This window comes from Oncorhynchus masou, chromosome 15, assembly GCF_036934945.1.
Source record: "Oncorhynchus masou masou isolate Uvic2021 chromosome 15, UVic_Omas_1.1, whole genome shotgun sequence".
NCBI classification, from domain to species: domain Eukaryota; kingdom Metazoa; phylum Chordata; class Actinopteri; order Salmoniformes; family Salmonidae; genus Oncorhynchus; species Oncorhynchus masou.
In genome coordinates, this window is record NC_088226.1 from 6,755,576 (window position 1) to 6,816,523 (window position 60,948).

The window sequence follows — 60,948 nt, forward strand, 5'->3', positions numbered from 1 at the left end:
AAGAAGGAGATTGTTTGTGAGATAATAAGGTAACTTCTACGCCAATGTCAAAGCACAATTGTTTGTGAGATAATAAGGTAACTTCTAATAATAAGGTAGTGTCAAAGCACAATCTCAAAATAAAAAGGAGGATCAAACTTAATTCATAACAAGACATGTCTGGAAATAACACTGCCAACAGTAAACAAGCCATGAATTGTCGAGGTTTGTAAATGTGCAACTTGATACTTCAGGGAGTGTACCTGTGGACTACAGAAATACAATTCTAGTTACTGATATGATCTTTCCTTTATATGGAGGAAAACTAAACCAACAAAAGACTGCTCCATTTCTAGCATACCTTCATCTTTTGAGCAATGCCCTTTATCTGTGCTCATATGATGCATTAATGCAGATCATTTTCACAATGCCCTAAAAATATGAATGCTTTCCCTCTCAATATCCCCTCCCATACACACACACACACACAAACATGAAGCATTTCATTACACCCACAATAACATCTGCTGAACATGTGTATGCGACCAATAAAATTTGATTTGATGAACACACAAAAATAGAAAATAGGCAAGTACCAATTTGGGTGGGGAGGAAGAGGGGAGAGAAAGAGAGAGAGGGGGGAGAGGTGTGTGGCTCCTCCTCACTCTGTGTGCGCTCTCTTCCTCTCGCTTTTTAGTGTGTTCCTCATTCACTCACTCAGAAAAGGTTGTGAGAGGGTCTCTCAGCAAGAGAAGGGTAATAAAAAGGGGATTGTTTGAACAGAGAGACTGTGTAAACAAAGGGAACTGGGTTGTGTTCTTGGGGACTCTTATCACCTGTCTACAACACACCACTCCTGTAGCATTATAGGACTCCTGGATGGAGAGGCAGCAGGGAGAGGTAACGGCAGATCGCCTGGAGCGCCTAGATCCACTCTGTGACTCAGAGAGAGAGATGATCAAGGACACCTGGGCCAAAGTCTACCAGAACTGTGATGATGTCGGGGTGGCCATTCTCATCAGGTAAACTTTACCTATACTCTCTTTCCCTTGTTTCTTGCCTATAACATCTTGAAATTGTCAGTCTAGAGACACTGAAAAACTTGCCTAGGCGCACCCATTTCCATTTGGGGAGTTATGGAGGGCTGATGACAGAAGAGATGTAACTTACTGAATGCTGACTGTTTCAACACAGCACACACAGCACACATTGCTGAACAATATAACAAACACACACACACACACACACACACACACACACACACACACACACACACACACACACACACACACACACAGAGAGAGCTGGTGATTGCAGTCCCCTGACCAGTGGCAACAGCTTCTGCCACCACAGGGAGCAAAACTCTCAGCAGAATCTTGTTATCATAGGGATGTTCAGGGCCTCAACCAAGGCTGATTTTAGAACCAGGCTAAAGTTTGCTTCTCCTTAATTATTACATTGCCAACATGGAAATTGCACATGGCTCCTTATCTTGCTCACTGGTTGTTTTACCAAATTGTGTTGCAATAGTTGAGTGTAAAAAATAACAATGTTCTTGCAACCTAGATTACAATCTCTCCGTGACCCTTGCATGATCCCCACTATAAATGAAGGGAACTGAAAGTAATTTTAACAACGTGTGAAGATTGTAACATGATGATTGACTTGACTTGCATGCTCTCAGTCTGTTAGAAAGAGCGCCATCACTCATATCTGAGCTATTGCATCTCAAATTGGCTCCCTTCCTATCAGTTGGCAGAATCAGAGGGGAAAGCGTGCAGCTCAATCCATCTTGCTGCTTATTCCAATCTGACATATTTGGCTCTGCAGGTGCTCCCTCTCTGAGGGCAGATCATGTTTCACATATCTGCAGACCAGGGATTTCTGACCTGACTCACTGAACCCTCACAGGGACGTCTCTGTCTAATCCCTCATTGAGCCCCGTGAAGATCAGTGATCAGGGACACTCCCTCCATTCATCATTACATAGTGGACAGGAGTTAATTATACTGTATCAAACCATTAAAAGGCAGATAGCTTTGGGTATACTACCGTCCATGACTTACTGTATATATATTACAGCAGACAAGCAGTAGCTAACCTCTGTGACCATTTGTGATGAGCAAGGTCTTTGTAGTGGTGATGTTTGCACCATGAGGCAGCATTGCCCCTCACGAGTCAATAACTACGAACCAAGAGAGTTTTCAATTGATATTTTTTGTAGACTTGTACTTACCACCACAAACTGATGCTGGGACTAAGACCTCACTCAATGAGCTGTATAGGACCATAAGAAAACTAGAAAATGCACATCCAGAGGCTCCTAGTGGCTGGTTATTTTGATGCAGGAAAACTGAAATCCATCTTACCTGATTTCTACCAGCAGATCTACCAGCAGATCTTTATTAGAATTTTTTTAAATTCAAAGCTACAGAACTGTTTCACTGGCACAGACTGGAATATGTTCCAGGACTCATCCGATGACATTGATGAGTTTATCACATCAGTCTCTGGATTACAGGCAATATCCGCACTGAGCTAAAGGCTATAGCTGCCGCTTACAGGACTAAGAATCCTACTACACCGGCTCTGTTGCTCGTCGGAGGTGGCAGGGTTTGCAAACTATCACGGATTACAAAGGGAAACCCAGTCACGAGCAACCCAATGACGCAAGCCCACCTTCAAGGCAAGCAACACTGAACCATGCCTGAGAGCACCAGCTGTTCCAGATGACTGTGCGATCACTCTCTCCATAGCCGATGTGAGTAAAAACTTTAAACAGGTTAACATTCACAAGGCCACATGACGGATTACCAGGACGTGTACTCAGCGCAAGCGCTGACCAGCTGGCAAGTGTCTTCACTGACATTTTGAACCTCTCCCTGAAACAGTCTGTAATACCTACATGTTTCAAGCAGACCACCATAGTCCCTGTGCACAAGAATGCCAAGGTAACCTGTTTAAATGACTAGCACTCACATCTGTAGCCCTGAAATGCATTGAAAGGCTGGTCATGGCTCACATCCACACCATCATCCCAGACACCCTGGACCGACTCAAATTCGCATACCTCCCCAACAGATCCACAGATGACGCAACCTCTATTGCTCTTTCCCACTTGGAAAAAAGGAACACTTATGTTAGAATGCTGTTCATTTACTATAGCTCAGCGTTCAATACCATAGTGCCCTCCAAGCTCATCACTAAGCTAAGGACCCTGGGACTGAACACCTACCTTTGCAACTGGATCCTTGACTTCCTGCCGGGACATCCCCAGGTGGTGAGGGCAGGCAACAACACATCCGCCACACTTACTCTCAACACAGGGACCCTCAGGGTTGCGTGCTTAGTCCCCTTCTGTACTCCTTGTTCACCCATGACTGCGTGGCCGTGCACGACTCCAACACCATCATTAAGTTTGCAGACGTTACACTATTGAGAGCATCTTGACTGGCTGCACACCACTTGGTATGGCAACTACTTGGCATCCGACCACAAGGCACTACAGAGGGTAGTGCGGACAGCCAAGTACATCACTGGTGCTGAGCTCCCAGCCATCAAGTACCTCTATACTAGGCTGTGTCAAAGGAAGTCCATAAAAATTGTCTAAGACTCCAGCTACCGAAGTCATAGACTGTTCTCTCTGCTACCGCACGACAAGCGGTGCCAATGCACATATTCTGGAACCAGCAGGACGCTGAACAGCTTCCACCCCAAGCCATAAATCTGCTAAATCGTTAGTTAAATAGTTAAAAGGACATCATCTTGGTCATAAATTGCAATGCTTTCATTTGATGCAATACTTTAATACCGGTACTTAAATATCTTAAGCCTCAAATTGCTCTGGGGCATTCCAAATGCCTGTCGTATTACATGGTGACATGGAACACTTACAAGGAGCACACTTTAGCTGTCAAGGGGTCTTTGAATCTTTGGCATCTTTGGAGATTTGAAGGCATGTTCAAGTATAATGTTAAACCTCAAACCTCAACTGTTCTCTCTCTCTCACTGTCAGTTTAATACTAAAAGCTATGCTTGGTTAATTTATCTATCTAAATAACTAAAATATCCCATGTGAAATACCCATAGCTCTCTGTAAGTGTCAGGGATGCATCTCATTGTAACACATTCCAGGGTATCCATATGTAGTTGCATTTGCATTGATCAAATACCTATACAATTTCCACTCAGGGCAAGTATGTCACATTTAGAACAGCCGTTCAACTATCTCAGAAATGAGCCCTATCCCAGAGTAGGATTAACAGGCTGATGATTATAAAACACAAATGAGGCTATTTATATGCAGCCACCATAGATCAAGGGAGAGATTAAACACCACTGTCTTCACTATTTATGAGTGAAACAGAGGATCTGGCTTTACAATTGAAAGTCATTGCATAGACCCTCCATTTTAAGCAGAAGAAAATGAGACACCCCCTCCTCTGTCTTCCTTGTCTGCTTTCTCCCAATACTTGATTTCACAGGTGAAGGTAGTGGAAGCCATGTGCTTTCATCAAAACACAATGGCTTCCCCATAAAGCTTCTATTTTCTGTTATGGGTTTCAAAAGGATAGAGGTATGGGACATCTGGAAAAGATACACACAGACAGCTGTATTGTATCTGTCCTGGTCACTGTAGGCTGTAGTTTATTGCTCAATACTATTCTCTTTCACAATGTGTTCTCCAGTGTTCATTTATTCTACAAAGATAACCTTTCATCATCATTGGAGTTATTCTGTTTTTATATGGTAGAGAATTAGATGTGTGGTACGTAAGGTATATATATATATATATATATATGTCTTATCCTAATACATTGTTTGGGTGTTTACAAGAGCTGACAGGAATACACAAATACTGTAGCACAACAATGTTGAACATGAGTGTGGGTGTAGGTGCATCCGGCCAAACCAACCATATGGTATATCCCTGTGATGTAGAGCTAATTGTCTCCAACCCCGACAGTAACACAGTGAGAGGGAAGCAGCAGATGAAGTCACTGCTGCCTGAGTACACACAGCCATTCTGACCGTTTATTTCAGTGTGTAATTACACAAGCAACCAACTAACCATCTCAATTTCATTAGTGCACTTCACTGTTGGTCTGCTAATCCTATGGCCAGACATGGAGATGATGAAACACTAGCTTTGTGAGTTTTAGGGGAGAGCTGTGCAGTTTGTATACAGTCACTGTCAGCCACTGAGACCAGACATCAGGGACCACATTGGAAACAAGTGGAATCGTTATACCGTGTTATCGCCTGGGTTGTACCCAGTGCATCTTTTTCCAAATAAATAAATCACCTGAACCAACATGTCTCCTAGACTCAGGAGAACATAGCAGTAGCCACCGAAATGCCAGGATGTACATAGACCACAATTCCATCCTCCTGATTCCTGCTTACAAGCAAAAATTAAAGCAGGACGCACCAGTGACTAGGTCTATAAAAAAGTGGTCAGGTGAAGCAGATGCTAAACTACAGGATTGTTTTGCTATCACAGACTGGAACATGTTCCGGGATTCTTCCGATGGCATTGAGGAGTACACCACATCAGTCACTGGCTTCATCAATAAGTGTATCTAGGATGTCATCCCCACAGTGACTGTACGTACATACCCCAACCAGAAGCCATGGATAAAAGGCAACATTCGCACTGAGCTATAGGGTAGAGCTTCCGCTTTCAAGGTGCGGGACTCTAACCCGGAAGCTTACAAGAAATCCTGCTATGCCCTGCGACGAGCCATCAAACAGGCAAAGCGTCAATACAGGTGTAACGCCCGGGGTGTAGTGGGTGAGAAGTCAGGCACAGGAAGCAGAGAGTTGAGGGTAGTGCTATATCGTTTAATGCACAAAAACCGGTGAACATACACCAACCCCACGGAACACAGGGCGGACACGAAAAACAAATGCCCCAAACACGGGGGACTTAAACAGTCCAGCAAAACCCAAGAACATGGGCAAACCGAGACACACAGACGTGTACACCCGTACACCAAACAATCCCGCACAACAAGCCCGCCTGCTGGTAAATAAAGCCCGACCAATCAGCCTAAAATGAACACAGGTGAAACCAATAAACAGAAAGGGGGAAAAGGGATCAGTGGCAGCTAGTAGGCCGGTGACGACGACCGCCGAGCGCCACCCGAACAGGAAGGGGAGCCACCTTCGGTAGGAGTCGTGACAACATGGCTAAGATTGAATCATTCTACACCGGCTCCGACGCTCCTCTTGTGTGGCAGGGCTTGCAAACTATTACAGACTACAAAGGGAAGCACAGCCGCGAGCTGCACAGTGACACGAGTCTACAAGATGAGCTAAATCACTTATATGCTCGCTTCGAGGCAAGCAACACTGAGGCATGCAGCTGTACCGGACAATTGTGTGATCACGCTCTACGTAGGCGATGTGAGTAAGACCTTTAAACAGGTCAACATACACAAGGCTGCGGGGCCAGACGGATTACCAGGACGTGTGCTCCGGGCATGTGCTGACCAACTGGCAGGTGTCTTCACTGACATTTTCAACATGTCCCTATTTGAGTCTGTAATAACAACATGTTTCAAGCAGACCACCACAGACCCTGTGCCCAAGAACACAAAGGCAACCTGCCTAAATGACTACAGACCCATAGCACTCACGTCCGTAGCCATGGAGTACTTTGAAAGATTGGTAATGGCTCACATCAACACCATTATCCCAGAAACCCTAGACCCACTCCAATTTGCATACCACCTAAACAGATCCACAGATGATGCAATCTCTATTGCACTCCACGCTGCCCTTTCCCACCTGGACAAAAGAACACTTATGTGAGAATGCTATTCATTGACTACAGCTCAGCGTTGAACACCATAGTACCCTCAAAGCTCATCACTAAGCTAAGGATCCTGCGACTAAACATCTCCCTCTGCAACTGGATCCTGGACTTCCAGAAGGACCTCCCCCAGGTGGTGAGGGTAGGTAGCAACACATCGGCCACGCTGATCTGCAACACTGGAGCTCCACAGGGGTGCGTGCTCAGTCCCCTCCTCTACTCCCTGTTCACCCACAACTGCATGGCCAGGCACGACTCCAACACCATCATTAAGTTTGCAGACGACACAACAGTGGTAGGCTTGATCACCGACAATGACGAGACAGCCTATAGGGAGGAGGTCAGAGACCTGGCCGGGTGGTGCCAGAATAACAACCTATCCCTCACTGTAACTAAGACTAAGGAGATGATTGTGGACTACAGGAAAAGGAGGACCGAGCATGCCCCCATTCTCATCGACGGGGCTGTAGTAGTGGAGCAGGTTGAGAGCTTCAAGTTCCTTGGTGTCCACATCAACAACAAACTAGAATGGTCCAAACACACCAAGACAGTCGTGAGGAGGGCACGGCAAAGCCTATTCCCCCTCAGGAAACTAAAAAGATTTGGCATGGGTCCTGAGATCCTCAAAAGGTTCTACAGCTGCAACATCAATTGCCTGGTACGGCAATTGTTCGGCCTCTGACCACGAGGCACTATATAGAGTAGTGCGTACAGCCCACTACATCACTGGGGCTAAGCTACCTGCAATCCAGGACCTCTACACCAGGCGGAGTCAGAGGAAGGCCCTCTAAACTCAGGTTTTTTGTTAACTGACAAACATTTCTTCTGCCTTATCAGCTAGAAGAAATGTGTGTTTTTACAAACACTGTTATCATGTATTTGTATAGCACATGCTTGTGCTCAGGCCATGGTTGAGTAAATGAAGCATAACCTGTACAGAACCTGGACAATGGTTAAACATTAAAAGGGAAAACATGCCCTGCAGCTGTGTCAACACGCTCCAACTATGTTTACTTGTAATACCTCACTGGGCCAAGTAATGCACCTCCTTTCTTCTACAGGCTCTTTGTGAACTTCCCCTCTTCCAAGCAGTACTTTAGCCAGTTCCAACAGGTGGAGGACCCTGAGGAACTGGAGAGGAGTGCCCAGCTCAGGAAGCATTCACGCAGGGTGATGAATGCCATCAACACCCTGGTGGAGAACATCCATGACGGGGACAAGATGGTGTCTGTTCTGAAGCTGGTGGGCAAGGCCCATGCACTCAGACACAAGGTGGAGCCTGTCTACTTCAAGGTGAGGAAGAACCGGGCAACATGTTTACACATAACCATTACCCACAGGCACACCAAAGCAAATGTATTCCCTCTCTCTCTTTCTCAGATCCTGTGTGGGGTGATTCTGGATGTGCTGGTTAAAGACTTTCCTGATTACATCACTCCAGAGGTGGCAGTGGCGTGGACCAAACTGCTGGATGCCATCTACTGGCACGTGAAAGGCGTGTATGAGGAGGTGGGCTGGGCCTCCAGCTCTGCTTTGTGAACCATCTGTCTGTCTGGGTCAAAGTTGCAGTCAGTGACTACTGTGGACTCCCGGAGACTGACTCCTACTGGGCCTTGGCTTAGGAGGAGGACAATCTACTTCTGACCATTCAAGGGAAGAAATGTATCTTTCCAGAGCTCATAGAATCTTCCTATGTATCATTATGGCTCCCTCCCTGTATCTTTCCCATGCCCCCACTGTGGGGTGTGTTCTTCTGATGGACTCTCTTATGAACGATGGGGTGGTGGTTTGTGCTGACTTTGGTTGGAATGTGTGTGAATGGACATATGTGTGTATGCATTTATGTTTGAGGTAGAGAATAAGCCCTACACAGACTGATAGAATCTTGGATGTCTCTTCAGCTACATTGCCATGAGATTATGTTGAAGATTGAGGATTGGCAGACATAAGAACTGTATTATGTCATAGAGACAGTCTAAACATACACTCTCATACACGTTTTTATCTTTACACCAAAAACAGATATACAGGGGAGAGAATGTCTTCTGCTAATCACTCAGTTGTTAACCTGCTTTGTGCCTTTCTTTATTTCTGACACTGACATCAAGATCTTTGTTCATTTCATGTGATGCTTTGTTGGTGTTTCCTGTGCAGAATATTATATTTCAGAATCCGTCACCCTTCAGAAGCAGATCCACTTCACTGTCTCACAAAATGAGAAATAACTTGTGAGGTGTGGTGTCCACATTTAAGCAATGTAAATGTTTTTTTTTTATCAATCCCTGTATCTGCATAATAACATAATAAACCAAAACAATGATATCTATAATGGAAATCATGACAAGCATATTATTCTTAATCCCTTGTTTTTCACTGTGAGGTATTAGCACTCTCTTTCCTCCTGCTGTGGCCTACTCCCTGTGAGTCCGCAGTCCTAGCGATAGGTGGATTAGCAGGAGGCCTAAAGGTATTTATACCTCAGATGTCACGAGACACTCAGAGAGAGTGTTGCTCGGTTCTGAATCCAACCACCTTTCCCTGCACATCATTGATTGTTGTGGGAACACAAGTGCACATGTGGCCTTTCACGCCAGCATCAATAAAGACTTGTGTACCGTATGTGCTCCCCCATACCAACCTACTGTATATACATATCATTACACAATAGAAGGTGCAGTAACAATACATTAGTATAATGAGTCTGGATTACTCCATGACTTCTATGAAGGTGCAACAGAACTACTAGTGATATGTTATTTACATTTATGCCGAATCTGATGCTGAAAACAATGACATGAACATGAACACACACAAACATTAAGACAGCTATGCTTTGTCCCCAAAATGGAAGCTTAATCTAGGTTTTCATTACATAAATTATTTTACACAAGATCAAGTTCAAGTAAACTCAATAATCTTAGTTGCCTACAAGTGTATGCATTCTTTGTTTAATATAAGCTACACACTCTACTCTGTCAAAGTCCTGAGACATTACACAATAAAGACAAAACACTCATTATGACTTTAAGCATGAGAGTATGCTACTACAGCAAAATCAGGGTCCATGACAGCCCTGCAGCGCTAGTTCAACCCACACCACATTAATGGCCACAGCACATAGTGCCCCTGTAAAGCTACACTAGTGGGGATGGAGGATTAAAAGGTTGAGCTCAGACCACAAACACTACTTTCTGTTCACCTCCTGCCCCTGCAACAGGGCCTTCCCCTGATCTGAGCTAATCCAACAGGCTAATCTTGCCACTAGCTTGAGAGCCACAAGAATCAATCTACTCTCCCTCAATGGGAGGAATAGTCCCAGTGTTCTAACCCAGCTGCAGTCCCAAAACGGGATACATGTGATAGGACCATGTGCACCACTACGATGGTCCTCACCACTATTGCTGTCATCCTATACAGAAAGTTCTCAAACCGAGTCGAACCGTAAGTACTCTTGTTGTTACTCTTTCTCATCCTCTGCCTCTTGCTCTGGTCACGTTCACTTCTTGAGGGAAAACCTAGTTGATAATACACAGAGCCACATGTAGCTGGTCACATGTACAGGTAAGGTTGACAGATTTTGTGAAATGTATCTTGGTTGGTTCGATATTTTATTTTTTATAGTTTTTGGTTGCTTTGTACTTACCTCTTATGTCACGGTGTTATGTCACACAGTGCATCAGAACTGTTAACGGTAGTGTATTTTGATACTGCCATGGAATTCTCTCATGGGATTTGTGTACTGTTTGTAAGTGTTCTCATGCCCTTCATAGAACATTACAGCAAATGTCTCAATAGCACTGAATGTTAATTATTTGAACAGATATCTAATTACCAATCAAACATGAAATCAAACATTGATCAAAATGTGATTACTCTAAGGGGCAATCATCTAAATGCTAGATAAATGATGCTATATCACTGAAACTATCCTGAAAGTCATAGCTTGTCTTCCTCAAATAATACACAATCTTGATCAAGTGGAAAGTTTCCAGGTTAGCGCTGCGGCTGCAACCTGGACTCAGGGGTAGGTGTAACATAGTAAACAAAAATGTTTGACACTCACATTAGAATGATATGCACGTTTGGTATGGTATGTATTAATTTGTGGTGCTAAGTAGTTGCAAAGTTGTTAATTACCTAAAATGCTAAAGTTGTCCATGATGAAATTCGAACACGCAACCTTTGGGTTGGTAGACGTTCATGTTATACCTCCCTCCTTAAATAATCTTCTGTCTTATGTAACCACACAAAACGCAACATATCATACTAATTTGAGTGTACCGGACAGAGTGACTATATATTAACAAAATTGCATCTAATGTAAGGATGAATAAAGAGAAAATGCATCTGAGCTCTTGAGCAGAGGGCCCCCTTGGCTCTGCATGACCACTCACACGGCAACGACAAATAATGTCATGTGGCTGCAGCAACATATCAAGCTCAAAAGCATGGACACATATTCATTATCTGATTATATCAAATTAGGATTCATAGTTTTATCAGTCTTACTGACAAGTCAAGGATTGTAATGAAGCTGCAATATATGCTAACTTCAACAACACTGGATTTGTTAAGAATTCCAATTTGTTGTGGCTAATGTTAGCTAGGTGGCTAACCTAATGTTAGCTAGGCTAAGGGTTAAGGTTAGGGGTTAAGGTTAGGGATCAGGTTATGGTTACTGTTAGGGTTAAGGTTAGGGTTAATCTTAGGGTTAGGCGTTGGGTTAAAGGATTATGGTTGAGGTTAGCTAATATGCTAAGTAGTTGCAAAGTAGCTAAAAAGTAGTAAGTAATTGCAAATTAGCTAAAATGCTAAAATTGTCCATGATGAGATTCAAACACGCAACCTTTGAGTTGCTAGATGTTCGCATTATACAGCCCTCCTTTCATTTTTTTGCCTTCAGTAACCTGCTGTATTTTGTAACCATACCAAACATAACATACAGTATTATACTAATTTGAATGTCTCAGACAGAGTGACTATATATTAACAAATGTTATCAGTCTTACTGGCAAGTCAAGAATTATAATGAAGCTTCAATATGTGCTAACATCATTTCCCATTTCAGGCACAATGTTGATGATGTCAATGAAGTGCCCTACATGAAGAGCAATGGAGTCGACCCTAAGAAATAACAACCCTCACAGCAGATGTAGCTCTAGTCTACAGTCTACATGGTACATACAAGTAAAATAACAAGTAGCCTACAGAAGTGAATGCTGTCTGATATTTCAAGATGTGGAAAGGAATGCAAGAGGAGGAGGGGAAGAGAGAGGGAGGGAAAATGGAACATGTGGCAGAAGTAGAGATGCATGAAGTGAGAAGATGTATGCCCGTTCCACATTTAGCTTTCAAGTACTCACCACTATGCTGCTCCCACTAAATGATTTAGTGGCAGAACAACAATCCATCAGCTCTGTGGAAGGTTATTATAAATGCATTACCTCCCCAAGCCTACCAGTTCAATGGTGTCGTGCAGGGCCTCATAAATATGGGTCAATAAAGGGACACACACAAAAGACTCAGGATGAATGAAATAGGCTTTATTGTTTTAGTGGGAACTTTCACCCTTCCTGTGCGTAGAAGCTCCTAGATCTGAGGCGGGTCTTTTCAAATGAAGAGACGTAAGTTTATTCATTTATTCCAACATCAAGTAATAAATATTATACCTGATTACTATTGAAAACCCTATGTGGAAAAGCTGTAGAATTTTGACTACATATTTACAACCTGCATCATGTAGTAAAAAGCTCTACTTGATTACTACTGAAATAACTACTGTTTTCATGCCTGAACACTACAAAACTCTACTTGTGTATCTTGAGTCGTGCATAATCTACACAATCCTTACAAGTCTCTACATAGTCACTACTGCACGAATAGGTTTTGTGTAATAATTCAGTAGTACTTTTTCATGAGGGCTAATTTAAGCAGTGGTATAAAGTATTTACAGTAAGTAAAAATACTCTAAAGTTTTGGGGTATCTGTACTTTACTTTACTATTTATATTTTTGACAACATTTACTTTTACTTCACTACATTCCTAAAGAAAATAATATAATTTTTGCTCCATACATTTTCCTTGACACCCAAAATTTCTCGTTACAATTTGAATGCTTAGCGGTACAAGAAAATGGTCCAATTCACAGACTTATCAAGAGAACGTACCTGGTCATCCCTACTGCCTCTGATCTGGCAGACTCACTAAACACAAATGCTTAATTTGTAAATCATGTCTGAGTGGCGGAGTGAGCCTCTGGCTGTCAAAAAATAATACCAATCGTGTCATCTGGTTTGCTTAATGTAAGGAATTTGATGTAAGGAATTTGATGTATTTTTACTTTTACTCAAGTATGACAAGTATACTTTTTCCATCACTGTACTTAAGTACATTTAAACCCAGATACTTTTAGACTTTTACTCTCAAGCAGTATTTTACTGAGTGTCTCACTTTTACTTGAGTCAATTTCAATGAAGGTATCTTTACATTTACACAAGTATGATAATTGAATAGTTTTCCACCTCTGAATATACCACTGCTGATTGAACATGTTAACTCCTGTGCTTTGGGTATTTTTCCAGTCTAGTTTGACAGGCAAACATCCTATAACCTAAACCCCAAAATGGATATGTTACAGACAACAGCAGCAGCTCCATCTCAGTCATCTGGAATTGATGCAGCTGGCGCCATTGTCTCTCCAATGTTCAGAGACTGTGTATTGCCATGTGAAAAGCATCTGGAAGGCCAGCACAACAAGGATCTTTTTTTATCACATCTTCAATCCCCCATCTGTCCTGCAGATCCATCTAATGTTAGAGGAGTTCCAGGAAGCCTCCCTCCTCCTTCTTGAGGCAGGAGAATTCCATGGGAATGAAACCTCAACCAATAACATCTTGGTGGAGCTGAATCTACAGTACAACATCTTGGTTTATTGTGGGTCTCTTGTTTTGTACAGTTGGACGTTTTCTTAAGGCTTAAAGTAGGCCAATGGTCAATGAAAAACTGTTGGAAAGTGTTCCGTGCCTCAACAAACAGTTGTTGTTTTTTATTGTCATTTTTTGTCTTTGAGCAAATAGGGCTGTACAGATTTGTGTCCATTGAGTAAATTATAATGGCTTTTAAAGAAGAGGCAGAACTTTAAAATTATGCACTTTAAATGGTAGGATGTTTTTGGTAATCTTTCACATTCCTAAAGTGACCTAAATCTTGTTTTGACTGAAACAAGGAGCTTTGGATAAGCAATATATTTCAAATGAATCGCTTGAACCCATAAATATTTGACCAAATGTCAGAGAACATAAATGTCTTGTAGTGAAGATGTGTGTGCCATGGCTACTCAATCTAAAGAGCAATGGAGAGAGGCATCTGTTTTGTACCTCTATGTCAACCCTCTCCAGTTACAATGCATTGCTATGTGATGAAAGAAAGCATGCAATGAATCACCTCTTCCCCTACACCTTTAGTATCCCGTTCGTCCCATTGAAGGAGCAACAGTCAGAAAGAGGTGTGTTACTAGTCTACCTATGTTCAAAACACAGCTCCAACTTTACTTGACATTTTTAAAAGCAGCTAGGTGTCACCTTAGTAAACGTCTGCCTTGAGTCAGAGCTTGGTGATGCTGGTGGTTACTGGTAAGACGGGTTGTTACAGAATCAACTTTCCTTTGACATGACATCTTACAACCTGCTTCTTCTCTCTTAAGCAAACATTATGTCTGTTCTTTGCTCTCCCCACCTGATCAAATAAAGAGATTAGAAAAATGTATTTAGTTTGTACATATTTTTATGGCCTTGGTTTGAATTTCCCTTGTTGTAGGATATCTACTCCCAAATGTTGCATTGTATGTACTGCATGATGACCATTACTGTATTACCACTTATAAGAGACCCTTCAACATGTAACATACACAGTCTGAGATATTGAATCTGTTCATGCTTGTTTTTTTAACCACTCCAAACAAGAAGAATTAAGCAATACCTCAGGAAGACGTCAGTGATCATTCCACTCCACAGTATTAATCCACAAACGTGAGCAGGTAAATAAAGCTTTGCTGCTGACACAACAGCCTTGTGTTATTTACTTCCAATCTCACCAGCTGTCAACAACATGGTTACTATCAAATCATTAGACTGGCAAATGACCCCACAAATTGATTGAAGGACATTGAAAAGGGTCCATAAAGAAGCCAAACGAGTCGTGTTTTGGAAGACGCAGGGCTCTCGACCTTCGCCTCTCCCGAGTCCATACGGGAGCTGCAGCGATGGGAATAGACGAACTACCAATTAGATACCACAAAATTGGAGAGAAAAATGGGTAAAAAAAAACAACAAAACAAGAAGAAGCCAAACAAAAACACCTATGGTGTTACAGGCAACACAATATTAGCAAAGATAATAACACCAGTTTCATGACAATGGCAAGATGTTCCTGGGGTAAATATAGCAATAAAACAATAAAAGGACACTCTAAAATGTGCAGTTTTGCCACACAACAGAATGCCACAAATGTCTCAAGTTTTTCAGGAACGTGCAATTGGCATACTAACTGCAGGAATGTCCACAAGAGCCCTTGCCAGAGAATTGAATGATAATATCTCTACCATAAGCTGCCTCCAATGTCGTTTTAGAGAATTTGGCTGTACGTCCAACTGGCCTCACAACTGCAGACCACGTGTATGGTGTCGTGTTGGCAAGCGGTTTGCCGATGTCAACGGTGTGAACAGAGTGCCCCGTGGTGGGGTTATGGTATGGGCAGGCAGGCATAAGCTACAAACGACGAATACGATTGCATTTTATTGATGGCATTTGAATGCACAGAGATACTGTACAGTGATGAGATCCTGAGGCCCATTGTCATGCCATTCATCTGCCGCCATCACCTCATGTTTCAGCATGATAATGCATGGCCCCATGTCGCAAGGATTTGAACACAATTCCTGGAAACTGAAAATGTCCCATTTCTTCTATGGCCTGCATACTCACCAGACATGTCACCTATTGAGCACGTTTGGGATGCTCTGCATGTTGTGTTTATATTTTTGCTCAGTAAATAATTACTACTGTCTAAATAAAAATATTCAAAATACTTCACCAGACAGCATGACTTAGTAACACAGGATCATTAGCTTGTTTGAAAAAATAGCTATGGATAGTTTCAAATCACAAGTGTGTAAGCCTATGCTAATTTGGGAATCACGGAATTTGACAACATGAACTGCAATATGCCTAGCTGATTGAGTTGCGTCTGTCAGTGACTAGCATCTGAAATATGTGTGAAGATAATATGTCTTGAGTGTAATTTAAAATGTTGTGGGTCTCTCTCCAGAATGCATGCACTCAGCTCTCTAGAATGCGCTCAGTGGTCTCCTAACAATTATTGCGCATTCATTGTTTCATTATGTGAATTGTTTGCCCTTTGATTGTTCATTTTTTTATCAATTCCCCGCTACATACAGTTGAAGTCAGAAGTTTACATACACCTCAGCCAAATACATTTAAATTCCGTTTTTCACAATTCCTGACATTTAATCCTAGTAAAAAATTCCCTGTTTTAGGTCAGTTAGGATCATCACTTTATTTAAAGAATGTGAAATGTCAGAATAATAGTAGAGAGAATGATTTATTTCAGACTTTATTTCTTTCATCACATTCCCAGCGGGTCAGAACTTTACATACACTCACTTAGTATTCGGTAGCATTGCCTTTAAATTGTTTAACTTGGGACAAATGTTTTGGGTAGCCTTCCACAAGCTTCCCTCGATAATTTGGGTGAATTTTGGCCCATTCCTCCTGATGCTCACACCACCATGCTTCACCGCAGGGATGGTGCCAGGTTTCCTCCAGACATGACGCTTGGCATTCCCTTCATCAGACCAGAGAATCTTGTTTCTCATGGTCTGAGAGTCTTTAGGTGCCTTTCAGCAAACTCCAAGTGGGCTGTCATGTGCTTTTTACTGAGGAATGGCTTCCGTCTCGACACTCTACCATAAAGGCCTGATTGGTGGAGTGCTGCAGAGATGGTTATCCTTCTGGAAGTTTCTCCCATCTCCACAGAGGAACTCTCATGCTCTGTCAGAGTGACCATCGGGTTCTTGATCACCTCCCTCACCAAGGCCTTTTCTCCCGATTGCTCAGTTTGGCCGGGAGGCCAGTTCTAGGAATAGTCTTAGTGGTTTCAAACTTCTTCCATTTAAGAATGATGGAAGCCACTGTGTTCTTCGGGACCTTCAATGCTGCAGAATAATGTTTTGGTGCCCTTCCCCAGATCTGTGCTTTAACACAATCCTGTCTCGGACAATTCCTTCGACCACATGACTTGGTTTTTGCTGTGACATGCACTGTCAATTGTGGGACCTTTATATAGACAGGTTAGTGAATTTCCAAATCATGTCCAATCAATTGAATTTACCAGAGGTGGACTCCAGTCCAGTTGTAGAAGCATCTCAAGGATGATCAATGGAAACAGGATGTACCTGAGCCCCATTTTGAGTCTCACAGCAAAGGGACCCGTTGTCATTATGTGGTATTGTGTGTAGAATGATGAGGATTTTTTTGTATTTAATCCATTTTAGAATAAGGCTGTAATGTAACAAAAAAAATGGAAAAAGTCAAGGGGTCTTTCCGAATGCAGTGTATCCAGTGGAAGAGTCATTAAAACAGATGTATGTCCCGAGCTCACTGGCGTGTTGGAAACTCTGAGGCCCTGGAACAGGCTAGTTGATCAAATGTTGCAAGTTAGCTACAGCTTCTGGCCACACCAAGTTGATGTTTTGATACAACGTGGCACTTCACTAGTAAGATATATAGAAAGGGAGGCAGGCAGTCGGAATAGAGAGATGAATGTGATTGAAAGAAACAGAATTTTCATCAAGATATTTTCTGCTGTCTTTATATGTTGGCTTTAGGCCTCATAGGCCTGCATTTTACTTAGTTGTGTTTTACTTAGTTGACATGGAAGTTATAGGCCTACTGCTGCGTTGGGCTATAGACTATCTCTGAGTTCTATGCACTAATTTCTCTAGCCGCCAGTGGACCACAGTGTATCAATTTGCCCATATTTTAACTTTTAGATTTTTATCATTTTACTTCAGATTTGATGATTACCCACGTGAGAATGGGTTTGAATAAATAAAACGTTATTATTGAAATGAAACTGTTCCACAAAAATGCGCATATAAAAATCATAACTGTCAAGCAGATCGGTAGAAATGGTAGGATAAATTGTAAGCTTCCCCAAACTTGAAACTCAGGAGCTACCAATGGTCTTTACTATAACACCCATAAAAAAATATGAACGCGCAAGCACATGCACGCACACACAGAATGTCCCGTGAAAAAACGTGCCCACCTATGAAAATCAAAGGTCCGTCCAATGGATTAATTCTGGCAACGGCCCTGGTGTGCAGTCTAAAGAAACAGTGCATGCATTTTTTTGCGACTTGTATCCTAGCCCATAGGCTTATATGTTTTGACAATGTTTGTATCACACCTAAAGTGTCCAAATAACCCCTGAACAGGGTTGGAGAGCCCATAGCCTACAGAGCTTGGTGTAACTTGTATTCTTATAAACCCAGTCATTGCGCAATCTCATCTGAAAACAGAGTTTTGACTGGCCACTAATTATGTTATATGTTTTAGGAAAACAGCTAACTTCCTGCATTTCAACACGTTTTGCCATGGAGAGAGATCTGCAGTTTTATAATGCTATTCTACACATCTTTTCATGAGTCTGAGAAAAATGTACAGTTAAGTTAATTTTCTGCTACTCTTCACATTTTGCCATGATGCGGAGAGAAAATGTTGCAGTTTTAAAGTGAAAATCTCACTTTTAAAAGTTCATATTCTGTAAACCCATACCCAGATAATGTTGTTGACTCATCCTATACTCATATTGGTGACCAAAGCATGAATCTGAGAAAAAACACCCCACCTCAAACTTGTATCTCAAACAGACCATTTAAAAAATGCTTGCTATTTCCTCAGAGGATGATGTCATTCTCCTGAGGATAAACTGGCCAATCAGCGGTCTTTATTTAACTAGGCAAGTCAGTTGAGAACAAATTCTTATTTACAGTGATGGCCGAGGAACAATGGGTTAACTGCCTTGTTCAGGGGCAGAATGACAGAGTTTTACCTTGTCAGCTCAGGGATTCAATCTAGCAACCTTTAAAAAAGCGAGACGGAAAAGCTGATTTTAACATACTTAATTAACATTTTTTGTTTTAAATTATAAATGAATGTTTGAAAATTGAGAAAGAGGAGTTTGACTGTTTTTTGTTCCCAAAGTCAACCTTTAAAGTTAATTTCCTACATTTTGCCATTGCTTATGACGTGTTCATATGCTAAAAAAATAAAAACATTTAAAGTAATTATTGACCTGTTCTGAATATTGGAGTCGCATCATGCAGCCTTAGAATGTATTAGAAATCCAAACATATAGCTTTAGATTTGTATCACAACTAAAGTTGCATAAATAATTAAGCATATAGGAGGACCTGTTTCTAATGATCACTTTGTTAACTGTGCTCAATACAGAATAACTGCATGTGCGCACTCCCTCTGAAACCGTTTTGGAAAAATATATTTTCTATTTTATTCAGCTATATTCAATTCAATTTTATTCCTCTTACTATAAAATAATATAAAATAATGCCATAGGAATTATAAGCAAATCTTGTCCGCTAAATGAACTAGCGTAGTTCATATTGCATAGACAGATCAGGGCCTAACATAAGGGCCTAAATCAACAATGGACTAAAGAAACAAATACCAAAAGATAGTTTTTGGGTGGAGTTTTCCTTTAATTCATCTGTTCGTGCCACTGAGATTTTGTTGGGTATAGTTTTTACAGTCCATCACCACCACTGACTGAATGATTAGCTATGTAGACCCATTAACAATGTTGTTATATAATCATTTACTTCGCTTATGTACACCAATACTGACCTGCAATTAAACAAAAAGTATTTAGCTAGATAAAAGCAATATTTGTTATTCTATATTCTGCTATTATGTACAATAATAACTGATATTTTGAAATGTTCTAACCTGAAACGCCACCTGGTGGTGACCAAACATAATGTTTACCAATAATTCACTGGTAAACAGGGAGTGTACGTTGAAAATGTTACAACAGAGGAACCTGCGGGTAAAACACTCTGATAAAAGCATATGGATTGGTATTATATTAACTTAAATTGACGGATAGTTAGATTTACTCTAAATATCTAAGTTAGTATTCAGTCATTCAACCTGGTCAATCAGAGGGAGTATGTTTTGATTTTCTAGCTAACGTTAGCTACACAGTTAACGTTAAATGCCTTCATGATGAGACAACCGCCTTTCCATGTCATTTGAATGTAGCTAGTGCTGGTGGTAAACGTTACAACACCAGGCTGAGTCCACACTCAGCATTATTTGTCCGTTGTTTCCAAATGTTTAAAAAGGTAGCTAGTGACCAAATATACTAGCTAAGTTTGTGAACGAATAGCTACAGACAGTAGCTTCTAGTCGTCGAGCCTAAGCAAATTTGCAGACTTGTTGGGATTTCCCTTCGCTGTGGTTACCATTAGTCACCTTGACGCTTTACTTTAGCTAGCTAGCTAACATTAGCTATTACATTTGCTCAGATTTAACGCTGCTGCAGTCAGAGAAACATCAGGTTAAGTATCGTATACTATCTAAATCAAGATACGAGTATTTTATCACAAGTCTCCTAATACATTATTGGTCATTCTGCAAGATTAACCCTCTTAAAATGTAATAGTGCTCAGTATAGGTTGTTGAGAGCTAGATAATTCCCCACAACAAGATAGCTTCCAGTTAAAGCTTAGTTTATGCAAGTGCCAGTCACCCCATTGACTGCAGTGAACTTTGTTTTAAAAACCCTAACCTGGGTGGGTATAATTTATTGAACGTTCCAACAGGAATCTGTTCCAGAAACTTCGTAAATAACAAGGTTGCCAACAAACAACGCATACAAAGTTGTATAGCGGCCGAATAAGATAGCCCACTTCCTACCGGGTATGTCATTAAGTTTTTCACTCATCACGTTTAATCCGAAAAATGTCTGTCCTCACTCTGGTAGCCTATGGACAAACATTAAGAATAAGCTATGTGGTGAGTTGATGCCTATTCGTCAGCTAGTTAGCAAGGTGACTTTATCGTGCTACGTTGTATGCGTTGTTTGGCAATCTTGTATGAAGTTTTTTGGAACAGATTCCTGTTGAAGAATTTCACAAATTAAACCCACCCCCTATCCTATGTGTTCCTAATCGATACAGGCTAAACAGAACAAAGGACAGAAGAGTAAGCCTCTGATGTTGTTATTTACCGATTTAAATCCTGCACAATACAACTTGAATGGAGCTCACAAATTCATTCAATATGATGTTTTTGTACTACAGGTTCAATTGATGATATGTTAGGATACCTGTTGGGAGATGATGGTATGTGATTACATCCCTACAACAGATCTATGACAATTCAAAATGACAAAGCATTAGTATAATATACTGCAAGTACACACTGTGTAGTGATGGTCAAGTTTTCCTGTTATTTGTACAGATTTCCCAGTGAAGGCCAAAACTCCGGCCCGTGAAGCAGGCAGACTAGGACCTCCTCTACCATCACACAGTGGAAAACAGTGAGTTAACTGGGACTGAAAAAATGTACTGCCAGATCAGAGAGTAGTCTCAACTCTTTCTTTCTTGACCATTTAGACAGAGGATACTGTCAGTCTGCTTGCTAATTCTATGCGTTTTGGTTCTCCAGCTCACTATTGGGCGACGACTTCTTCAGCAAACTGGCTGAGGAAGCTGAAAATGAGGTGAGTTGGCGGGTCATACATTAAGTATAGCAGGGAGGCTGTTGACTGTTTTCCATATACATCTTTTATATTCACTTCCAATCCAGGGCTTTGATGTTTCTGAGGCTGATCCCACAGCCTTACTGGAGAGCATGAATGTAATGATGCCTTGTTCTAATGACGTCTCCCCAGGGAGTAAGACTCCAGGCTTTATGTGTGAACGTTCATAGCCCAGCTGTGTCTGTTCTATCCTTACATAGGACATAGATATGATATGGACGCTGATCTCTTTGGATCAAAGAAAAAGCCCAGTTCAGCCCCAGCTCAGAGTAAAGGCTCCGGCATTGGAGGACCTACGAAAAATCCTCCTAAATCAGGAAACGAGTTAAAAGGAGGAGGAATCTCAGATGAGCTACACATTGAGGAGAAGAAGCCAGGTTCTGCTCCTGCATCGACAGCACGTGGCTACAAGAGGTTCAGCTTCACTGGTGAGGTGACTGTCCTGTCTAGGTCTTTGGCTAGTCTGGCTACACCATTGGTTATCAATAACCCGGGCCACCAAATTAGTATTAATACAATGCAAATATACATAATTGTACATTATTTCTTCCTATTGCTGCATTGCTTCAGATGATGATATTCTTGCCCCAACAACAGACACATAAGGTACCAAAGCTAACAGTTGGACCCATGTATAGACCACAAAATATCAGTTCAACTGTAAAATCCATTAGAGTGCCCCTAAGTGTAGAGTTCTTAACACACCATAAAGCATATTAATATCAAAACAGAATCCCCAGCTCTGGTATCATATGTTGTCTACAGACTTTGATGACCCTTTGGCTGACCTGTTAGATGATCTACCCATAGAAGACAAAAATGAGCCAAAAATCATCAAAAAAGCTCCTCCAGAGAGATCCGTGCTGCCCCCAGACTCCCCTATCATAAAGAAAAAAGAAACAGGTTGTTGAACCTTTTTGTGTGTTTTATTTGTGAATTTATACATTGTAACATACCCAAAAGAAGAGCGATACAGAATGTATCAAATGCATATATTTCTCCTGTAGCCTCACCAGCTCCAGTTCCAAAGAAGCGGGGCGAGCTTACGTTTGATGATGACGAGGATGACCTAATGGATGCATTGGGGTTTGGGGAGAGTCCCAAAGAAAGCCCTAAGAAGAATGAGACCGTGCTCATACCAAAGAACGAGCGGTAGGGTCTCAAATGCCTCAGTCAACATCATCAGTTCCAACCAAGGCTATCACAAAACCTATGGACTATGATTAAACCAACAAAAAGTTCATTGGAAATGCACCCTCCCTGTTCCTCTGCGCTGACTGTCTCTAGCAGCAGTGAGCTCCCTCAAAGAGCACGCACCAGCCTAGATGAGATTCTGGGGCGTGGGACGTCCCCTCGCCTTCTGGGGCGCCCTCTAACAGGGGAGAGGAAGGACCCTCCGTAGGAGCAGGAAAAGCAGAAGCATCATCAGGAGACCCCCACTACTAAAGGTAGCTAACACTCCATGTTTTTGTATTTAAAGTGTGATATGGTATTCTTGAATGAAATGAGAGTTGATGTTTCCCTTTGTCAGACCCCTTCCTAGAAGAAGAGCTGACTTTTGGTTCCTATCAACCTACACTGGTCACTACACCTGAGGGATGCCACTCATGCAGACAGTCGGTCAGGTAAGTCAGAGCTCTAGCAGAAGCCCTCCTCATAGTTTGTTTTGGTCAAAGCCTGGATCAACCAAGGTTGGGTCAATAAAAAGTCCATCATATTTAGATATACCGGTAATCTGAGTTCCTGAAGATTATCTATGTAAGTTAATGGACCAGAGTGTATGTCAAAGGAAATGGCCACCATCTAATATTAGCCACTCCTTTTCAGATTCTCCACTGAGGACAACAGTGCCTCTTCTCCTGAGAAGAAACCCAAACCCATCACCCCCACCACGCTCACCCCTACCTTCCCCCGGCCTGCTGCAGACTGGCTGGGGCTCTCGCAGGTAGATGATGACGAGGAGGAAGAGAAGGAAGAGCACCCGCCTGTACCAGAACCCTTGAAGACCCCCTCCTCTTCGTCAGTGGGAAGCAAACCCTCCCCGTCTGGCAACCTCATTCCACAGCCATCGACAGAGACTCCAAACACCTCCTTCAAATCCCCCAAACCAGTAGGACCCAGTGTAGAGGTCTCTGCAAGCCAAAAGGACGAAGATGATTGGCTATCGGGTGCATTGAGCAGGAAGAAGACTCAATCATCTACACGGTCAGAGGAAAAGAGGACAACCCAGGAAGACTTTCTGGGGTTTGGAGACGAGGTGGATCTGGAGTCGTTTCTCAGGTAAGGCTGTAGGACTAGGGTACTCTACATTGAAGGCTGGGTCATACTACTACAGTTCTAGAGAAACACCTACATTAGAAGCAACTGCTTACATCTCAGTATGTTGACATTGGTTGTCTGTTACTTCCTCAGCAAATGTGGTTCTTCACCAGCTTCCAGGAGGAAAGATGCATCCACCCCCAACAAGGAACCAGGGTATGATCAACCTTAATCTAAATAGCTGTGATGTATAATATCTACCACTGCAATATTGCCCCAATGTGCCATATGAGTTCTGGTGCTTTTGGACATTGAGGTCAGGATTATGTTCCTTCTCTTCAAGAGATTCTCCTCTGCCCAGGGAGCCCTCCCATAGACAGCCCAGCCCTACTGCTCATTCTACGCCAGTGAGAAAGGTCCAGTTCAGGCCTGGTATGTTACTCACTCTCATCTTTTTTATTTTTTATTTTTTTATTTCACCTTTATTTAACCAGGTAGGCTAGTTGAGAACAAGTTCTCATTTACAACTGCGACCTGGCCAAGATAAAGCATAGCAGTGTGAACAGACAACACAGAGTTACACATGGAGTAAACAATTAACAAGTCAATAACACAGTAGAAAAAAAAGGGGAGTCTATATACAATGTGTGCAAAAGGCATGAGGAGGTAGGAGAATAATTACAATATTGCAGATTAACACTGGAGTGATAAATGATCAGATGATCATGTACAGGTAGAGATATTGGTGTGCAAAAGAGCAGAAAAGTAAATAAATAAAAACTGTGGGGATGAGGTAGGTGAAAATGGGTGGGCTATTTACCAATAGATTATGTACAGCTGCAGCGATCGGTTAGCTGCTCAGATAGCAGATGTTTGAAGTTGGTGAGGAGATAAAAGTCTCCAACTTCAGCGATTTTTGCAATTCGTTCCAGTCACAGGCAGCAGAGTACTGGAACGAAAGGCGGCCGAATGAGGTGTTGGCTTTAGGGATGATCAGTGAGATACACCTGCTGGAGCGCGTGCTACGGATGGGTGTTGCCATCGTGACCAGTGAACTGAGATAAGGCGTAGCTTTACCTAGCATGGCCTTGTAGATGACCTGGAGCCAGTGGGTCTTGTGACGAATATGTAGCGAGGGCCAGCCGACTAGAGCATACAAGTCGCAGTGGTGGGTAGTATAAGGTGCTTTAGTGACAAAACGGATGGCACTGTGATAAACTGCATCCAGTTTGCTGAGAAGAGTGTTGGAAGCAATTTTGTAGATGACATCGCCGAAGTCGAGGATCGGTAGGATAGTCAGTTTTACTAGGGTAAGCTTGGCAGCGTGAGTGAAGGAGGCTTTGTTACGGAATAGAAAGCCGACTCTTGATTTGATTTTCGATTGGAGATGTTTGATATGGGTCTGGAAGGAGAGTTTGCAGTCTAGCCAGACACCTAGGTACTTATAGGTGTCCACATATTCAAGGTCGGAACCATCCAGTGTGGTGATGCTAGTCGGGCATGCGGGTGCAGGCAGCGATCGGTTGAAAAGCATGCATTTGGTTTTACTAGCGTTTAAGAGCAGTTGGAGGCCACGGAAGGAGTGTTGTATGGCATTGAAGCTCGTTTGGAGGTTAGATAGCACAGTGTCCAATGACGGGCCGAAAGTATATAGAATGGTGTCGTCTGCGTAGAGGTGGATCAGGGAATCGCCCGCAGCAAGAGCAACATCATTGATATATACAGAGAAAAGAGTCGGCCCGAGAATTGAACCCTGTGGCACCCCTATAGAGACTGCCAGAGGACCGGACAGCATGCCCTCCGATTTGACACACTGAACTCTGTCTGCAAAGTAATTGGTGAACCAGGCAAGGCAGTCATCCGAAAAACCGAGGCTACTGAGTCTGCCGATAAGAATATGGTGATTGACAGAGTCGAAAGCCTTGGCAAGGTCGATGAAGACGGCTGCACAGTACTGTCTTTTATCGATGGCGGTTATGATGTCGTTTAGTACCTTGAGTGTGGCTGAGGTGCACCCGTGACCGGCTCGGAAACCAGATTGCATAGCGGAGAAGGTACGGTGGGATTTGAGATGGTCAGTGACCTGTTTGTTGACTTGGCTTTCGAAGACCTTAGATAGGCAAGGCAGAATGGATATAGGTCTGTAACAGTTTGGGTCCAGGGTGTCTCCCCCTTTGAAGAGGGGGATGACTGCGGCAGCTTTCCAATCCTTGGGGATCTCAGACGATATGAAAGAGAGGTTGAACAGGCTGGTAATAGGGGTTGCGACAATGGCGGCGGATAGTTTCAGAAATAGAGGGTCCAGATTGTCAAGCCCAGCTGATTTATACGGGTCCAGGTTTTGCAGCTCTTTCAGAACATCTGCTGACGGGATGAGGTCAATGTCCTTTTTTTCTACTGTGTTATTGACTTGTTAATTGTTTACTCCATGTGTAACTCTGTGTTGTCTGTTCACACTGCTATGCTTTATCTTGGCCAGGTCGCAGTTGTAAATGAGAACTTGCCAGGATACCCGGGCCAGGTCGATTAGAAAGGCCTGCTCACAGAAGTGTTTTAGGGAGCGTTTGACAGTGATGAGTGGTGGTCGTTTGACTGCGGCACCGTAGCGGATACAGGCAATGAGGCAGTGGTCGCTGAGATCCTGATTGAAGACAGCGGAGGTGTATTTGGAGGGCCAGTTGGTCAGGATGACGTCTATGAGGGTGCTCTTGCTTACAGAGTTAGGGTTGTACCTGGTGAGTTCCTTGATGATTTGTGTGAGATTGAGGGCATCTAGCTTAGATTGTAGGACTGCCGGGGTGTTAAGCATATCCCAGTTTAGGTCACCTAACAGAACAAACTCTGAAGCTAGATGGGGGGCAATCAATTCACAAATGGTGTCCAGGGCACAGCTGTGAGCTGAGGGGGGTCGGTAGCAGGCGGCAACAGTGAGAGACTTATTTCTGGAGAGAGTAATTTTCAGAATTAGTAGGTCGAACTGTTTGGGTATGGACCTGGAAAGTATGACATTACTTTGCAGGCTATCTCTGTAGTAGACTGCAACTCCTCCCCCTTTGGCAGTTCTATCTTGACGGAAGATGTTATAGTTGGGTATGGAAATCTCTGAATTTTTGGTGGCCTTCCTGAGCCAGGATTCAGACACGGCAAGGACATCAGGGTTAGCAGAGTGTGCTAAAGCAGTGAGTAAAACAAACTTAGGGAGAAGGCTTCTGATGTTGACATGCATGAAACCAAGGCTTTTTTGATCACAGGTTTAGAGGACCCAGCTAACCATGTCCCTTTTCCCTCTACGTTGTGCTATTCAACTTCTACCACATGGAAAGCATCTTTTATAACAAACGTTTCGTTTTTCCAAGCCAAGTCCCTTTCTAGTCATTTGGCTGACCCAGAGCCTACTAAAATGTCTACCCCTATCCCAACTGACCCTCCTGAGCAGACACAGGAAACCAATCACACATTCACTAGTGACCCAGCTGAGCCAATAGGGACAAAGAGTCATGCCCAGCCCCGACCAGTTCATTCCACTGCCGAAGAAACTATCAGGCAGAATTTGCACACAGACCACACCCCTCACTCACCAACACCTAAGACCCGTACTGAGCTTGTCTCACATCCACAACCCACAGTCCTGTCAAAGGCACACATCAGCTCTCCACTCCCCACAGATACCAGTCGAGCAGTCCACTCATCTCTTCCACAATCCCCCACAATAGTCATCCAACATCCGCCCACCAAACCTCAACCTTTCTCTTCCTCTCAACTAGTCTCCCCCTTTCTATCCACAGCTGTGTCTGCTAGAGTAGGCTTCTATCCTGACCAGACCCCAGACCCCTCTCCCCTGCCAACCTCTGCTACCATTAGCTTCCCCCTGCCCCCGCAGTACCATCCACCAGCCCTGCAGGATCACAGGGAGCCAGGATGGCCAAGTCAAGCAGAGCTGCCCCCTAACTACCCTGCCCAGCCATGGCAGTCTATGTCTGGCCCCATGCCCCATGCTATGATGCCTGGCTCAATGCGGTGTAGGTACTCTTAGGGAAACATAGGGATGGATAGCTTATGGACAGTAGTCATTTGAATAACTTTCTAACTGTATTCATATTTCTAATATTTATGCCTCTAGTTTCTTATCAATCACTGGCATTGATGATGGGCAGATTGTCCTGATTGACATATACTGTTCTTGGTTTCCCAGTGCCACAGCAAAGCCAGATGCAGAACACTGCACCTGCTGTCCAACCACAGGTATGTAGAGGCTTTTCTATATTTAATTTATATGCCCTGTTGTCATTATGGATGATTTGTTTGGAAGCCATAAGTCACTTATTTCATTATATAACTCTTCCTCTCTTTTAAACAGATGTCTCTTTCAGCCAACAGTTTGCAACAGCTCTTACTACAACAGCAGCAGGTAAAGCAATTCTCCAATCACAATGACCTTTTCATTTGATGGAAACACTTGCCCATTCATTCGTTTTTACTAATGTGAACACAGATCAAGACTCAAGTTTTATCAGATGTTCTCTTTTGAGGGTCTTTGTTAACTTTACTTTGGTATCCGTCTCTGACCGTAGTTGGCGTCCCAGCTGCTGGGGTTAGGGGGAGCTGTGGATGAAGCTGGGCTGCAGAGGCAGAAGAGAGAGACTGAGAAGCAGAATGGACATCTAGCTTTACAGGCCCGCATTATCAAACTGGAGGGACAGGTATCTATCAACTGTCTTTTTGACAGTGCTCTTCCTCTTTCTGCCACTTCCATAAACATTCAGCTCTGAAAACTGCGTCTTCTCTTCCAGGTGAGATCTCTACAGCAGGAGCTAGACCAGAACCAGATGTTGCTGGAGAGTGTTCAGCAGAGGCACAAGCAGGACACTGAGCTCATGGAGAACACACACAGGTATGACGGGAGCTCGGAGACCTATAGAGGTCCTGCCACCACCACAGACTGAATCACTACCTCTTTACCCAAAAGAGTGTGTGTGCATCCACCAGGGCTCGTGTGAAGCTGCTTGACGATTCCGCGGCACAGCGAGAAGCACGGGCACGACAGGAATGCGAGGACCTAGCAGAGCGCCTAGCCACGGTCACACATATAGCTGAACAGGAGTGTATGAAGCTGCAGGCACAGCACCAGCGCAGACTGGCCCAAACCCTGCAGGACAGAGACCGAGAGGTGGAGAGACTCAGAGACCTACAGAGGTAAGGGGCTGCAAGATACCACATTAGAGAACAAGAGATGCCTGTATTTTCTCCCTAAAACCCAGCTATTTTCACTGCTTGTGGATAAAATAATGTATCTTTATATTTCCATAATGTTCCTTAATTTTTATTTGCTCTGTCACGGTTTACTTCTCCACTCCCCACTATATTTTGGAGATGAAGAAAGACCACGAGGATCAGGTCCAGAGGCTGAAGAGATTGAAGGATGAGGAGATTGATGCTGTGACCAGTGCCACATCACATACCAGGTCACACATGCATTTCTACTCAATACTAATTTTTAACCATACTCTGCTTAATCTCTGACCGTTGCATAAGAATTATACAGAGGACATGCTACATATAACCAAACTTGTCAACTACAGTTGACATCATATAGTCTCTCTCATTCTGTGTATTGGTGTTGTAGGTCCCTGACAGTGGTGATTGAACAGATGGAGCATTTCTCCCACAGGCTGGGAGACCTTTTGTCTCGGGTGGAGAGCACCCATGAGAACACTGCCCAGGGGCTGGAGCAGGGGGAACGGCAGAGAGACGAACAGCTCCGAGGTATCATACCACTACTCAGTTTTATGAAAAGAAAACAATGATTTTCATAATACAGTAGTTTCTATTTATTTTCCCTTCAGTCAGTGAGAATGACATTATGTGAAAGTCTGCTTGTCTGCTCGTTTCAGTGATGCAAGACCGTCTGGGCCAGCAGCAGAGGGCCATGGCAGAATAGGGAACAAGGCTCAAAGAAGTCATTGCCAAGATGGACACCCAGCTGGCTGAGCAGCAGAGGCAGCTAGAGAAGGTCAGGAGTCACTGAGGTTAGGTCTTTGTTGACTGTGCTTCTGTGACAGGTTGTCATTGTAAATATGATTCTTAATTGACTTACTTGTATAAATAAAAATGTTGCCATGTCACTCTGGAAGAAAATGGGATTGTAAAGGAAAACATGTCTTGAGTGACTTCATTTGAGGTTTTGTGTGTGTCAACACAGGGCTCCAGACTAACGTTTTCTGTTGGTGGCACCACGCCCCTAATTTTTTTACATTTGGCACCATTTTATAAAATCATTCACAATGCTTTATTATCATATATGCAGTCACTTTAACTATACATCCATGTACATACTTCCTCAATTGGGCTGGCCAACCAGTGCTCCTGCACATTGGCTAACCGGGCTATCTGCATTGTGTCCCACCCACCAACCCCTCTTAAGCTACTGCGACTCTCTCTTCATGTATGCATAGTCACTTTAACCATATGTACATACAACCTCAGCCTGACTAACCGGTGTCTGTATATAGCCTCGCTACTTTTATAGCCTTTCTTTACTTACCTATTATTCACCTAATACAGTTTTGCACTATTGGTTAGAGCCTGTAAGTAAGCATTTCACTAAGGTCTACAGTCGTGGCCAAAAGTTGAGAATGACACATTATTTTCCACGAAGTTTGCTGCTTCAGTGTCTAGATATTTTTGTCAGATGTTACTATGGAATACTGAAGAATAATTACAAGCATTTTATAACAATTACATGAAGTTGTTGCAAAGAGTCAATATTTGCAGTGTTGACCCTTCTTTTTTAAGACCTCTGCAATCCGCCCTAGCTTCCTGACTGATGGCAGCCCATTCTTGCATAATCAATGAGTTTGTGGGTTTTTGTTTGTCCACCCGCCTCTTGAGGATTGACCACAAATTCTCAATGGGATTAAGGTCTGGGGAGTTTCCTGGCCATGGACACAAAATATCTGTATGTTTTGTTCCCCAAGCCACTTAGTTATCACTTTTGCCTTATGGCAAGGTGCTCCATCATGCTGGAAAAGGCATTGTTCATCACCAAACTGTTCTTGGATGGTTGGGAGAAGTTGCTCTCGGGGGATGTTTTGGTACCATTCTTTATTCATGGCTGTGTTCTTAGGCAAAATTGTGAGTGAGCCCACTCCCTTGGCTGAGAAGCAACCATGTTTGACAGGGGAAGAACAATGATTCTAAGCACCACCCTCCTTTTGAAGCTTCGTCTTATTTGAACTCAATCGTCATAACAGAGTGATCTCCAGCCTTGTCCTCATCAACACTCACACCTGTGTTAACAAGAGAATCACTGACATGTCAGCTGGTCCCTTTGTGGCAGGGCTGAAATGCAGTGGAAATATTTTTTGGGGGATTCAGTTCATTTAAGGCAAAAAGGGACTTTGTAATTAATCTGACTTTTCATAACATTCTGGGGTATAGGCAAATTGCCATCGTACAAACTGAGGCAGCAGACTTCGAAAATTAATGTCATTCTCAACTTTTGGCCATGACTATACACCTGTTGTATTCTAAGCACTTTGATTAAGTGTAACAGACAGATGTTATTCATTAAGTTACATGTCCAAGCAGGATTCAATTTTTTTTTATGCAGCCTAATCCAGTGAATGTCATGAATTGTTGGTTCACAAGTCAAAATAGGGCTCCAGAATATAGACATGAATGTACCTTCATCTTTATGTGCGCCAATATTATGTAGGCCTAATTCAATTGGCGCTAATTCACCACCTGAGGAAATGGAAACCCAAAACACATTAGCTAGATCTAAATAAACCTATTGCTAGAAGCATGCTTTCATCTAACCGTAAAGGTAACGTCCTAAAAAACAGTGCACTTTGAGCTCAGTAACGATCATTAATAAATGTGTTATACCTACAGAAAGCAGAGACCCCTCCATTTTCAACATAACTAGCTTGCTTCCAAAGTGATTCGCCGCAAATGCATGAGGCTCGCTCATTACAGAATCCAGCACCATTGAAACAGGCAGGTAGTGGCACAGCAGACATTTATTATGAGGTTAATGCACTTCACTTTTGAACAACTTCATGGTTTTAGCCATCCCAAAATGGAATGTTTTGTTTGAGGTGACCAGGTAGAATGTGCAGCTCGCACCAGTGCCACCAATAAAAGATGTACTTGTACAGCCAAATCAATATTATATTCACGAAGAGAGGTTGTCTTGAGTTGCATAAATAGTTAGCGTTTCTTTCCATTTCTCCAGAATGTTAAATATGACGATTGTGTTGTAGGAGCGCTGGAGAGTGAATGCAGAGCAGGCTAAGGCTGACTTATCTCAGCGAGGCCTGGAAGAAGAGACGCTCTTTAACTCAGCACATCAGCATGGAGAGAGAGGAGCTGGAGAGGGCAAAAATAAGACATGAGGGAGAAGTGGTTCAAGACACCCGCCAGATCCCTACTCAAGTGTTTCCCATCCCTGGTCCTCAAGTACCCCCTACAGTACACCTGATTCAACTAATCATCAAGCCCTGAATGAGGTGTCAGGTTGGGGGTACTGGAGGACCAGGGTTGGGAAACACTGACTTCCAAGACCCCTACTCCCCTCCATGTCTAGAGTGCCTTGTTGGAGGAGCAGCAGGTAATGCAGCGCAGAGGAGAGAAGGAAGCTGGCAGCTGAGTGGACCCAGTTCCACACCCAGGAGAAGCAGAGGCAGGACCGAGCAGAGCAGGAGGCCAGCCGGGCACTGGAGAGGGATGCCCACAGAGAGCTCCATCATCAGCATGGCACAGGTACTGCAGACTAGGATAGGACAAGAGGCTTGCATGTCTGGCATTTTGCATGCAACAATGCTAGAGTTTTACCATGTTCAGGCAATGGAGTTCACCTAACCCAAGCGTCATTACATTTCACTCACTTGATCTCAAGCAATTGAGATTCGCAGTTCTGAAACAGGCTTGTCTTCTGTAATCACCAGGAACAGGTGGACCTGAAGCTGCGCGCTGGGGAGGTAAAGCAGCATGAGGCGGCTGTAGCACAGGAGAGGGAGGCTCTGGAGAGACAGAGGGAGGAACTGGACAGGGAAAGAGCGGCTGAGTGGTACAGGTCTGCAGCTGAAGACACGTGCCCAGGAGGAAGAGGCCTTCAGCAAGGTCTGGACCACAACCTCATCACTATTAGCTAGCTATTGGGTTGACAGTAATGTATATAAATCATTGGTTATTGTATGCGATAGGAGGTAGCACAATGTTGTGACTGGGCGCCCCGTGTCGGTATTTGCAGCTGGCATCAGAAAAATATGGTGAGAAGGCCCTACAGGAGTCTAGACAGGTGAAGGCTGAGAAGCATCCACTCCCAGATGGAGACAGACAGCAGGAGCAGCACCTCCATCAGGTCAACAAGTGTGTGTGTGTGGGGGGTATACCAGCCAATCTCCCACCAGCAACAGTGAATTATGGTTGGAATGGTTCCATTCCAGCCGGCCCTCCTATAGCACCTTTGAATTGTGTACAAATCATATCCAGACTCATGGAAATGTTAGTGTATCAACTAACCATTTCACCTCCTGCAGGAGAGTGAAGATGACTGAGCAGCGTCGCAATGGAGACTCAAGCACAGCCTCCCAATCACTTTTCGCTCAATCTATGGCCCCTATATTCACAGATGGGCTGAGCCTTTTACAAAACAAAGTTGTTAATTTGTCAAATTAACACAGAACAGCATATTTTACGATATTTTCAATACTGTAGACTTCAGACCATTGTTGGCAGTACCTCAAGTGGCCTCCACCAAGGCACTCACCCCTGTTCTCTAGTCCAGATTCTACAGAGCTCCAGGCCAGGTTGGCCCTGCTCAGGCACACAGCAGAGAAGGTAACTGATACATTACAATCAGTTTCAAGTTGGACAGTTTGAGCCAATTTCAGAAGTCAGCTTTGAATATTACTGTTGATTGTCTAGTAAAGATGGAAGCAAATTGGTTTCAAATCTTTATTGTAGATACATGTACTGGTTTTATCTTCTTAGGATCGTGACTTTCTGCAGGACAAGCAGTTCTTCCTGGACACACTCAAGAAAGAGCCTTTCACACTGATTAACTGTGGGGCTTAGAACCCTGTGACTTCCTGGTTTTAAGTACACCATTAAACTTGACATTTTCTAATGTTTGCATTGAACTAGTTTTTTAGTCAGTCACTGATCATTCATTTGGTGAATTTCAGTTCTTGAGTCCGGTCCTTGGCACAACGTCTTTGGCCCCATTACCTAAAATGAAAAACATCTAGTAAGCCAAGGAAGGGCTCCAACAGGCAAATGTTACCTTATAAAACCAGAAAGTGAGTACATATGGATCTCCCATCAAGCCTCAGGGGTTTCTGTAAGTCAACACTGCTGTTCAGACAGGGATAACATGTTTCATCACAGGCTTGTTACCCTCTTCACATCTGTGCCACCATTACTCATACCATTTAATTATCAGCCATAAGACTAATTCAGTTCATGTAGTTACCTGATCCCAATGGCATTACTTGCTGTATTTTCAGGGGTTCACATCCAGGTTTGCAGACCTGTAAAGAAGTTACATTAATTTGGTTCAATGCTACAATTGCCAAAAGCATGGTGACATTCAGGGCTGTGAATTTCTCAGAGCAGCTTTATCCAGCGTCAGTTATCGCATCAGACGGCACTTCCTATGCAGCAATTTCATCTCTGAAACCACAGTCACCATTATATCCACTGTAAAGTAGACCTAAAACCTAGCTGAGCACTTACCAATTAACTGTCCTCTTGACCCACCGGCACTATAAAACATTTGAAATATTAATACATGTTCATCATGGTAATACTTTAATGAATCATTATCCCACAATATTAATCTCCCATCAAGTCTCAGGGGTTTCTATAAGTCAACACTGTTGTTCAGACAGGGATAACTTGTTTCATCACAGACTTGTTACTACACCCCCCACAGATTGAACACCATTACTTAACAATCTGACACCTTAATGTCAAAAGTAGCGGTTACCTGCTCACATGGGAGTGACTTCATTGGAACATTTATGGGATCACACCCAGGTTGGCAGACCTGTAAAGAAATTACCAAGTTTGGTTCGAATTAGCACAACTGTCAAAAGCCCCCCCAAAAAAAATCGACCCGCCACATTCTCTACACTACATACGTTCGAAAGATAGAAATGGTACTTAGGGTAGGTATTTATACATTTCAAACGCCCATGTGACCAATCTTGGACTAGTATTTGAATTTCCAGGGGCAGACCTCTGTGCATACTACGCCACACAATAATCAATCAACTGACAAAAACGTACCCATTCAAATCATGAGTTTTCCATCAAACCTTAGGGGTTTCAGTAAGTCAACACTGTTGTTCAGACAGGGATAACTTGTTTCATCACAGGCTTGTTAATTAAGTTAGGCAGACACTTCAGACCTGCTTAAATCTGACTGTCAAACTGCCCAATTTAAAACTGGTCAAACGTAACCATGGATATTGTTTTACCGCTTGAGTGGACACAGCCCATAAGACTTCCATCCACGTGAGTTAAGATGGGAGACCGTTCTAACGGCTCTGAACGGTGCAGACAAAGATCAGACGGATACATAGCTAACCACACACAATCTACAGTGGAAACAATGTTTCCGCGCTAGTAAATTAATCATAAGTCTGCCGCAAATGTTGACGCAGACCACGTTCCCACACCTCAGGCGACCTGCACCAGTGATTACTAAACCCGTTTGAAGTGATAAGGAAAATCAGGTAACGTATGTTCGAACCTGATCTACAGAAACACCAGGGTTCTGAATGTTATTTAAACAGGCCAGGCCTAGACTTTGTCAGAAAGTTAGCTAGCCATGTGGCTAGCAGTTAGCGAACTACCTCCTTTTGCACATGGCTAACAGTTGTTACTTACAATTTACACTCATGGTGGCTGGTTAACACTGGAGTTCGTAGTGTCTTTTAAGCATTTTGCTATGAGTTTGTGCAGATAGTCCCCCCCCCAAAAAAAAAAAATAATAATAATAATTCAGCCCGCCACATATTCTCTACACTAGATACGTTCGAAAGACTGAAATTGTGCTTAGGGTAGGTATTTATACATTTAATACGTCATACCCCCCCCCCCCCCATGTGACCAATCTTGGACCAGTAGGGAGTGGGGTTTGAATTTCCAGGGGCAGACCTCAAGTGGAGCACATATCTGGAAGGCTACTCAGTCAGCCGTTGGGTTGGCTGACTTAATGTTTTAATCAGTGGTTGCAATCGGTCTCAGTGAATGCACCTATTAATACATATTTGTGATTTAATTTCCATATTTTTCTTCTTTCTTTGCCCTCTGTTGCAAGCCAGTGTCCCTTGGTGCACATTTATGCACGTTTGGCACACTGGGGGGCATAAACTCCAGGCCTTAGCAGGCATATATCCGACTTTATGAAATAATGGAAATATATATACCGGTAGTCTAGACCTAAATGATTGAACAACATGGGATATTCTGACCATATAGCCTTCAAATAGACAAATGAGTGCCTTGGTTTGAAAATACCTAATTGCATTTGGTGAGGCTATAAGAGAGTAATCAATCTAAAGCATTGCATCTCGTCTTTCATAATAATATTCTAACATCAATAGATCATATTATTTGCTACTGGAAAAATAGGGCCTTGCTATTTACCACGATGTAAATAGCAAAGCGGTAAATAGGCCTAACTGATCAACAATTTAACCATTAGCCTGCAGCAAATTGGTTATTTACCGCTTTGCTAATATTTGCTCAAGATGCTAAACATTTATTATATTCCATGAGAAGAGGTGGATTCCTGACATGGGGCACCTTGTCCAACTTTAATTTCTCAGTGTGTGATTCCCCTTTTAGTCACTAGGGAGAGACCTTTCAACAAGGAAAACAGCTGGTTGACTCCGGGTCCAACAGTAGTCAAATAGGCAGGGGCAGCCAGCCGCAGTCATCCTCATCAACCGCACGCCGATCTGCGGATCACATCGTCCACGGGATGGATAACGACATGGCCGAACCGGACCCATCCCGTCAGCGCAATGGTGTCGTGGAAGGGCTTTATGGAGAATTCACGGACTCGCTCAATTCAAAGGTCAGATATTCTGTGAGCTTGACTGAGAGTGCTCTCACTATACAAAAGATCTCATCGTCACCTGGACAGGATGAGGTGGTTTTCCATTTAGCTGACTGTCTTGGCTGCCGGGCTTATAAAGTGGAGGACGAAGCGGACGTTGGGGCGGTCTTTACAGCCTATTTCTACCCGTTCAAGAGGCGATGGATAAGCACAGGCATGGCCCGGCAGAAAGTAGAGCAGTGCTTTCGGGTCGCACTGGTCCAGGACCCTCTCACTAATCTTCAAGAGGCAGAGAGATGGGCGCGTGCCATCAGAGAGGCTTCTATCCGCCAGATACCCCGACGACATGGTGAGAAGCAAGGCTGCATAGTTTAAATGAACCAATTGTTTCTTTCTGGTATAGTTATGTTTGATGAGCCCGTAGGTTCTAATTTAATTTCGCCAAATGGCATCGAACTCTAGGCTATTTATATGAATAACCTGAAAAGTCTGTCATCATTGCGATATACTGTGGGTATATATGTTTCCTCATTTATTTCGGAGGAATTGTAATACTTTGCCCAGGGAAATTGGGCTTATAAATTCAGTTCAAAATGTGAGGGTAACTTTCCATCCCCTTTATCCCATACTGCACCTAAGGTCCAGTAATTCACAACCTGCTTACTCGGTTTCTATAGAATAGGATAGGCTTAAGTGCCAACTGACTGGGTAAGCTTGGAGAAGGAAATGGAATGTCCTGGAAATGGAATGTCTTTCATCTCTCACACCCAATAACCAGCTTTACCTGCTGTGGGAGGATGACTGCCAGTTACCTTTCTCAAGAGTGAAATCATTTGCATAGATTTGCAACTGTGAAATTTCTGTATAATTTGTCAGGGGTAATTTAGTCATCGCAAAAGCAACATAGCTGAACCCAAGTACTCAAGTGATTGAACTCATAGTTTTTCATCTAATGGTGCTTATGCCGGTTGTCTTGGATCAGGAAAACCCTTATTACAAAACAACTGTATTCAAATGCCTGCTTTTAAAATCTTCAGTCCATGTCATAGACTTAGGTCCATGTGCAGAGACCCGACTCTCCCTACTGAATCAGTTCTGAACATGAAACAGAGTGCTGCTGATGCTAGTTACCCAGTTACCACTCACTGAGGAGATCATTTGGTGTGGATGAAGCTGCCACAGGGAGAGCCATATGCAAAATACTATGCATATGACATTCTGTCAAAATATCGCACATTATCTTGAATTGAGTTTATCCAAGTTATTGCTACAAGATGAAATGTCTCACATTAATGTGTGCTTTGTTAAATTGCATTATTAGATTGGTTTTACTAGTTTATTTGAATCCCCATTAGCTCTTGCGAAACAGCAGCTATTCTTCCTGGGCTCCACACAAAAACATAGAACATGACAAGGAACAAAACACTGATACGCTGATAGACAAGAACAGTCACACAAATAAGATAGGAGTGCATGTGCCATGGGCCTAAATAGGCAGAATGTAAGGGAATTTCCATCTGAACGAAAAGGAGAGCTGTCGAGGATATAGTCAATCATAAATCTAATCGGTTTAAGTTGCAAGGAGACACCCTCCAGCATAGAAACATAAAAAACTTCTAACGGTCCTTCTCTGAGAAGGCACTTATATATTAATCAAACAGTACCAAATATTCTCTAAACATCAGCCCGAGAGCCTTGTAATGAAGTCAAAATAAAAGACAGTGACTTTGCCATCTGCTACAGAATCACACAGTGTTCATAATGTCATTGTGTCCCTAGTCCTTGTTTCTTCAGTAGCTCTGGCATCAATCACTATCGAACGATATGAGAACAATCCATAACATTCAGTGACAGGTCTAGTGACCATCAACCCCTTCACAAATGAGTATCATAAATAAAGCACTGGAAATCATGTATTACAGAACGGGAAAACATATACATATGCTAAGCATTGTGTTAATTATCTTAACTGAATAGCAACTTTATTCATCTTAAATATTTCCCATTACACAGAGTGAAGATAATTGTCCATAAAACAGGGGTGCCTGCCTATTATCTGCTTAGGGGCCCATGCTTAGGGGCCCATGCTTGGGGCACTCTCTAGACCCCTCAGTGGCATAGTTCTAGAGGAAATGGATATTTGATTTGGCAGTGACGGATTTGGAATGTTGGTTGCCAGAAATGGAGTCAGGTGTTGGTGGAATAAGGAATGAGGTCGCCCCGTGAATTGCCCTTTAGGTGTCCAAGGCAACTGAGACAAGGGTCTTTGTGTGAGTTGCACCTTAGGCCTGGAGCCAGCAGGAGTTGGAGTTTCAGAGCTTTGCCAAGAAGACAGATGGTAACCTGACCTGAGAGGTAACTGGTAGCATTCTCTCTGGCCTGCTGGACTTCAAAAGCCACCAAAGACCATTTTTAAAATGTCAATTCGCACATATTAATGAAGTGTCTATTGATAGCCACTGATGATAAGCCATTGAAATGCTAACACTTGATGAACTGTGGCATGACTCAGGATTCCTGCTCTAGTACAAGAAGGCTTCTCCATCTGTAGTACAGTGACTACTGCATAATGCAATGATATCATTAATTGATATGTTTTTTTTTAGCATTCAAGATTCGGGCCAGACAATAATACAGTATTCAACAGAATATATTATGTAGTTTAAATGAGTAATGGGAAGCTAATAGATGCAACAAAATACGCCACATTAATTTTTGTTCTGGAGCAAGGGTGTCAAACTCATTCCATGGAGGACCTAGTGTCTGCAGGTTTTTGTTTTGCCTTTCAATTAAGCCCTAGACAACCAGGTGAGGGGAGTTCTTTACTAATTAGTGACCTTAATGTATGAGGGACAGAGGGCGTATGAAAGTCAGAGGTTGTATAAAAGTCTGAGGGACCGACTAATCCCTGAAGGGATATTTATGTTAATTCATTTCATTTTATCTGGTGATGCAAGCTGGATAGGTTGGATTAAGAAGATCATTTCTTTTTTTCCTATAAGGTTAATGTTTAGGGAAAGCTATCAGACACTTTCAGTGCGTAATACCACATCAATTTGTTGAGACTGTAGATGCTAGATATTCCTTTTCCAGCTGTTTTATTGTGGTTCAGTCACAGCTTGACTGTGTAAGGACTGCACAGTGTGTGTTTAAGTATCTGCTGTCTACCATTCAGTTCCTGTCACAGCCAGGTCACATCGGACTGAATGAGGTGTAAATAATGAAATCCTCAAACAATGTGATGTACCTTTGCACATCAAAGGCCATGGAAGGTAATATCCTGCTATTTGCAATGCTTAGAGGTACCATAAAATGAATGTCTGCATTTTTGTAAGGAAATTCAGTCTGTCTTGACTTTCAGGAAGGTAAAATGTGTTCAGTGTGAACTTCTACGACTAAAACCAGATAGAAAATATAATGGACCTATATATTTAAAAAAATATATATCATCTTTGAGAACTAACATTCACCAAAATAAAAACTCAGGGAGAATCTAAAATGTAAAAAAAATGTCATGGCCCCCATTGATTTTGTTATAATGTTTGAGTCACTCAGATAGCATAAGAACACAACATAAGCCATGGCAAAATGTGTAAAATTGCAGGAAATTAGCTTTAAAACGTCAAAATGTTGTCTCTCTGTGTGTGTTCCACGGAGAGGGTATGTATCTGTCACTGTGATATCGCCCTGTGGCCCAATGCTCTGCTGACGCCACAGTGTCTCTCAGTGATGGAGACAAGAGCTGAACGGTGCCCCTGCTACATCAGTGGCCTCTCACCCTAGCCAGGCTGGTCCCCCGGAGCCCTCATCTCCTGCTCTGCTCCCTCAGACAGGCCTGCCTGTGACAGGCTGTCAGAGCCCCTGGCTCTACCTCTGTGGGCTGGGTGTCTAACCCCCAACCCTAATCTTGGACTCACTCAAGCTTGTTTGCAGATATGCCAGCTATGTCTGAGTCATGGAGGTAGTGTTACACCTTGGGGACACCTGAGACAGCAAGCTTTCACTTAAAGCCATTTCTACCAGCATTGTCTTTTGTTTTCCTCTGTGTTCTGGCTAGTTTTCACTTATAGTGATGTGTCATAGCAATAATGCAATAATGTGTGGACATAATGAGATATATTATGTTCTAAATTAATGTGTTTAGTAATGCTATATTTATTGCTTTAGTAATAGATTGAACATACACAGCAAAGTTGATCAGCTAATCAGTTCCATTCATTTGATCCCAGCCTCAGTACTTGTTAGTACTCACACTCAGCCACCTCACCTCTCTGTTTACCCATTTCCTCAGAGAAACACACACACTAGCTTGCTTGTCAGACAGCCCTTCAGCATGAGTCAGGGTCACATCTGCCCACAGGCACTTAACCACACACGCACGCACACACACACACACACACACACACACACACACACACACACACACACACACACACACACACACACACACACACACACACACACACACACACACACACACACACACACACACACACACACACACACACACACACACACACACACACACACACACACACAGGACCTAAAAGGTTGTTTCCACAGAAATGACTCTGGGCAGCATGTTACAAAATATGACTTAGCTCCTCATTTAGGGTCCACACTGTTTCTGTAACCAACTTGACTGGTGAAGATCACCGCCTGCAACAGAAGCCCTGTTCATACCTAGTTCTAGCATGCGCCTTTTGTCCTGATCTTGTCAACATTCTGATTGTACCCACATTTTTAGACAGGTGTAGACGATGAAAAGACACATTGTGATTTGATTGTAATCAGATCTTCCTGAGGTAGTCAGGCACCGATTGTGTCTGGATATCAGTCAAGTGTAAACAGATCTGGAATGGTCAAACTATTTAAATTAGCATTATACCAGCCTCAAACATCAATGACAGATACTACCATTGATGTACGGCATCAGTAATTGTCTTAAAATAAATACATTCATGTTATTTTGAAAGAATATCTGTCAAATAATTTGCTTACAGGGAGGCACCAGCTAATCTGGTCACAATGCGGACACCGTGAACGGATAAGAGACACATTTTAATACAATGTGTAGACACGATAAACCTTGATCACATAGTTATTGGATCATATTGATCAGATCACATGTTAGCGCAAGGTGTAAACAATGCTATAATGAACCCTGTAGGACTGCTATTGAAACCTTTGTAACTATCAAGCTCTGATAACCAACTTCAATTCGGAAAGCTTTGCTTTCGCGCTGTATCCATGTGAAGGAGTTTTTTTCCTGTGATAAGTGAAATACAGAGCTATACAGTATTTCTAGTTGCTGTCCATAGGTGCACAAACGTACACTTCTTTTAATGTCAACTCGATATGTTTTCTATACCCAATTTTACCATAGATAGACCTAATAATGATAACCGGTCTTTGACTGATTAGATCACCTGTGAGCACATATGTTAGAGCCCACCTCTTATTGACCCAGGAACCATGGAAATGCTTCCTCGACATATACTCTGAGGCTTCTGGGAGCTGAAGGCTTTTGAACAATGGGAGGCCCTATGTTTGAAAGTAACGTTACCAAGTTAATGAGTAGACCAACATCTAGATTGCGTCTTTAGTTTTAGCCCCAAGCAACCATTAATGTACTGCTACAGGAGCCTGAAGTAGTCAGGAGACAGGAAACACAGCAGAATACAGCAGAGCATGATATTGCTTACATGGAAATATCTCATGTTCTGTGGTGGTAAAGGCGGTGCTGAATTCCTACTCACAAGCTGTCGGGGGTGTAATTTTGCACCGCCAATTTTTCAGTTTTTGATTTTTTAATAAAGTTTGAAATATCCAATAAATTTTGTTCCACTTCATGATTGTGTCCCACTTGTTGTTGATTCTTCACAAAAAATACAGTTTTATATCTTTATGTTTGAAGCCTGAATTGTGGCAAAAGGTCGCAAAGTTCAAGAGGGCCGAATACTTTCGCAAGGCACTGTATGTACCAAAAGGCAGCATCCACCATTGTGTCTGAAAGACATGTAGTCAGAGCCTTTTGTGTATAAAAGCCACATTGTGTAGTGTGAAGAAAAAAATACAATGGCAACCCTTTGTATGAATGGGGAAGAGTTAGCAAGACTGTGTTTTGATACTGTCTTAATACTGCTCTTTCTGATGGTTTCACACTTCACTTTGAGATATTTCGGGACCTCTGCTGTCCCTGCACACGAGCCAAATGAGTAGGAGGTGCCACTCCAGGTCAGCCGGCTGGTAATTGGATTTCTGGGCAGGGACAGGGGAGGCCAGACGGCACTGGGCATGAACCAGACAGAGGGGCCTTGTGTGGAGGGACAGTGGCACAGCAGGGTAAGGGTGTACTGGTGCCAGTCCTGTTGGCATGAGGCTACAGGATGGAATTCACAGAGCAGCGCGATGGCTGTTTCACTGCTCCCAGGGATCCAATTAGGCCCATGGGACCGGTCCCAATGCCCAGCAGAACCGGACTCACACTCACTGGTGAGAAGTTGCTTCCACATGTGGCACATGCAGGGTTCAGAGGATAATGCTCAACTGCCAACCTTGATCCGGTATTGATAATGTCTAACAGGTTTCATTTGAGTCTGAAGTACTACTCATAACCACAAACAAGTGTAATCTCTGTAAGGATGACCCCAATTAGTCGATTGGTCGATTGTTTGGTCGATAGGCTGTTGCTTGACCAAGAATGTTTTAGTCGAGCAGTAGCAAATATATTAAAAATAAATTATGTGGACTAATCCATTTTGAGGCCTCAGGGATGGCAGACCACAGTATTATTTACCATAATTTCTAATTTGGAATGTTTGTTTGTTTATGGTAATTTATGTTAATACATTCAATATCTTATAATAATTACAGGTCCAGGGTGGCACAGCGGTCAAAAAGCACTGCACCACAGTATCAAATCAAATTTATTTATATAGCCCTTCGTACATCAGCTGATATCTCAAAGTGCTGTACAGAAACCCAGCCTAAAACCCCAAACAGCAAGCAATGCAGGTGTAGAAGCACGGTGGTTAGGAAAAACTCCCTAGAAAGGCCAAAACATAGGAAGAAACCTAGAGAGGAACCAGGCTATGTGGGGTGGCCAGTCCTCTTCTGGCTGTGCCGGGTAGAGATTATAACAGAACATGGCCAAGATGTTCAAATGTTCATAAATGACCAGCATGGTCGAATAATAATAAGGCAGAACAGTTGAAACTGGAGCAGCAGCACGGCCAGGTGGACTGGGGACAGCAAGGAGTCATCATGTCAGGTAGTCCTGGGGCATGGTCCTAGGGCTCAGGTCCTCCGAGAGAGAGGAGAGAATTAGAGAACGCACACTTAGATTCACACAGGACACCGAATTGGACAGGATAAGTACTCCAGATATAACAAACTGACCCCAGCCCCCCGACACATAAACTACTGCAGCATAAATACTGGAGGCTGAGACAGGAGGGGTCAGGAGACACTGTGGCCCCATCCGAGGACACCCCCGGACAGGGCCAAACAGGAAGGATATAACCCCACCCACTTTGCCAAAGCACAGCTCCCACACCACTAGAGGGATATCTTCAACCAGTACTGAGGCATCACTACAGCCCGGGGTTCAATCCCAGGCTGTGTCACAACCGGCTGTGACCGGGAGCCCCATAGGACTGCTCACAATTGGACATCCGGGGTATGGGAGGGTGACCGGTGCGGCTTTCCTTGGCTCATCGTGCTCTAGCAACTCCTTGTGACAGGGCTGGGCACCTGCAAGCTGACTCCGGTCATCAGTTGAACGGGGTTTCCTCTGACACATTGGTGCGGCATCCGGGTTAAGTGAGCAGTGTGATAAGAAGTAGGCGGCCAGGCGGGTCATGTTTCGGAGGACCTTCGCCTCTCCCGAGCCAATTGAGGAGTTGCAGAGCTGAGCCAAGGGAAAAAATAAAATAAATATGCCTGTGACTGCCGGGCCTGGTTAGTACTGGGACGGGAGATCGCCTGGGAATACCAGGTGCTAAAAACTATATTATTATTATAGTCTTACCGTTGTCATTGTAGGAGTGGAAACGTTGTTGGTAGAATGCACATCCTAAGTTTTGGTTTATTTCATTCCATTTCCGAGTTGTCAATTTATTGACTGTCTTTTTTTTGAAGCGCTCCTGTCAATCTTGAGTAAGGACATGCACCTGATTACACATAGAAGTAGGCCTAGGCTACCTGGCCTGCACACAAATGTAGACCTATAAATGTGCCCATTCGGGGATCTGATACTATTTCTGATTGTCTTAACTCACAATCACTGTGGAGCTTCTCAAAGTCATCTTTCCTTCGCCTCAAACAGCAAATAAACACTCTGTTTTTACATCCATTGAGAATCACAATAGTTCCTTAACGTAGCCTAATTTAGAAATTCGCTCCCTTTTGATAACCACTCAGCATGAAAGGGTGAAAAAAATCTCATGCTCTGATCCAGTTGAAACGTCATAAAATAGGCCTGCCTGATTACTTCTTATCCCTTGCGCAAATAGCCTACAGCTGTGTCTGTTTGGGAAACTCTTAGAGCCCAGGATATTTTTACATATTGGCAATGGCAATAGAAGTTATTTTTTTATTTGATTAATTTTCATTTAGATAGAATTGTGATTAACCACATGACATTGATTTTGAGACACGAAGACTTTAATATAAATTAAATGAAACTTTTCCACGAATATGTGCATATGAAAATCGTAACTGGCACGCAGATCAGGAGAAATGGTATGATAACTTGGCACTCCAAATGGAAAAGGCTGCCAACCGCTGGTGTATTCTATTACTGGCAACTTCAGGAGCATAATGGCAGAATCTGCGAAGCCCAGCAGCAGTGAGAGGAGGGTCGGGTCAGGAACAGGTTAGGCTTATTGATCCCTGGCTTCCTCATTTTTAATCACAGTGCTCTGGTAATAATTCTGAAGATAACCACACAGATCATAACAGAGTAGCATTACTTAAAGAAATTCTCCGGTACTTGTGTATACTTTTTAGCCAGTAGTTCTGAAAGTAGCACTCATGAGCCAAAAGTGGTCCCCGAAAATGGTGTACTACCTCATATATGTGCAGATATATGCACCACGTCATGGCTTTCTCTCTCGCTCTGCTCTGTGTGCATCTTGCTAGCTTTCACTCATATTGCAGGGGGCTGAAGCTCATTGGCTGAAACTCAAATTGCTAGGTGTCTGGCTCACGTGTGGGAAAATGTAGGGAAAATGGCGCAGCACAGAAAAACTGTCGCTTTAAAACTAGGGATTTGTGGCTAATTTAGGTAAAACTGCAGATTGACACATCCAGCCCAAAGCGGGAGGTTTAAAAAATACTTTGTATTGGCCAAAGTTCCGGAGCATATCTTCAACTACAACATTAGGCGAATGAGTTGAGGTGGCATGTGTTTTGTTAGACTTACATTTCTGGGGGAAAATAAGTGGATCACAAAAACAATAACGTTAAGCACCATCTGTGAGTGAATGGTGTCACTGCCCTTGGCATCACTGTTGAATGCTATCTTTTTGAACAATGGTTTTCTGCCAAGGGATCGAGAGGGTAGAGACTCCTTTCATAACCTCTTTGTCATGTCTGAGATTGATGTCAGAAAAACATTTTGGAAGACAATAGAGAGTTGCATGATTGATGTTTCCTTGATACTAGAAAATTAAGTGGAGCAATTATTCCCATGACAACTTGAGAATACCAACTCACAAACTATTCATTTTTCCCTCTTCTGTTTATCTACATCTTTCACTCCATTGCTCTCTTTTTCTATTATCTCTCTCTCTCTCTCTCTCAGATGTGAAGTACTATGAGGTACGGCGGCCCTGCAGGGTCATGGTTCTGGTGAACCCCCAGAGTGGGCGGGGCCAGGCTCTCCAGCTTTTCACCGGGCAAATCGAGCCCATGCTCACCGAGGCTTCAGTCCCTTACACATTGGTCATCACTGGTCAGTCCCTACACATTGGTCATCACTGGTCAGTCCCCTACACATTGGTCATCACTGGTCAGTCCCCTACACATTGGTCATCACTGGTCAGTCCCTTACACACACTGGTCATCACTGGTCAGTCCCCTACACACTGGTCATCACTGGTCAGTCCCCTACACACTGGTCATCACTGGTCAGTCCCCTACACATTGGTCATCACTGGTCAGTCCCCTACACACACTGGTCAGTCCACTACACACACTGGTCAACACTCAGTCCCCTACACACACTGGTCATCACTGGTCAGTCCACTACACACACTGGTCAACACTCAGTCCCCTACACACACTGGTCAACACTCAGTCCTTTACACACCTACCTGCTTGAGCCCTATTATCTCACTGTCCTGATTACGCACGCGCACACGGGCACACACACACACACACACACACACACACACACACACACACAGTGTTTGACTCTGCACTGCCTTGTCGGATCCCCTGCTCCCAGTATTATATACTCTCAACTACTTTTCACGAACTGTGAGAATAGCACTGCTAGCACTGCTTCCCCTCCACTGCCTGGGTACTGTAGCTAGCCTGTCTGAGTGGATTAACCAGCGCCACCTCGCTGCCCTGCCTGCCTCCACTTAGAGAATGGAGCCCTGCAGAACTATCATGTCATCTACTAGTCTATGCCAGAGGACTAAGGCACACTGAGAGGATCGTTTTTCAGCGAGGGAGTAAATCTGGGGTTTTCTGATTTGTTTGTTCATGTGCTTGTGTGCACCTGCATGTGTGTCTCCCTCAGAAACTGAGGGAGCTCATGTGGAAAACAGTTCACTGTTCAAGTAGGTATGTATTCAGAAACTGAGAGCAGAAAAACGTTATATTGGGCATCTAATGTGATATGTATCATCCTAACCCAAAAGGGACCTTGGTTCATATCACATTAACAGAGAGTAGCTACCAAGCTATAGCTCATCAGAAGAGAGGATTACATAAAATCCAGAAAGTCAAGAGATAGTGAGGTAGCACCTGTCTATGTGTGTTTGTGTGTGGCAGTGACCCCGTGAATAAGGAGAGGGCTGGGAAGTGCAGCCTCAGCCTCCAGCCAGCAGCATAGAGTGCTGAGTCAGCCGCAGCAGCCTCCCTCTGCTTTTGCCTGACAGCACAGGACCACATCACTCCGCTCTCAGTCTCCCCATACATACCAAACAGCATGGACTTAAAGGAAACTCAGTGGGTGAGGGAGGGCTAGGGGACAGGTATATGTTATGCTGGGAGAGGAGGAGAAGAGGAGGAGGAGGGGGGTGGATGTAGTAATGGAGTGTCTGGTCATTTTTCAAACCTCAACACATACGGTAACTCATCAGAAAAGTAATGCCCTTGTGATGACAATGCCTCAACAAAACCCACAGAGACACAGGCATAGACACACACAATTGCAAAAACAAACAAACACAGTACTGCCTTTAGCAGAGCTGATATTTGCTGCAGAACACAAGTCTCAGCTGGCAGAATGGTGCTAGACAGTGTGCTTAGGGGGGATCCAATAAGACCCCCTGCAGCGCGACTGTCTCAAGGACATCTCCAATAAAACTCCACTAAACACCAGTCGTCACATCATCTATCACAGCAGTGGCAGATGTTTGCACTAAGGCCTGGCTGCTTTGAAGACTGCCATCGGCCAGTTGAATAGCCACTGCACGGTCTAATGATATGTATGGACTGATAGAGGGAAATTGAATCCCTTTTCTCTCCCATCCCACTGATCCCTCCCTGGGGCTTCTGGTGAAGGGAGGCCATCTCTCAGACCTTATTCCTTCTCTCTTTCCTCCCTCCTCCCTGTCCCTCTCTCTCATGGCATTTCTCTCTGTCCTCCATAGAGCACCAGAACCATGCGAGGGACCTGGTGAGAGAGACTGATCTGTCACAGTGGGACGCTCTGGTCATCCTGTCAGGAGACGGGCTGCTGTTCGAGGTGCGCCAAGTATAGACACTGCATGAACACATTTCCAGCATAGCTAACTTGTCTAAAGTTTCCTTAAGACTGTTTGAATAAGCAGTGGGGTTTGTGGGGTACAACTCTCAGTTGGAGGGTCGTGGCCTGATGCTGTTTGTGTGTGTTTGCCTGTCCGGTCAGGTGTTAAATGGTCTTCTGGAGAGAGAGGACTGGGAGGAGGCCATCCAGACCCCACTGGGCATCTTACCAGGGGGCTCGGGCAACGCCCTGGCAGCCTCTGTCCACCACTACACTAAGTAAGTCCACTAATGAGACATTTAAATGCATAGAGTACAGTAGAATGGAATGCGACAAAGAAGGTGATTTATCCCTTTTCTATGGATGTAATTATCACATTAGCTGACTGGGCAAAGTAGGCACATTTCTGGAGAGACAAGGAGAGAGATAGTGTCTGCTTCAGCTTCACACTTCATAAAGTCCAAGAAGAGTCATTATTTGACTGTTGCTGATAGCTACTTTTAATGGAGTGATGTAATGGGTTCTAGAGCAACTGGAAATTCAGTGGACTACTACTGAGGTAGTGTCTGGACCGCCTTTATTACTGCTGTTTGTGAAATATGAGCCCCCTACATTTACAACATCAACAGAAAAACAACAACAAAATACACAGCGAGTTGTATAACATTAGATATCTATCACAGTTGAATAAAGCTTTGCAGCCTATGAACAACCCTAACCCTACCACCCCTGTTTAACTCAAACCAAGCTAATCCTAGCCACAACCATTATCCTAGCCATAACCCTTACCCTAGCCACAATCCTAACCCTAACACCCCTGTTTAACTCAAACTAAGCTAACCCTAGCCACAACCATTATCCTAGCCATAACCCTTACCCTAGCCACAACCCTAACCCTACCACCCCTGTTTAACTCAAACCAAGCTAACCCTAGCCACAACCCTTACCCTAGCCATAACCATTATCCTAGCCATAACCCTTACCCTAGCCACAACCCTAACACCCATGTTTAACTCAAACCAAGCTAACCCTAGCCACAACCATTATCCTAGCCATAACCCTTACCCTAGCCACAACCCTAACCCTACCACCCCTGTTTAACTCAAACCAAGCTAACCCTAGCCACAACCCTTACCCTAGCCATAACCATTATCCTAGCCATAACCCTTACCCTAGCCACAACCCTTACCCTAGCCATAACCATTATCCTAGCCATAACCCTTACCCTAGCCACAACCCTTACCCTAGCCACAAACATTATCCTAGCCATAACCCTTACCCTAGCCACAACCCTTACCCTAGCCATAACCATTATCCTAGCCACTACCCTTACCCTAGCCACAACCCTTACCCTAGCCACAACCATTATCCTAGCCATAACCCTTACCCTAGCCACAACCATTATCCTAGCCATAACCCTTACCCTAGCCATAACCCTTACCCTAGCCACAACCCTTACCCTAGCCATAACCCTTACCCTGGCCATAACCCTTACCCTAGCCACAACCCTTACCCTAGCCATAACCCTTACCCTAGCTTCATGTCCACACCCCAGTTCAACCCTAACCCCATTATCTTACAGTCAGACAGTGCAGATGGTTATGTTTAAAGTACTGTAACTGTCCAGTGTTTCCAGATCTCTATGAAATATGACCTATAATTAATTACTATATGAGTTAAATAGTGTTCCTTCCAAAATAATTGTAATTAAGAATGTTAAAAAGCAGCTGTTCTGTGTTGGAATGGTGTGGGCATACCCCAACAACGGAATGGTGTGGGCATACCCCAAAAACGGAATGGTGTGGACATACCGCAACAACGGAATGGTGTGGGCATACCCCAACAACGGAATGGTGTGGGCATACCCCAACAACGGAATGGTGTGGGCATACCCCAACAACGGAATGGTGTGGGTGTACAGTGTACCGGTCATTAAAAATATGAATGTGAGTAAACTGCTGATTGGCCAGCTCATCCTCCTCTAGACTGCTGATTGGCAAGCTCATCCTCCTCAGGAGTATGACATCATACTCTATGAGGAGATAGCAAGCATTTTTGAAATGGTCAGTTTGAGTTTTTCTCCCAGTTATACTTTGGCCACTGAAACGAGTATAGGACGAGTCAACAACATTATTTGGGTATGAGTTAGCAGAATATGAATTAAATTAAATGTGAGATTTTCACTGGACAGTTACTTTAAAACAATGGGATTAGGGTTTAACCGGCATGTGGACATGAACCTAGGGTTAGGGTTATGGCGAGGGTTAGGGTTACTGCTGTAAGTACAATGTATTACCATTCTAGAGTTAGGGTCATTACTTTTAAGTGAAGGAGTAGCTCCGGCTGAATTGAACCACAGACTGATACCTAACTGCCTCAGTCTACTGTGAGCTGACTGCTACTCCCTGCAGGTCTCCACAGGTCTGGGGTAAGGAGCTGCTGCTGAGCTGTGGCTTCCTGCTGTGTAAAGGCCTGGTGACTCAGTTGGACCTGGTCTCTGTCCACCTGGCCTCCAGCCAGCGCATCTTCTCCTTCCTCTCCCTGGCCTGGGGCTTCGTGGCCGACGTCGACATTGAGAGCGAGAAGTACCGCCTCGTTGGCCCCATGCGATTCCTGGTTGGTACGCTGATGCGCCTGGCCTCCCTCAAGGTATATCAGGGTAGGCTGGCATACCTGCCTGCTCCTCCCTTCACACCCCAGAACTCCTCCCTCTGCTCCTCTCTACCCTGTGGGCCCAACAGCTCCCCCAATCAGAACTCTCGCCACAACCACATCACAAACTCCAACCACAGCACAAACTCCAACCACAACACCGCCCACAACTCCTCCAACATTGCCATCACAACCATGAGGACCGAGCCCCAACCAGTCAACCAGAAGGGGCCTCCTGACTCGCTCCTAGCAGACCTGGAGCAGCCGGTGCCTGATCATTGGACAGTAGTGAATGAGGAAGACTTTGTACTGGTATTGGCCATGTTCCAGTCCCACTTGGCTGAGGACCTGTTTGCCGCCCCTGGGGCCGCAGCAGACGACGGCTTCATCCACCTGTTGTATGTGCGTGCAGGCATCTCCAGGCTAGCTCTGCTCACACTCTTCATGACCATGGAGAAGGGGGGGCACCTGGCTATTGGCTGCCCACACCTTGTGTATGAGAGGGTGAAGGCCTTTCGCCTGGAGCCTCTGTCCCCCGAGGGAGCGATCACTGTGGACGGAGAGATGGTGGAGTACGGGCCAGTACAGGCCCAGGTTCATGAAGGAATCGCCAGGCTCATCTCAGGCTGAGAATCTACTCTGAGAGTTTGTCCTCCCCACAGCCCTGACTTCTCGCTCCCTTTCTTACTCTGTCTACTGTATATACAAAGTGCCAAAGACATTATATCAGCCTTTGGAAAATCCCCCCTCTTTTTTTCTACAGATACATTCAGTATCTATCTCTGTGTCCTGTTGTTTAGAGATCCCTCCCTTTCCTCTCCATGCTTCATTCAGGGTCAAAGCCATGGATGTTCTTGCAGCTGGCTGGTCTCAGCTAAGAGTGTGTGTGTATGACAGTGTTTGTATGATAGTGTGTTGTGAGCGGTGTGTTTAGTAGGGAGGGGCTCACTGCTGAGGAGTACCTTGTGTGCTCCGCTGTCCGACTTAATGAGTGTGACACACGTGAAGAGAAGCACATTCTTCTGTCCCGCGAGGATGTGGCAGGCAACCAGCTCTACGTCCGCTATCTAGCCCCGGGGTAATCATTCTGTGGAGGATGAGACACGGGCCTGACATGTAGGCCTTCCCCCCTCAGGATATACTGTTCGAGTCATAGGTGTAGGTTCTCTATGGAGAAGCACAACGTTGGAGAATGCAGCATTGTAGACCTCCACCAATGATATTAGGTTACTCTTCTCCCTCTCACCAGTGAAAACCTCTCCGTTACCTCTGTGTTTAATGGATGGGGTGGAAGGGGTTAGGTGCTAGTGAGGTCGAGTTAAAGCAGCATGGAGGTTCAGGAACCTGGCCAGCTGAGGTTACCTTCTTATATATCTCGCCTGTCTCCTACCCTGCTGCTGCTGCAGCTCAAATCAAGATGCTTCTTGGACCACCTTCTTCCTGACACAAACACACAGGCTTGACACTCCCTTTCAGATCTGGAGCACTCAGCAAGGAGGGGGATGGTCTCATCTGCTACATATGACCCCTTCTAGCTGTGTTAAGGTTGTACTCCCTCCTCCTTCACAAGATGTTGGAGCCATCAGCACCTAATGTGTCCTTATTCTGAAGCTTTATGGGTGAATGAAAAATACTAGCTGATGGAACTACAAGCAGTCGAAGAAGATACAGGACCATTGTCAATTTTTATGAACGGTTTTATTGTAGTTAAAATAATATAAATATTTCTGTTGTTTTCTGTCCAAGCACACACTAAGAAGGAAAACATGGTTTTGCACTACGCAGCACTGCATGGGTCAGTGGGTTTTGCACATTGATTTGATCAATAAGAGTTGGAGCGACCAGGCCAGAGTGCTGCGTTCTCTACTGGGGCCTTTTTCTTGTCGGGGTGGAGATGATGAGCATTAGTGCACTGGAGCAGAGACAAGCGCAAATGTGAGCATTATCATCAGTTCTACTCGCACCAGTTCATGTCAGGTCGGGTTCACCCCAGAGATATAATAATTACTGGTTTAACTAATCCTAGAGCACACACTTGGTTTGGCTCAAAATGTCATATGGGTGGAAGGGTTTTAATGTACTGTATAATGAATCTAAAAGGATGCTTAAAATGACTCTACTTGACGGTATGCTGACTGCAGATGTAACATTATCTTCTCCCATTCTGATTTCAATCTACCATGTCTGTGCCTGTGCCTGACTTTGATATGCCCTTAAATTAAGAAAAATTTGTTTTATTTGTCACATGCACAAGTACAGCGAAATCCTTAACTTGAAAGCCCTACCCAACAGTGCAGTAGTATATATATATATATATATATATATATAAAGTATAATTAATAATAAGAAAAAAAACAAGGGGGAAAAAACAAGAAATAAGAAAGAAGAGAGGAAGCTATATACAGTGTCAGTGCCAGTACCAAATGTACAGAGATACTGGAGTATTGAGGTAGATTGGAAAATGTAGGCAGGGATTAAGAGAAAGGGACTGGAAGCAGGATAAATCATGTGTTATTATAATATTAAACATACTGTATGGTACCTTTTACCCCACACATACCTATCTACCTACCTAATCCTCATTTGTCAGGCTCTGCTGGTGGTGTTGACAAGGTCATAGACCATGCATACACAAGTTTAAGCACATATCCTAATTGAGAGATTAGCTATGCAAATTCTTTCAATGTGGCCCGTTCTGGGACACCTCACTGCTCTTTATGCAGTGGGAGGGGTCCCCCTAGTGGATTTACCTTAACCAGTCATTGCAGTTCAAGTGGTTGAAGTTCTGACATCGTACTTGCACATTTGTTTCTATGGTACAACAGTAGTACTGTATAAAATCTTATGATAGCTCACTTTCATTATTTGTATGTTTGGTTGCATTGATTCACTAGCATACTGGTATCCAGGTTATGAAAACAATTACAAGCCATTTGAATTAAACTACAATCACTTATCATATTGCCATCTGAATCACTTCAGGTACGGTAGCTCATGCTAGACTGTGTATACTGAGTATCATCTCTCTTCAGTTGAATATAATCTCTCCTCAACCGAACAGACAAGCGGACATCCATTGCTGACCCTATTGACTGTTATGTAATATGTATAAAAAAACAACTGGTCTCAACACATCTGAGTGGAGTAATTGCAATTGTGTTGAACTACTGTTATCTTCTCTATCCTGTACCCTTGGCTGATAGGGTGGACTGTGGAGTGACTACATCATAGTACTGTTATTAATATTGAAATACTGCTGTAGTCTTCTCATTGCATTCATGTCCTTTTTTATGTCATCATTCCCGTGTAGGAGAGAGATCTATATTTTTCCAGGGTTTCATTTAGTAAGAACCACAACTAAATACATGAATCATGCTGTATCGACTGTCTGAATTGTAATAAAATTCCCAAATTCTTCAAGAGAATCTGTCTTGTTCATCATTAGCAACCATCTTTTCCAGAGAGCATTAACACTGTTAATTGTCTTTTTAGTTTTTTTATAAAGTGAAAATGATAATCCAGTGGTTAATATTGTCCATTACAGGTGTTGTGTATTTGAGGGTGTATTAAAGTTCTGCTTGTAGGACCAGACTAATCGTATCTTTTATGATAGCAGTGTTCCAATGTCAGTACTGCTGATAGCTTTTCTCCCTCTAACCATGGATACCCATTCTAAATATCCACCTGTTGAGAGAGTAACCACTAAATAATATCATTTGTAGGCCTATACTTAGCAGACCGGTATAGAGAACTTGGCTGGAGCAAGAGTTGACCACAATTACCCCCATGCCTACTATATCTCCCAAATATACAGGAGAATATCCACTTTGCCATGTGTCAGTCAAACTCAAGGGATGAAGATAGAAGCTAATACGCCGAGTTGTGGAAACAACTTCTATAATCTGTCACGTGACATAGTAATAGTCACTGGCTTTATAATGAAGAGGTGGACGTCTTTCAGGGCACGCAAGAGAGAGAGGAGGGAGGAGAGGGTGAGATAAGACAATAAGGCAGGTAGAGAGTGTTTGGATGAGATTGCATCAGGTAAGTAAAGCAACGTTATTTTCAGTTACAGTGCTCTTGTTGGTTACCATATAAATTCAGAGTATCTGCATATGAGTATCTGCATATCATGGCAAACAAATATAGAATGGCAGAGGAAAAAACATATTGTAAATTCATTACATTCCGTGTGTTAATTCTCTATTTTGTGGTACATTAATTCTCTAGGCAAGTAATAAACAGGTTGTCACAACACTGCCATTTGTGCGTAAAGCAGCAGACCTCAGGTCGCTTAATTTCTGGTTCTAGTTAATTGCTCTCCACTCTCCATCGCTTCAAATGCTATTATTTCATTCATGAGCACCGACATCGTACTATTCATATTCTAAATGGTAAAATGACTCACATATACATGGACCACATCCTATAAATACGGATTCTACTCCCTCTTGGTCATCTGTGCACAGGTTGTCCCAACAAGAGGAGGAAACTGAAGATTAGCCTTCGTGTAACAGCCAAGAGAGAAGACTTGTGCAAACAAACAACAATAGAAGGAACAGAAGAATATCGAAGTAATCCAACCGGAGTTATAAAAGTTGTAAAATGTCTCTAGTGGGCGCCCTGCCTTTCCTGAAACCGCGCCTATCCCCTTCTGTTTCTCCTGGGCGCCAAAGAAGACACACATTGCCAGCAAGCGAGTTCCGACCGCTCAACATGCAAGATGCCATCAGCGTGTTCGAAATCGAGAAAGAGGGTAAGTTGTCCATAAATTCAGTTATAAATGTTTGTATGTATTATGTGTTATGAATTAATGGCACCAATATACAATGTATGAACGTTATCAGGGGTACTCAAATCGCGCGTAAAACTCGTGCCAACAGCCTCTCCTTGGGCTTTACGCACCTTGACTGGGCGCGCCAGTCTGTCTCTTCCTTTCCATAACACTTTGTATTAATCCCTTGTTATAGGTTTAATGCACTGATACGGATCCGCCTTTCCATTCTTAAATACAGTGAGTTCAAGGATGATGAAAACGTGTCTCTCTTTTCCTCCGCCAGCCTTTATCTCTGTGTCAGGAGACTGTCCACTCCACCTTGATGAGGTGCGTCATTTCCTCACGCTGTGTCCAGAGCTGTCCATGGGCTGGTTTGAGGAGGGGAGACTAGTAGCCTTCATCATTGGGTCCCAATGGGACCAGGACAGACTCTCCCTAGTAAGACACTTCTATGATGTTATATATAATTTACTATTGATTCATAGGTCATTTACTCTATATCTTACTGTGTTTTTATTAGCTCACTGATATTTTTTCTCAATCAGGTGCTCTGTATTACATCATCATACATATTCTTGAATTAACTCTACATGAGCTACATTTGCATTTTTCCTTTTCTGCAGGACGCCCTAACTCTTCACAAGCCCAAAGGTTCCACAGTTCATATCCATGTGCTGGCGGTCCACCGGACCTTCCGGCAGCAGGGCAAGGGCCCTATCCTGATGTGGCGCTACCTGCAGTACCTACGCTGCCTGCCCTATGTGCGCCGTGCAGTGCTCATGTGCGAGGACTTCCTGGTTCCTTTCTACCAGAAGTCTGGCTTCAAGGTGCAGGGTCGCTGTTCCATCACGGTGGCATCACTGACCTTCACAGAGATGCAGTACCCTGTGAGGGGCCATGCCCTGATGCGGCGCAACAGTGAAGCTATTGGTTTTCATCAGACTGTGTTATTATTGGAGGAACCAATTCAGAGGAGTGAGTCTGCCTTGTTATTGGAGGAACAGACTCAGAGGACTGAGCCTGAGTCTGCTGATGTGTAAATCTTTTTTACTCAGTTATATATTAGATTCCTGTTGTACATATCAACTATGATGTAAAATAAAGTGATGTAAACATTTACATTTATATCTAAGATGGTAGTCTAAAGTGCACACCATACATGCATGACCAATGCAGGGAGTCTTTAAGCTTTATTACAATGTTTTAATTTCAGATACCTAACGTTAGTTAATATGTGAATATTTTAATGTTAACTAGCTACATGCTAATGAATGTTAGAACAAATATTGTGTGACTTCTGTCTGTGTGAGATTATATTTTTACTGCAAATGTTCCCGTTGTATTTATTGTAAGTTTTGTCTGAAGGTTTGGGTTGCAAGCCCCCTCCTCTCTGACAGTATATGGACTGACGTCACTGACTACCAGGCTTTAGCAGCTCAACCGTGCCTCTTTATCTCTATTAGTGGGCATTAGGTATACTGTAAACGTCTGAGGATTTACAAGAGGATCCTTTCATTGGACTGCCAGTAGATCTAGTGACTTAATTAACAAGCCCGTTTTCACACAATGAGAAAAGTAGGCTACATCCACACCAATTTGGATTAATCTGTTACTGAAACTGTTTGTCTATTCATTTCCCTTTGGGTCATATGTGCAGAGCGTTAATCAAACCATGTAGTATCTTCTCTTACTCCACCAGAACCTGTCTTACCCTTGAAACCAATCATATCTTTAATAAAGATGTTTTTGTACTGTTTTTGTTATTAAAAAATATAATAAAGATGATAATGTATTAACGTTCTGAGCATGTTCAATTTGCATGACTTCAGTATAACAATTACATTTACTGTTGATTCATTTAACTATATTTATTCATAAGAATGTACAACATCATACGCATAATTTGGCTGTGTTTACACATGCAGCCCAATTCTGATCTTTTGCAAAATTATTGGTCCAATAAGTGGGAAAAGATCCAAATTGGGCTACCTGTGTAAACGCAGCCTACCATTTGTCACGATCCAGAAATAAAGCTTGCGTGAACATGGCCAACTACTGGACAGCAAAGACTACTGGACAGCAGCTTTCAATCTATAGCTAGAGGACTCCTGATATCTCCAGGTGACTTCAACCTACTTACGTCTACCTTCGGTTAATTTCTTTCCACCTCTTTCTTCCCCTCCTTGCCTCTTCTGGCTTCACCCTTTCCCGGACCCCTCCCACTCACAAGGCAGGCAATACGCTTGACCTAATCCTTACTAGAGGCTGTTCGCCTACTAATCTCACTGCAACCCCCCTCCAGGTCTCAGATCACTATTTTGTTTCCTTTTCCTCTGACCCAAACCACTCAGCCCCTACCCAGATGGTCATGTGCCGTCGCAATCTTCGCTCTCTCTCTTCCACTACTTTATCCTCATCTATCCTATCATCTCTCCCTTCTGCTAAATATTTCTCCCTCCTGTCTCCTGATTCTGCCTCTTCAACCCTAGTTTCCTCCCTTTCCGTATCTTATGACTCGTACTGTCCACTTTCCTCCCGGCCTGCTCAGCCCTCCCTCCAGTTCCATTGCTGAGAAAATCATTGCGATCATACAGAACAGGGCGAAAATCGAGGAAAGCTGAACTTCTGGAGGACCAATCCTCCTTTCATTCCCTCCTCTCTACATTTTCTTCCTCTGTATCCGCTGCGAAAGTCACTTTCTATCACTTCAAATTTCAAGCTTCTTCCTCTAACCCTAGGAAACTCTTTTCCACCTTCTCCTTCCTCCTTAATCCTCCACCCCTTCCTCATCCCTCTCTGCAGATTACTTTGTCAACCACTTTGAAAATAAGGTTGATGACATCAGCTCCTCATTCACTCAGCCTATTGAGTCTATTGGTCCCACTGACACAGAACAACAACGCTATGCCTTGACCTCTTTCTCCCCTCTCTCTCCAGATAAAATCCTGAGACTAGTGGGGTCCTGAGACTAGTGGGGTCCGGCCACCCGACAACCTGCCCGATCAACCCATCCCCACCTCCCTTCTCCTGACCATCTCTGTAGAGACCTTCTCACTTCCCTCATCAACTCATCCCTGGCCACTGACTGCCTCCCCTCTGACTTAAAAATGTCCGGAGTCTCTCCCCTCCTCAAGAAACCAACACTTGACCACTCTGACATCAAAAACTATAGACTGGTATCCCTTCTTTATTTTCTTTCCAATACAATTTTAGCATGCTGTCTCTGACCAACTCTCTCGCTAGCTCTCTCAGAATGTCAGTCAGGCTTCAAGACAGGTCCCTCAATTGAGACTGCTCTCTTCTGTATCAGTGAGGCTCTCCTGCCAAAGCTGACTCTCTCTCCTCTGTTCTCATCCTCCTCCTAGATCTGTCCACTGCCTTTAACACAGTGAACCATCAGATCCTCCTCTCCACCCTCTCCGGGCTAGGCGTCTCAGGCTCTGCACACTCTTAGATTGCATCCTACCTGACAAGCCACTCCTACCAGGTGACATGGAGAGAATCTGTGTCTGCACTACATACTCTCACTACTGTTGTCCCCCAGGGCTCGGTTCGAGGCCCTCTCCTTTTCTCTCTATACACCAAGCCACTCGGCTCCGTCATATCCTGACATGATCTCTCATATCATTGTTATGCGGATGACACTCAACTACTTTTCTCCTTCCCCCTTCTGACACCCAGGTGGCAACACGCATCTTTGCATGCCTGGCAGATATCTCAGCTTGGATGTCGGCCCACCACCTCAAGCTAAACGTTGACAAGACGAAGCTGCTCTTCCTCCCAAGGAAGGCCTGCCCACTCCAAGATATCTCCATCACGGTTGACAACTCTACGGTGTCCCCCTCCCATAGTGCAAAGAACCTTGGTGTGACCCTGGACAACACCCTGTCGTTCTCTGCAAACATCAAAGAAGTGACCCGCTCCTGCAGATTCATGCTCTACAACATCCATCAAGTATGACCCTACCACACACAGGAAGCAGCGCAGGTCCTAATCCATTCACTTGTCATCTCCTGTCTGGACTACTGCAACTCACTGTTGGCTGGACTCCCCACTTGTGCCATCAAACCCCTGCAACTTATCCAGAATGCCACAGCCTGCCTGTGTTCAACCTTCCCAAGTTCTCCCATGTCACCCTGCTCCTCTGCACACTCCACTGGCTTCCAGTTAAAGCTTGTATCCACTACAAGACCATGGTGCTTACCTACGGAGCAGCAAGAGGAACTGCTTCTCCCTACCTTCAGACTATGCTCAAACCCTACACCCCAACCCGAGTGCTCTGTTCTTCCACCTCTGTGGTTATCCCACCTAGCTATTTTAAGATGAATGCACTAATTGTATGTCGCTCTGGAAAAGAGTGTCTGCTAAATTACAAAAATGTAAATGTAAAGTGCAGGGGCTAACTTGTGACTCAAGTTGAAAGTTATAGATTGTCATAATTCCTGACTGTGCATTTTGGTGAGGGTGAAATAGTAATATTTTGGAATTCAGTGGAAATAAAGCACTGACTGCCATATATTAGTGTTGTCTTTTTACATTAAGTGTATTATTACACCTGCTTAAATTGATAATTTATTTATTGGAGAGAAGGCAAAGC

The 60,948-nt window shown here is 43.6% G+C and overlaps 3 protein-coding genes, 1 long non-coding RNA gene, 2 other non-coding genes and 1 pseudogene across 6 annotated transcripts; 4 read left to right on the forward strand and 3 right to left on the reverse strand.

Annotated features, from left to right (window-relative positions):
- The first annotated feature begins 658 nt into the window (after positions 1–658).
- On the forward strand, positions 659–9,143 carry LOC135555427 (cytoglobin-1-like). The gene is made up of 3 exons (XM_064987838.1): positions 659–1,001; positions 7,858–8,089; positions 8,177–9,143. The coding sequence occupies exons 1-3, from the start codon at positions 859–861 to the stop codon at positions 8,333–8,335; spliced, it is 534 nt and encodes a 177-aa protein (XP_064843910.1). The 5' UTR covers positions 659–858; the 3' UTR covers positions 8,336–9,143.
- A 10,757-nt stretch (positions 9,144–19,900) lies between these two features.
- On the forward strand, positions 19,901–34,066 carry LOC135555428 (fas-binding factor 1 homolog; annotated as a pseudogene).
- Positions 33,868–35,968, reverse strand: LOC135555429 (uncharacterized). The gene is made up of 5 exons (XR_010457870.1): positions 35,820–35,968; positions 34,915–34,974; positions 34,662–34,690; positions 34,399–34,456; positions 33,868–34,154 (listed from the first exon to the last, which is right to left on the reverse strand). It is a non-coding gene; the product is annotated as an uncharacterized LOC135555429 (long non-coding RNA).
- On the reverse strand, positions 34,531–34,603 carry LOC135556993 (small nucleolar RNA SNORD49). Its single transcript, XR_010458121.1, has one exon. It is a non-coding gene; the product is annotated as a small nucleolar RNA SNORD49 (small nucleolar RNA).
- On the reverse strand, positions 34,772–34,843 carry LOC135556988 (small nucleolar RNA R38). Its single transcript, XR_010458116.1, has one exon. It is a non-coding gene; the product is annotated as a small nucleolar RNA R38 (small nucleolar RNA).
- Positions 35,969–36,851: 883 nt separating the features above from the next.
- Positions 36,852–54,999, forward strand: LOC135555430 (sphingosine kinase 1-like). Its single transcript, XM_064987840.1, has 5 exons — positions 36,852–37,345; positions 46,805–46,954; positions 48,828–48,922; positions 49,085–49,200; positions 51,334–54,999. The coding sequence occupies exons 1-5, from the start codon at positions 36,919–36,921 to the stop codon at positions 52,202–52,204; spliced, it is 1,659 nt and encodes a 552-aa protein (XP_064843912.1). The 5' UTR covers positions 36,852–36,918; the 3' UTR covers positions 52,205–54,999.
- A 1,100-nt stretch (positions 55,000–56,099) lies between these two features.
- LOC135554958 (serotonin N-acetyltransferase-like) lies at positions 56,100–57,710 on the forward strand. Its single transcript, XM_064987341.1, has 3 exons — positions 56,100–56,330; positions 56,635–56,789; positions 56,975–57,710. Exons 1-3 carry the CDS (start codon positions 56,180–56,182, stop codon positions 57,389–57,391), a joined length of 723 nt encoding a protein of 240 aa, XP_064843413.1. The 5' UTR covers positions 56,100–56,179; the 3' UTR covers positions 57,392–57,710.
- The last annotated feature ends 3,238 nt before the right edge of the window (positions 57,711–60,948 follow it).

What these genes read in the sequence shown, in the direction of transcription:
- LOC135555427 (XM_064987838.1), top strand. Translation starts at nt 859, where the DNA reads ATGGAGAGGCAGCAGGGAGAGGTAACGGCAGATCGCCTGGAGCGCCTA. An exon ending in GGGGTGGCCATTCTCATCAG is followed by an intron (nt 1,002 to 7,857) that starts GTAAACTTTACC and finishes TTTCTTCTACAG; the next exon opens with GCTCTTTGTGAACTTCCCCT. An exon ending in TGGAGCCTGTCTACTTCAAG is followed by an intron (nt 8,090 to 8,176) that starts GTGAGGAAGAAC and finishes TCTCTTTCTCAG; the next exon opens with ATCCTGTGTGGGGTGATTCT.
- LOC135555430 (XM_064987840.1), top strand. Translation starts at nt 36,919, where the DNA reads ATGGATAACGACATGGCCGAACCGGACCCATCCCGTCAGCGCAATGGT. An exon ending in CCAGATACCCCGACGACATG is followed by an intron (nt 37,346 to 46,804) that starts GTGAGAAGCAAG and finishes TCTCTCTCTCAG; the next exon opens with ATGTGAAGTACTATGAGGTA. An exon ending in TCTGTCCACCACTACACTAA is followed by an intron (nt 49,201 to 51,333) that starts GTAAGTCCACTA and finishes TACTCCCTGCAG; the next exon opens with GTCTCCACAGGTCTGGGGTA.
- LOC135554958 (XM_064987341.1), top strand. Translation starts at nt 56,180, where the DNA reads ATGTCTCTAGTGGGCGCCCTGCCTTTCCTGAAACCGCGCCTATCCCCT. An exon ending in GTTCGAAATCGAGAAAGAGG is followed by an intron (nt 56,331 to 56,634) that starts GTAAGTTGTCCA and finishes TTCCTCCGCCAG; the next exon opens with CCTTTATCTCTGTGTCAGGA. An exon ending in ACCAGGACAGACTCTCCCTA is followed by an intron (nt 56,790 to 56,974) that starts GTAAGACACTTC and finishes CCTTTTCTGCAG; the next exon opens with GACGCCCTAACTCTTCACAA.